Raw genomic sequence first — 72,089 nt, forward strand, 5'->3', positions numbered from 1 at the left:
CTAAAGAAAGAGGTGAAAACTACTAGGCCAGCCAAGTATGACTTAAATCAAATCCCCTATACATATGCAGTGGAGGTGATGAATAGAAGCAACATTTAGTATTCTGTGTGGAACAACTGATTGTTTCAGGACTGAGAAAGCAGTACTACAGGGCTATCTGTTGTCACCCTGTTTATTTAATTTATATGCTGAACACATTATGAGAAATTCCAGGCTGGATGAGTTACAAGCTGGAATCAAGATCAGTTCAGTTCAGTCCAGTTCAGTCACTCAGTCGTGTCCGACCCCATGGACTGCAGCCTGCCAGGCTTCCCTGTCCATCACCAGCTCCCAGGGTTAAGATAGGTAAGAGAAATATCAGCAACCTCAGATATGCAGATGAAACCACTCTAATGGCAGAAAGCAAAGAGGAACTAAAAAACCGCTTAATGAGGGTGAAGGAGGAAAGTGAAAAAGGCAATTTAAAACTAAATATTGAAAAAAACTAAGAATATGGCATCCAGTCCCATTGCTGCTGCTGCTGCTGCTAAGTTGCTTCAGTCGTGTCCGACTCTGTGCGACCCCATAGACAGTAGCCCACCAGGCTCCCCAGTCCCTGGGATTCTCCAGGCAAGAACACTGGAGTGGGGTGCCATTGCCTTCTCCAATGCATGAAAGTGAAAAGTGAAAGGGAAGTCGATCAGTCGTGTCTGACTCTTAGCGACCCCTTGGACTGTAGCCCACCAGACTTCTCCATCCATGGGATTTCCCAGGCAAGAGTACTGGAGTGGGGTGCCATTGCTTTCTCCGATCCAGTCCTGTTAGGTCATGGCAAATAGAAGGGAAAAGATGCTTTAGTATACTGTATTGGTGTTTTTCTTTACAATATTGTAAAGTAATTAACCTCCAATTAAAATAAATAAATTTATATTAAAAAAAAAAAGAAGGGAAAAGGTGAAAATGATGACAGATTTCCTCTTCTTGGGCTCTAAAATCACTGTGGATGGTAACTGAAGCCATGAGTTCAGAAGATGACTGCTTCTTGGCAGGCAAGCTGTGACAAATATAGATACTGAGTTGAAAAGCAGAGATGTCACTCTGCCAACAAAGGTCCGTATAGTCAAGGCTATGGTCTTCCCAGTGGTCATGTATGGTTGTGAGAACTGGACCATAAAGAAGACAGAGTGCCAAAGAATCAATGCCTTCGAACTGTGGTGCTGGAGAAGACTCCTGAGTCCTTTGGACAGCAAGGAGATCAAACCAGTCAATCTTAAAAGATATAACCCTGAATACTCATTGGAAGGACTGATGCTGAAGCTGAAGCTCCAGGATTTTGGTCAACTGATGCAAACAGTGGACTCATTGGATAAGTCCCTGATACTGGGAAAGATTGAGGGCAGAAGCAGAAGAGGGTGCCCGGGGATGAGATGGCTGGTTGGCATCACCAATGCTATCAATGAAATAAACTTGGGCAAACTCCAGGAAATGGTGAGGGACAGACAGGCATGGCATGCTACAGTCCATGGGGTTGTGAAGAGTCAGACATCACTGGGCGGCTCAACAACAACAGCAGCAACATACTTAGATACTGTGGTCAAGGTCCCACACTAGTTAAAAAGCAGAGTGCAATCAGACCCAGAACCCAAGATTTTAACCCTTATTATTATTATTTGGAATTGTAAACTTTCAAATCATTATTTTTAAAACTGATTATTTTGGAAATGGGTATCAGGTAAATTATGAAACACCCATATTTGAAAGAATACATACTGTAGTGGTTAAACGAAAAGGGGAAACTATGTGTATTAACATGGAAAATAATTTAAGAACATGTTGCTAAGTGAGAAAAAATGTTACAGAACACACTGATATATTTTAAAAATTCTATGTGTAGGTAAGTGCCTATGTACCACAAAAGCATGGAAAAAGTATTGAAAGGATGCATGTTTGTGAATATGGTTTTTCTTGAGTCCTGGAGTGGGATAAAAGGGAAAGGAAATCAATAAGAACTTTCCAAAAGCTGTTCTAAAAGCTTCTTAACACTTGAATCTTTACAAAAATATGTAAATTTATAATTCCATTAAAAAAAATTAAAAACCATATTGAACAGTGTGATTTCCTAGGAAATGTAAGTTTGTGTGCAGCATATATGCATAACTTTTAATATAGCTAATATGCCATTGCTCAAATAACAAATTCAAATGGATGTGTCAAAATACTCTGTGAAATAGAACCTGCTATACCAGCATTAATTTTGATAAGTATATATATATAGATAGATAGATATAGATAGATATAAATATAATGTTTATGATTATTTAGTTAAGAATTGCTTAATGGAATATTTGGGACACTTTTAGACTGATTTACAAAGTGACCATTATGTATCAGCATCCTAATGTGTTTAAGAATGCCTTATCAAAATATATTTTTAGACTGCAGATGAGTCTAGAATGGGTTCATATGTGTCACATAGAGCAAGCCTGTTCGTTTCCCCTACACACATTATAATCTATTAATTTTCCATTAAAGTAAAAGTCTCCCTGAGATTTTTTTCTTACAAGTCCACTTTCTGACCTTCAGGTCAATAAATGAGGCTCATATTTCTTTCCCTATAATTCTATCTTGCAACTGGTTTAAGGCATTTATCTTGAGATGCTATTACCAGTGAAGTTGAATTATTACTAATATATACTAAATTTAAATGAACCAGGAAATATGTTTCTCACATTTCACAATTCCTAATGTAGGTACAGTGCCTGATAGAATCCTCCAAATTACCCTCAAAGTTCAAATTGAATATGAACCACGAAATGCTTCTGTTTACATTGGAAAGCTCTATCACTGCCCTGCATTTAGCAAAGGGTTAATTTAAAGCTGAGGCCTTGATCAGTTGAGTTGCTGCTTGGGTATCCATAAATAATGCAGGTCTGAATTTATTGGGGTCAGCTTTTGTTGTCTTTCAATATGACAATGAAGACTGACTTTTTTTTTTCTCAGCTGAAACAAATGTGAGAAAGCAGAAGTATTCTGGCACTTTCTATTCTTGTTTTTCTGTTTCAACATCTTACTGAAGTAGAGTAGCATACACACACTCAGAAAAGTGTAAGTATCGTAGTATATAGCTCAATCACTTTCACAAACAAACACGCAAGTAAACAACACATAGATGAAACAGTAGAACATAACTTGAATCCCAGCTTCCAACTTGGCATTATCCATGTCCATGAAGGAATTTGAGGGAAGCTGCCACAAAATGTCTTAGTTCCTTCCATATGAAAGTGGATGCGTCTTAAGAGGAACTCTGAAAGTTGTTAAGCAAAACCTACTGCTGCTCTCTGCCAACCAGTAGTCACACATATGCTTGTGTATGCTTTTGGTATATAAAAATATGATTTTGTGCTGTAGGTAAATATGATTTTTTTCTTCTTAAACTATCACAATTTGCTTGAGTGCTTCCTACTACAGAATTAAAATAGAAAAGTTCTTGCAATGGGCTTCTGGTAAATGGCATTGCTGGGCTTTATACCACTGCACTGGAAAGACAGGCTTAGAATAGCAAGTGTGATATTATTAATAAATACATTAGCACACCTTGTAAAAATCTTCTAAAATCTAAAGCAACCATCTTTACTGCACAAACAGTTTAATGCCTCATTGACACCCATAGTGAACCAGGAATTTGAAAGAAAAAGTGGGTGCTTGATATTAACTGCATGGAGTAAAAAAAGATTCATTTTATTAATTATGTACATTCAGTATTTACAAATTTTGAAAGAATAATATGATAAAACCCATTATTTAGTTTCCAAATTTCAACCTTCTTTCACCTATGCCTTCACCTCCATCTATCCTTTCCTCATGGATTATTCAAACAAATCAAAAATACTAAATACTTGAATTAAAGAATATGCATCATGTATATATAAAATATAACTTTAAAATATAACTAAAATATTCCTTTTTATTATGCCTAAAATATGAATGAAAACAGTATCATAATATTACCAAATATTCAGAGTTCAAATATATCCATATTGTTAAATATCATAATTGTTAAAAGATTTTTAAAAATTAGAGTTCTGATAAGTTTTATATGTTGCAATTGGTTGATAATTCATGAATCTATAGATTTTTCTTCCTCTCTCTCACTCTCTTGCATGTGATACATGCACATGCTCTCTTAGTCTAGCTCTTGTTCTCACCATTTCTCAGTCTCTTACAATTTATTTATTGCTGACTAAGGTAGTTTTCCACAATATGGTTTTGGCTGTTTGCATCCCTGGGGTGTTATTTAACATGCTCCTCTCTCCCTTGTTGCTGTTAGACTTAAGAGTCTTGATGGATTCTGGAATGTGGCACTCTGTATTTTCAGCAGGAAGCACATACAGTCTTAGCTTTCTCTCCTTTTTGTGATTTTTAGCTGTTATTGGTAACCATTTCCTGCATTTTTATTTCTCCTGGATTTACAAAATCATGTTCTGATTCTATCATTTTTTATTTGCAATGCTGGGCACTTCCTTAAAGAGAAATTCTGGTATTCAATTATTTAGTTACACTTCAGTAAAATTTACATTGGAAGAGCTGGATGCACACTTGGTCCTTTCCCTTTATCAGTTTTCTAATAGTTCCTCTAGATCCTCAAATGTGGCTAATGTTGCTCAATCCCAGTTTTAACACTTGAAAATTATGTAACACTGAAAAAATCACTTTTCCTCCCTGTATATATGTGAATTTGGTAATGATTTTGAACAAGTAGATATATAAAAATAAATAGAAACCTCAGTTAAATAGAGTTGGAGGATAAATGGAAACCTCAGTTAAATAGAGTTGGAGGATCAGAGGCCAACATGAGAAAGAAAGACTTCTCTTCTTTCCTGGCAAGGACTCAGCCAATTAAAAGCTATGGAGTCTTTGTTTACTATAGCCCTTTCATTTTCTTTTTCTCCCTACAAAACTGTCCTCTTTCCCTTAATGTGCAGGAACTACTACATGTCTTGCCATGGTGGAAGATCCCAAATTACAGTTCTCTGCTGATTCTGAATAAGCCCATCTCTGCTGGAAAAATATCTGTCAGTGCAGTTTCATGTCAGCAGATGTAATGTATATAGAGTGCACAGTAGTTTTTTCTTGCATACTGTAGGATCTCAGTCCGCTATTATCATCATTACTTATTTGTTAAATCTCCCAGATCCAGTCTTCACACATCAAGAGTTCAGTTACATAGTTTAGAAGTCATGGGACCAGATGAAGGAGGAGAAAATAGAAAATACTGTTTTTTGAAATAAATAGAATTTTGCAAGTGTAGTCTTATTGAATTAATATGTACTTAACCGCCAAGTGGAAGAAAGTGTGCTGCAGTCATTTTAGGCCAATGGATGTCACTTACGGATGTCTTGTATATGAAAAGAAGAACAACTGTTAGTGACTCAGCAGTTAAACAGAAAAATTAAAGTTTATTCAGTTGTGGAAAGATAAATTTGTTGGGAGTCAAAGTATGGTGTAACTGATTTAAGAACTGATACACACACACAGAGACACACACACATTTGTATATATATTCTATTCAAACTCCAGAATTTCTGAGAAAAAAAAAAGAGTCATTTTGTTTTTGTTTTCACCTGGTACATGTTCATAGTACACTGAATTGTATTTTCACCTAGTAAATGTGTTCTAGTACACTGGATTATTTTCATCAAAAATCCATACTTCTAGCCCCATCTGCCATGTTATCTGCCATGCTTATATGCCCTTTCCTGGGTCAATGGATCTTAAAATATTAATTTTTCTATGAAGTTTTATGGGATCAGAGATGGGTGATAAGGGGTTTGAGATAGCAAAATAATAGAGCTAAATAGTATAAATTTGATGTATTTTGTTAAAACCTAGCTTTAGCCTAAAAAAAAAAAACAAAACTATTTCTTTTTCAAATGGGATTTTATATAAGCTTGCAAGAAAAGGAGAATAAGACTACTTATACAGATTGCTAACTCTGCAGGTGAGAACTCGATCAATCCAAGGTCAAGATCTCATGTTTAATATAGGCTCATTATTTTTATGTTTCATGTTCAAAGAGTACATATTTAACCCAGGTCAGCATTTACATAAATGCTTGCTCATTCACTCATAAGTGGTGAATTTTTGAATTTCTAACTCCATAACTAAAAGGAGATTTTAAAGTACTCTCATAAAACTGAATTGGTAATTTCAGCCTCAATTTAAAGCCAACATTAATGGTATTATGACCATTATTGTCCCACTGATCTATTAATTTATATTTAGGATTGCTGATTTTCTTTTTATTAACAATAAAGTTCCTTCAACTCATTGAAATAATAAGAAAGTTCATAAATCATGTAATCAACATGAGCTGATATTTGGCTCTCCAGAATATGATCACTCTTCCCATGTTTGACTTCTTGTATATCCTCTGATGTAGAGAAGGAAATGGCTTCCCACTCAAGTGTTCTTGCCTGGAGAACCCCATGGATGGAGGAGCCTGAGGGGCTGCAGCCCATGTGGGCATGAAGCACTGAACATGACTGAGCAACTAAGCACAGCAAAGAACAAATATAATGGTTTCAACCTCTCTTACATCTAGATTGACAGTGTGTGACCTTGCTGCAAGTTTGTACCATCTTGGACTTTGAAATGGGAATTGATAAGTTTAAGCCAGAGGACATGGAACATCAATTACAGCAATAGTAGCAACATTCTCCAGGTTCCAGGAACAGGAGCAACAACAGTAGAAGCAGCACATTGCATGCCCAGAGTTCAGTGTTTGGTGTCCACTGTAGCAGAGGTACAAGCTGACCTGTGTGGTGCTCATCAGCTACGAAGCAATAGAACTGGCATTTGGCCTATTGTTAGTAGTTACATAGTTTCCCCTCTTCCTGGCCATTTTTCCTGCTGGGTTCTCTAGCCTTCCTAAAATACTTTGTGAGCCACTTGTTATCCTCTTCACAAATATTCTGCTTAAATTACCCAGCTTGTTTCTGTTGCATGAAGTAAGAAACCTAAAGTGCTATGAGGTGTGGTTACTTAAGTGATCAGTTCATTTTCTAGACAGGGCTGAAATGAAAAATTCAGCTAATATTTAGGGAAAGAATTCTGTCCATATTTAGCATCCAATGGAAAGAGCAAAACTATTATTTGATACCTGAACTCTATTTGTGTGAATATATTGAAAGATCTTTTCAGTAAACTTAAATAGTATTCCAGTGAGTCAACTCTTCGCATGAGGTGGCCAAAGTATTGGAGTTTCAGCTTTGGCATCAGTCCTTCCAAAGAACATCCAGGGCTGATCACCTTTAGAATGGACTGGTTGGATCTCCTTGCAGTCCAAGGGACTCTCGAGAGTCTTCTCCAACACCACAGTTCAAAAGCATCAATTCTTCAGCTCTCAGATTTCTTCACAGTCCAACTCTCACATCCATACATGACCACTGGAAAAACCATAGCCTTGAAAAGACAGATCTTTGTTGGCAAAGTAATGTCTCTGCTTTTGAATATGCTATCTAGGTTGTTCATAACTTTCCTTCCAAGGAGTAAGCGTCTTTTAATTTCATTGCCACAATTACCATCTGCAGTGATTTTGGAGCCCCCAAAAATAAGGTCTGATACTGTTTTTACTGTTTGCCCATCTATTTCCCATGGAATGATGGGACCAGATGCCATGATCTTCGTTTTCTGAATGTTGAGCTTTAAGCCAACTTTTTCACTCTCCACTTTCACTTTCATCAAGAGGCTTTTGAGTTCCTCTTCACTTTCTGCCGTAAGGGTGGTGTCATCTGCATATCTGAGAATATTGATATTTCTCCCAGCAATCTTGATTCCAGCTTGTGTTTCTTCCAGCCCAGCGTTTCTTGTGATGTACTCTGCATAGAAGTTAAATAAGCACGGTGACAATATACAGCCTTGATGTACTCCTCTCCCTATTTGAAACCAGTCTGTTCCACGTTCAGTTTTAACTATTGCTTCCTGACTTGCATACAGATTTATCAATAGGCAGGTCAGGTAGTCTGGTATTCCCATCTCTTTCAGAGTTTTCCACAGTTTATTTTGATCCACACAGTCAAAGGCTTTGACATAGTTAATAAAGCAGAAATAGATGTATTTCTGGAACTCTTTTGCTTTTTCCATGATCCAGCGGATGTTGGCAATTTGATCTCTAGTGCCTCTGCCTTTTCTAAAACCAGCTTGAACATCTGGAAGTTCATGGTTCATGTATTGCTGAAGCCTGGCTTGGAGAATTTTGAGCATTACTTTATTAGCGTGTGAGATGAGTGCAATTGTGCGGTACTTTGAGCATTCTTTGGCATTTCATTTATTTGGGATTGGAATGAAAACTGACCTTTTCCAGTCCTGTGGCCACTGCTGACTTTTCCAAATTTGCTGGCATATTGAGTGCAGCACTTTCACAGCATCATCTTTTAGGATTTGAAATAGCTCACCTGGAATTCCATCACCTCCACTAGCTTTGTTTGTAGTGATGCTTTCTAAGACCCACTTGACTTCACATTCCAGGATGTCTGGCTCTAGGTGAGTGATCACACCTAGGAAGGATTGGGGGCAGGAGGAGAAGGGGACTACATAGGATGAGATGGCTGGATGGCATCACCGACTCGATGGACATGAGTTTGGGTGAACTACAGAAGTTGGTGATGGACAGGGAGGCATTTTGCAATCCATGGGGTTGCAATGAGTCAGACATGACTGAGTGACTGAACTGAACTGAAACAATATTCACTATCTAAATTGAAAATTGGTATATATAAAAAAAAAAAACCTACATGTAGGTGTCAGTAAAAACATTTGAGTTGCATGAGTATCAATATGATATAGAATATGACATAATCTTATCTAAGCAACTTTATTTTCTATAGGTTTCTGTCTTGTGTGTGCATACATGTGTGCTAAGTAGCTTCAGTCATGTCTGACTCTTTGCCACCCCATGGACTGTAGCCTGCCAGAATCCTCTGTTCATGGGATTTTCCAGGCAAGAATAAGGGAGTGGGTTGCCATGACTTCTTCCAGGTGATCTTCCAAACCCAGGGATCAAACCCATGTCTTTTATGTCTCCTGCATTGACAGGCAGGTTCTTTTTCACTGGCAACAACTGGGACGCCTCTTCTGTTTTGTGCTTGCATTTTAAAAATAAGCTGTCTATTTTGGATATCACTTCCCCCTCATAAGTAAGTTTTAAGGCATTCTAAGGAAGTATAAATGTCTGTGAAGAAAGTAGGTGATCCTAAGTGTCAGCAAATGCCATACATCAGAAGAAAATTTAGAAGCAGTCCAGTGTGACTACATAAGAGACATAATCCTGACTGTATTTATTCTCATCTACTGTGCATGTGAATCACTTCTCTCCATGAGACAATATATAAAATGTATAAAAGTGCTGTTGGTATTGGAAATATTCAACATGCTATTTATACATGGCATAATAACTTTGAAAAAACATGAGGAAGTTAACTTTTTCAGTTCATGGGTAATCACAACCAGCACGAGCACCATGAAGCCCTATGTTGGCACAGGAGAAAGTGTTGAATGCATTTTAAAATCTGAATAAGGCCACAACGGGGGACTAAGATGACTTAGTGAAGTAGCTGAGAAAGAGATAACTCAAGACAGATCATGGATCTTCTGATGATAATCAGCAGTCTTCTGCTATGAATTACAAAATTCTGCTGTTGCTGACTTCAAACCTCTCAGGAAACCAGACTGACACAATGCACAGAATCTTGAGACTTAATAACTGGGCCAGTTTTACTAAAACAGTGAGGGAATCTACTCATAAGCTCTTATCAACATATAAGAAATTATTATGGAGAAAGACATTCTACTTGATGCTCATTGCTGTCCTGAGGGGTGGGGTGGGGTGGGGGGAGAAAGATAACTCATGGGTACTATATACCATTTCTTTAAAAGCATCTTTACATTATGCAGACCAGTTAAATGCTGTTGAAAACAAGCTGGACCATGACATGGGCAATTCAAAAATTTCACTTTCCAAAAAGTGGTTATAAGTTTATGTAGCTGTATAGTTATCACAAGCAGTGATAGAGCAAGCTGATAATCATTTCATTTTTTTTATTCCAGCCTCTAAAATTCTGTAATTTCAAGTACCAAAAGTGAATCCAGTCACTTGGATTCTTGAACACTGTTCAGATTGTTTCAACCTCTCCTTTACCAGCTCATTCTCAAAAGGGTCCAGAAAGCATAAACTCTGCAATGAATATAAACTCACAAAGTTTAACAAGGTTATCAAACATTATACATTGTTACAATAATCAAAGCTTTCTGGATCTTTTATGATGGTTTGCTTAGTTAACTGAAACTAGATCCAACGACACATTGATGGATATACAGATGACAGAAACATCTTCATTTAAATTAAAGGGAGAGTAAAAGGGCTCAAGGTGGTTAAATAGGATTCTACTTCTTACATGCTTATGAAGAATTTATCTACAAATGGAACTGTTGTCACAGAGTACTTGCTGAACACTAGTGAAGGACCTCAGACATCAAAAAGGACAAAAAAAAAAAAAAAAGAAAAGAAAAAAAAAAAACCACTTAACCGTGTAGGATGAAAGGAAAAAAAAGAAAAACGGGAAATGGGAAGTGCACAGCACCGCTGGGAAGAAGCTGAAAGAGAGGAGAGATTCCCATACTCAGAGAACCCCCTCACAGTGGGTGACCAGCTGGGACAGAAAGGACTTTCAGGGGATTATAGAGGAGCCCAGAAACTGGTCTGCGGCAGGCATGACAGATTAGGATCTATGCACATATTTTGTTCTTCAGTCATGTGCATCCCAGCCTGAATTGCATGTCTTCAGTGCAGAGGGTAACTGAGGGTGCAAAATGGAGTTTGGAGAGTGGACAAAGGGAGGAAATAGCTGTTGGCTGTGAGGAGACAGCCTGAAGGAAGGAAAGAGGGGATATCCACAGTCAGGAAAGTTTGCAAAGAGATCTGGGGCACCATAAAACAAGGCACCATTGTTGAGTGGTGCACAAAGAGTAGGGTGCCACTGCAACCCTATTCCAACCCACCAGCCATTGTCTCCATGAGCACTGGGAAAGGCACCCTTACGAGTAACTCACCCTTCCTTCAAGCCAAGGCCTCATCTGGCTGTGGAGGCCCCAGTGAAACCACATGCTACTCTGCCAGGACCTTCTGGGGAGTCAGCCCTGGATGTCCCAGCCTGAGTCGTGTGTGAACTAAGGCTGGCAAGGCCTGGGTGCTAAAGTGGGAGCTTAAGAGAGTGGACTGGAGAAAAGGAGTGCTGTTGGTCATGTAGAGATGGCATGCAGGGGTGGGATTGAAGAGCTCTGTGACCAGGAATGCTCCTGAAGGAAGTATGTCTGACCTGCCTCCTAAATAAGACACCATCATTGAGTGGCACACAGGGAGAAAGCTGCCATCACAGACTCTCCGTACATGGCAACTCTGCCTCCACAGGCACAGAGAGCAACTCACATTAGAGCAAGTGTGCACCAGTCTCATAAACTCATGCCAGCCTCTGCAGCCCTGGGCATGAGAGGGAGATACAGTGGATCTACTGTGCTTGCCCTAGCCATGGCCACCTTCTGCTTACCCTGCTAGAGTGTGAATGCAGCCTCTCATCTGTCCCTGCATTTTGCCCCTCCCACCTAAGCAAGCAAGCATGCCCAAGGCAGTCCTATTTTTACTGTTTGTTTTGTGCTCTGTTTGGCTGCTTTTTGGTTTGTTTGTTTGTTTGGTTATTTATTTATTTGTGCTTAATTTGGTTATTTGTCTTCAGGTTTGTCTGTTCATTTTCCTTTTTTTTTTTTTTTTTTCTTTTTAAGTTTGGCATCCTATACAGGTTTCAAGATCATCCTTCCCTGAGCAGGGCGGAAACCTGAGCCCGAGGGTGGCAAGCGCAGAGTCTTGTCCCCATGGAATGTTGATCGGTGCAAACCCTCCTGGAGGGCCTTATCACAGTGCTAACGCCTGGTTTCCCACCCCAACCCTGCCTGCGAGCTCCAACAGTGGATGCCTCAGGTCACACAACCAGCAAGACAGGAACACAGAATCACCCATCAGCAGCCAGGCTTCTAGAGTTGCACTAATCTCAGACACCCCAATACAACTTCCGAAGGTGAACCTGCCAATCAGAGTGACAAAACGCAAATCTGTCCATGGTGAACAGGAAACATTCCTTCCTAGTAGGAAGCCTACATAAACCCCTGGACGAACCTTAACCATCACAGGGAAGACACCAGAAGGAAGAACTACTACCACAAATACCATGAGTTAAACAAAATGAAATGAGAGATGAATATGTTTCAGATGAAGGAGTAAGTTAAAAATTCACTAGACAAAATAAATGAAGAGGATATAAGCAATCTACCTGAAATAGAATTCACAATAATGATAGTAAAAATGACCCAAGATCTCCAAACTAGAATGGAAGCACAGATTGAGAAGAAACAAACAAAGATTAACAAGGACTGCTACTGCTGCTAAGTTGCTTCAGTCGTGTCTGACTCTATGTGACCCCATAGACGGCAGCCCACCAGGCTGTGCCATCCCTGGGATTCTCCAGGCAAGAACACTGGAGTGGGTTGCCATTTCCTTCTCCAATACATGAAAGTGAAAAGTGAAAGTGAAGTCACTCAGTCATGTCTGACCCTTAGCGACCCCATGGACTGCAGCCTACCAGGCTCCTCCATCCATGGGAATTTCCAGGCAAGAGTACTAGAGTGGGGTGCCATTGCCTTCTCCATTAACAAGGACTAAGAAGAACTAAAGAACAACAACAACAAAACTGATGAAAAATACAATAATAAATGAAAAGTATACTTGAATGAATCAATAACAGAATAACTGAGGCAGAAGAATGGATAAATGAGCTGGAATATATAAAGACGTAAATAACTGCCATGGAGAAGAATAAAGAAAAATGAATGAAAAGAAATGAAGATAGTCAGAGACTTCTGAGACAACATTAATCACACTGATGTTTGAATTAAAGTGGACCTAGAAGAAGAAGAGAAAGATAGAGGGTCCAAGAAAATATTTGAAGACAATATAGTCAGAAACTTCCCTAACATGGGGAAAAAAAAAGTCAATCAAGTCAAAAAAGTGCATAGCATCCCATAAATTCAAGGAGAAATATGCTAACATCTATATTAATCAAAATAACAAAAACTAAATACAAAGACAAAATGTTAAGAGCAGCAAGAGAAAAGCAATAAATAGCATACAAGGGAATTGTCATATTATCAGCTGATTTTTCAGCAGGAACTCTACTGGCCATAAGGGACTGGGCAGATTAAAGTGATGAAAGGGAAAAACCTACAAACAAGAATATTCAACTGAATAAGGATATCACTCATGTTCAGTGGGCAAATGAAAAGCTTTACAGACAAGCAAAAGGTAAGAGTATTCAGCACCATCAAATCAGTTTAGCCCTACCAGAGCACTGCTGAGCAGAAACCCACAAACTGCAGAACAATTATGCTAAAGAAATTCTAGCACTTTTAAGAAAGTTCTAGGACCCACAACAGATTTCCCAAACTGGGGATCTACAAAGGGACTGAGAACCCCTAGGGAATTTGAATTTAGAGGACAGTGGGATTTGATTACATAACTTCCACAGGACTGGGGAAACAGACTCCTGGAGGACAAAAACAAAACCTTGTTCACACCAGTATCCAGGAGAAAGGAGCAGTGTCCCCACAAGAAACTGAGACAGACTTACCTGTGAGTGTCCAGGAGTTTCTGGCAGAGGCGTGGGTCAACACTGGCCTTCTTCAGGGTCAGGGGAACTGAATACAACAATGAGTGCACATATCCTTTTGAAGAAGGTCACCATTACCTTCAATAACCCTACTACACTTTGGCTTGAGGCCAAACAACAGGTAGGGAATACAGCCTCAACCATCAAAAGAAAATTCCAATAAAGATTTACTGAGCATGACCCCACCCATTAGAACAAGACCCAGTTTTCCCCACAGCCAGTCTCTCCCACCAGAAAGCTTTGATAAGCTTCTTAACTTTATCCACCAGAGGGCAGCCAGAATGAAAACCACAATCACACAAATCTAACCAAACTGATGACATGGACCACATCTTTGTCTAACTCAATGAAAATATGAGCCATGCTATGTAGAGCCACCCAAGACAGATGGGTCATGGTGGAGAGTTCTGACAGAACGTGGTCCACTGGAGAAAGGAATGACAAACCACTTCAATATTCTTGCCTTGAGAATCCTATGAACATTATGAAAAGTGAAAAATATATGACACTGAAAGATGAACTCCCCAGGTTGGTAGATGCCCAATATGCTACTGGAGAAGAGTAGAGAAATAGCTCCAGAAAGAATGAAGAGATGAAGCCAAAGCAAAAACAAAACCCAGTTATGGAGGTGACTGAGTGATAGAAGTAAAGTCCAATATGGAAAGAACAACATTACATAGGAACCTGGCTTGCTGGGTCTATGAACCAAGGTAAATTGGAAGTGGTCAAACAGAATGTGGCAGAATGAACATCAACATTTTAGAAATCAGTGAACTAAAACAGATTGGAATGGGGGAATTTAACTCAGATGACCATTATATCTACTACTGTGGGCAGGAATCCCTCAGAAGAAATGGAGTAGCCCTTATATTCAACAAAAGAGTTCAGAATGCAGTATTTGGATGCAATCTCAAAAATGACAGAATGATCTCTGTTCCTTTCCAAGGCAAATTATTCAATATCACAGGAATTCAAGTCTATGCCCCAACTACTAATGCTGAAGAAGCTGAAACTGAATGGTTCTATAAAGGCCTACAAGAACATCTAGAATTAAAACCCCCCAAAAATGCCTTCATCATAGGGTACTGGAATGCAAAATAAGGAAGTCAAGAGATACCTAGAGTAACAGGTAAGTTTGGCCTTGTAGTACAAAATGAAGCAGGGCAAAGGCTAACACAGTTTTGTCAAGAGAATGAAAGCACTCTCTTCCCAAAACAAAGGAGATAGCTCTAAACATGGACATCACCAGATGGTCAGTACCAAAACCAGATTAATTATATTCTTTGAAGCTGAAGATGGAGAAGCTATATATTATCAGCAAAACAAGACCAGGAGCTGACTGTGGCTGAGATCATGAACTACTTATTGCAATATTCAGACTTAAATTGAAGAAAATAGGGAAAACCACTAGACCCTTCAGATATTACATAAATGAAATCCCTTATAATTGTACAGTGGAAGTGACAAATAGATTCAAGGGATTAGATCTGATACAGTGCCTGAAGAACTACGGATGGAGGTTGTTGACATTGTACAGGAGGTGATGGTCAAAACCATGCCCAAGGCTAAGAAATGCAAAAAAGCAAAATGGTTGTCTAAGGCTGAGACAAATAGCTGGGAAAAGATGAGAAGCTAAAGGCAAAGGAGAAAGGGAAAGATATACCCATCTACTTATTTAAATTATATGCAGAGTACATAATGAGAAATGCTAGGCTGGATGAAGCACAAGCTGGAATCAAGATTGCTGGGAGAAATACCAATAACCCCAGATATGCAGATGACACCACCCTTATGGCAGAACGTGAAGAAGAACTAAAAAATCTCTTGATGAAACTGAAAGAGGAGAGTGAAAAAGTTGGCTTAAAACTTAACATTCAGAAAACTAAGATCATGGCATCTGGTCCCACCACTTCATGGCAAATACATGGGAAACAGTGGAAACAGGGGCACACTTTTTTTTTTTTTGGTGGGGGCCCAAACTCACTGCAGATGGTGACTGCAGCCATGAAATTAAAAGAAGCTTGCTCCTTGGAAGAAAAGTTATGACCAAACTAGGCAGAATATTGAAAAGCAGAGACATTACTTTGCCAACAAAGGTCATCTAGTCAAAGCTATGTTTTTTCCAGTAGTCATGTAAGGATTGTGAAAGTTGGACTATAAAGAAAGCTGAGTGCTGAAGAACTGATGCATTTTTGTTGGAGAAGATTCTCGAGAGTCCCTTGGACAGCAAAGAGATCCAACTAGTCCATCCTAAAGGAAATCAGTCCTGAATATTCATTGGAAGGATGGATGCTGAAGCTGAAACTCCAATAATTTGGTCACCTGACGTGAAGAACTGACTCATTGGAAAAGACCCTGATGCTGGGAAAGATTTAAGGCGAGAGGAAAAGGTGATGACAGAGGACGAGATGGTTGGATGGCATCACCAATTCAATGGACCTGAGTTTTAGTAAACTCCAGGAATTGGTGATGGACAGGGAGGCCTGGCATGCTGCAATCCATGGAGTTGCAAAAAGTCAGACAAGACTGAGTGATTGAACTGAACTGACCTATCTGAATGCAGAGTTCCAAAGAGGAGCAAGGAGAGATAAGAAAGCCTTCCTAAGTGAAAAATGCAAAGAAATCGAGGAAAGCAACAGAATGGGAAAGACTAGAGTTTTCATCAAGAACATTAGAGATAGCAAGGGAATATTTCATGCAAACATGGGCACAATAAAGGAGAGAAGTGGTATGGATCTAACAGAAGCAGAAGATATGAAGAAGACGTGACAAGAATACACAGAAGAATTATACCATAATGATCTTAATGACCTATAAATACACGATGGTGTGATCACTCACCTAGAGCCAGACATCCTGGAGTGTGAAGTCAAGTGGATCTTAGATAGCATTACTATGAACAAGTTAGTGAGTTGATGGAATCCCTGTTGAGCTCTTTCAAATCCCAAAAGATCATGCTGTGAAAATGTTGCACTCAATATGCCAGCAAATTTGGAAAACTCAGCAGTGGCTACAGGACTGGAAAAGATTAGTTTTCATTCCAATCCCAAAGAAAGGAAATGCCAAAGAATGTTCAAAACACTGCACAATTGTACTCACCTCTCACACTAGCAAAGTGATGCTCAAAATTCTCCAAGCGAAGCTTCAACACAGTATGTGAGCCAAGAACTTCCAGATATTAAAGCTGGATTTAGAAAAGGCAGAGGGAACATACATCAAATTGCCAATACCCGTTGGATCATAGAAAAAGCAAAACAGTTCCAAAAAATATCTATTTCTGCCTATTGACCACTCCAAACCTTTTGAATAAGTGGATTGCAACACATTTTGAAAAATTCTTAAAAGAGATGGGAATATCAGACCACCCTACCTGACTCCTGAGAAATCCCTATGCAGGTCAAGAAGCAACAGTTAGAACCAGACATGGAATAATGGACTGCTTAAAACTTGGAAAAAGAGTACTTCAATGCTGTATATTCTCACCCTGTTTATTTAACTTATATGCAGAGTACATCATGTGAAATCCTGGGCTGCATGAAACACAAGCTGGAATCAAGATTGCCAGGAGAAATATCAATAACTTCAGATATCCAGATGACAGCACCCTTATGGCAGAAAGTGAAGAGGAATTAAGGAGTCTTTTGATGAAAGTGAAAGAGGAGAATGAAAAAGCTGGCTTTAAACTCAACATTCAGAAAACTAAGATCATGGCATCCGGTCCCATCACTTCATGGCAAATATATGGGGAAACAATGTAAACATTGACAGACGTTATTTTCTTGGGCTCCAAAATCACTACAGATGGTGACTGCAGCCATAAAATTAAAAGACACTTGCTCCTTAGAAGAAAAGCTATAATCAACTTAGACAACATAATAAAAAGAAGATACATTGTTTTGCTGACGATGGTCCATCTAGTCAAAGCTATCATTTTCCAGTAGTCATGTATGGATGTGAGATTTAGACCATAAAGAAAGCTGAGTATTAGAGAATTGATGTTTGTTTGTTTGTTTTTTACTGCGGTGTTGGAGAAGATGCTTAAGAGTCCCTCGGATTGCAAAGATATCAAACCAGTCAATCCTAAAGAAGTCAGTCCTGACTATTCATTGGAAAGCCTTATGCTGCAACTAAGCTTCAATACTTCGGCCTCATCAAAAAAGATCCTGATGCTGGGAAAGACTGAAGGCAGGAGGAGAAGCGGGGGACAGAGTATGAGATGGTTGGATGGCATCACCAACTTGATGGACATAAGATTGAGCAAGGTCTGGGTATGGGTGTTTGAGAGGGAAGCCTGGCCTGCTGCAGTACATGAGATTGCAAAAACCCAGACACGACTGAGTATCTGAAGTGAACTGAACTGAAACCAGTTTTACAATAAATGCTAAAGGATCTTCCATCAGCAGAAAACACAAGAGAAGAAAAAGTCCTACAAAAACTAACATAGAACAACAAATAAAGTGGCAATAAGAATATTGTAAACGTTTAAATTACTTTAAATGTGAATGAATTAAAAGCTCAAACCAAAAGACAAAACTGGCTGAATGAATTAAATAACAAGACCCATAAATATGTTGTCTACAAGAGGCCTACTTCAGACCTAGGTACACTAGATATGATAAGTGAGAAGATGGAAAAAGAGATTCCAGGAAAATAGAAATAAAAAGTAGGCAAGAATAGTAATATTCATCTCAGACAAAATACACTTTAAAATAAAGGTTTTTACAAGAAACAAAGAAGGACACTACATAATGCTTGAGGAATTGATCCAAGAAGAGGATATAACAATTATAAATGTTTATGCACCCAAAATTTGTTGTTGTTATTCTGTCATATAGTGATGTCCAGCTTTTTGGGACCCCATGGACTTCAGCTTTCCAGACTCCTCTGTCCTCCAGTATCTCCCAGAGTTTGCTCAAACTTGTGTCCATTGAATCATTGGTGCTCTCTAACCATCTTATCTTCTGCTATCCCCTTCTCCTTTTGCTTTCATTCTTTCCTAACACAAGGGTCTTTTCCAATGAGTCAACTATTCCCATTAGGTGGCCAAAATATTGGAGCTTCAGTTTCAGCAACATTCCTTCCAATGAATATTCAGGGTTGATATCCTTTATAATTGACTGGTTTGATCTCCCTGAAGTCCAAGGGACTCTGAAGAGTCTCCTCCAATATAAGAATTCAAAAACATCAGTTCTTGGTGCTCAGCCTCCTTTTGGTCCAACTCCCTTTTTCATATAAGACTACTGAAAAAACCATAGATTTGATTATATGTTCCTTTGTTGGCAAAGTAATGTCTCTGCTTTTTAATACACCGTGTACTTTTCTCATCATTTCCTTCTAAGGAGTAAGCATCTTTTAATTGTCTGGCTGTAGTCACCATCCACAGTGATTTTGGAGCCCAAGAAAGTAAAATCTATCACTGTTTCCACTTTCCCCCCTTCTATTTGCCATGAAGTGATGGGACAGTATGCCAAGATCTTAGTATTTTTAACGTTTAGTTTCAAGCCAGCCTTTTTGCTCCCCTCTTCCATCTTCATCAAAAGGCTCTTTAGTTCTTCACTTTTTGCCATTAGAGTAGTATCATCTGCATATCCAACACTGCTGATATTTCTTGAAGCAATTTTGATTCCAATTTGTGATTTTTGCAGCCCAGCACTCCACATGAAGTACTCTGCATATAAGTTAAATAAGCAGGGTGACAATATACAGCCTTGGCATACTGTTTTCCCAATTTTGAACCAGTCATTTGTTCCATGTAAGGTTGTAACTGTTGCTTCTTGATCCTCATAAGTTTCTCAGGAGACTGGCAAGGTGGTCTGATATTCCCATTTCTTTAAGAATTTTTCAGTTTGTTGTGATCCACACAGCCAAAGGTTTAAGCTATTCTAATGAAGCAGAAGTTGACATTTTTCTGAAATCACCTTGCTTTCTTGATGATCCACTGAATGCTGGAAATTTGACCTCTGGTTCCTCTGGCTCTTTGAAGCCCTGTTTGTACATCAGGAATTTATTGGTTTATGTATTTGTGAAACTTATCTTGAAAGATTTTGAGATTAACCTTGCTAGCAAGTGAACTGAGTCCAACTGTACAGGAGTGTGAACATAAATGGAATTGATAGAATATTACTCAGCCGTTAAAAAGAATATATCTGAATCAGTTCTAATGAGGTAGATGAAACTGGAGCCTATTATACAGAGTGAAGTAAGCCAGAAAGAAAAACACCAATACAGTATACTAATGCATATATATGGAATTTAGAAAGATGGTAACGATAACCCTGTATGTGAGACAGCAAAAGAGACACAGATGTATAGAACAGTCTTTTGGACTCCGTGGGAGAGGGTGAGGGTGGGATGGTTTGGGAGAATGGCATTGAAACATGTATATTATCATATGTGAAACGAATCACCAGTCCAGGTTTGATGCATGAAACAGGGTGCTCGGGGCCAGTGCACTGGGATGACCCAGAGGGATGGGATGGGGAGGGAGGTGGGAGGGGGATTCAGGATGGTGAACACATGTACACCCACGGCAGATTCATGTCAACGTATTGCAAAACCAATATAATATTGTAAAGTAATTAGCCTTCAATTAAAATAAATAAATTTATATTAAAAAAATAAAAAGTGCAGGTCAATATATTTCACTGAATCTCCTAATGATTTATGAAGAGGGGTTTATTTAAAATCTCACCTCTTTCTTCTATTTTTGCTTTTTAGGATTCTTACTTTTTAAATTGGGTGGTTTCCAAATAAATGACTTTATTGTGCTTTCCAACTTAAAAAAAATAAAAAATAAATAAATAAACGGAATTGCCCTCCTTTGGGATAGGAATAAAAATCTGCCTTTTTCAGTCCTGTGGCCACTGCTAAGTTTCAAAGACCTGAACACATGTTGAGTGCAGCATTTTAACAGCATCATCTTTTAGAATTTGAAATAACTCAGCTGGAATCCCATCACCTCCAATTTCTTTGTTTGTAGTAATACTATCTAAGGCCTACTTGACTCCAAACTCCAGGAAGTCTGGACCTAGGTAAGTGACAACATCATCATGATTATCTGAGTCATTAAGACCTTCCTTGTATAGTTGTTCTGTGCATTCTTACCACCTCTTCTTAATTTCTTCTGCTTCTGTTAGGTCTTTACCATTTTTTAAATTTTTTATTATGCTTATCCTCACATGAAATGTTCTCTTGATACATCCAGTTTTCTTGAAGAGATCTCTAATGTTTTCCATTCTATTGTTTTCCTCTATTTATTTGCACTGATCAATTAAGAAGTCCTTTTTATCTCTTATTGCTATTCTCTGGAACTCTGCACTTAGTTGAGTACATAGTTCCTTTTCTCCCTTGCTTCTCTTCTTTCCTCAGCTATTTGTAAAACTATGACAAAAGACACAACACTATACACTGGAGAAGAGAGCGTCTCTTCAATAAGTTGTGCTGGGAAAATCAAACAGCTACATATAAATTAATAAAATTAGAACACTCTCAACATTTTACCCAAAAATAAACACAAGATGTATTGGCAATACAATGTTGTAAAGTAATCAGCCTCTAATTAAAATAAATACATTTAAATTAAAAATAATAAACACAAGATGGATTAAATACCTAAATGTAATGTTGGATATTAAAAATTGTTAGAGGAAAACATAGGTTGCATACTCTTTGACATAAATTTCAGTAAGCTCTTTTTTGACCCACCTCCTAGAGTAACGAAAAGATAATTTTTTAAAAAAAGGAGGCCCAGGTAAACTTAAATGTTTTTCAAAAGAAAGGAAACCATAAACAAAATGAAAAGACAGCCTTCAGAATGGGAGAAAATATTTGGAAATGAAAAAACTGACAGGAGATTATTCTTCAAAACAATCAAACAGCTAATGCAGCCCAATATTAAAGAAAAAACACAATATAGGAGTTTCAAAGAGTTAGATATGACTGAGCAACTGAACAACAATAATAATAGTCACAAAATTGACAGAAGAGCTAAGTAGAAATTTCTTCAGAGAAGACATACAAAAGTATCTTAAAAGATGATCTACATCCTTAATTATTAGAGAAACACAAATTACAACAGTACAATACAACTAGTATCATCTCACAATGGTCAGAATGGCCATCATCAAAAATCATCAAACAATAGACGCTGGGGAGGATGTGGTGAAAAGAGTACATTTGTACACTGTTGGTGGAAATGTAAACTGGTATAGCCACTATAAAGAACAGTCCAGAGGTTCCTTAATAAACTAAAAATCAAGCTACCATATAGCATAGAACTCTCACTCTTAGGTATATATTCAGAGAAAACATAATTCGAAAGGACACATGCACCCCGATGTTTGTTGCAGCACTATTTGTAGTAGCTAAGACCTGGATGGAGCCTAAATGCGCAATGACAGAAGATGGATAAAGACGACATGGTATATGTATTCAGTGGAATGTAACTCAGACATAATGAGGAACATAGTGCCATTTGCAGAGTTGTCAGTGAACCTCGAGGCTGTCATAGAGTGAAGCAAGTCAGAGAAAAACAGACACTGTATAATATCACTTATACATAGAAAAATGGTAGAAATGAAGTTATATGCAAAGCAGAAATAGACTGTTACAGAGAGCATATTTATTGTTACCAAGTGAGGTAGGGAGAGTGGAGTGGGATGAATTGCGAGATTGGAGCTGAAATATATAGACTAATATATATAAAGTATACAACTAATGGTGACCTGCAGTATAGCACAAGGAACTCTGCTCAGTGCTCTGTGGTGACCTAAATGATAAAGAAACCATAAAAAGAGTAGATATATGAATGCTTATATCTGATTCACTTTGTTGTACAGCAAAAGACTAACATAATATTGTAAAGCAATTGCACTCCAATAAAAATTAATTAAAAATAGAAAAATGTGTGTTAGTCACTCAGTCTTATCTGACTCTCTGTAATCCCATGAACTTCAACCCACCAGGCTCCTCTGTTCATGGAATTCTCCAGGCAAGAATATTGGAGTAGGTGGCCATTTCCTTCTTCAGAGGATCTTCCTGACCCAGGAATCAAACCCGGGTCACCCCCATTGCAGGCAGATACTTTACTGACTGAGCCACAAGCTAAGCCCAGTTTAAGTAGTCTAGTAATATCTATGCTATGCTATGCTATGCTTAGTCATTCATTCATGTCCAACTCTGAAAACACTGAAAAAAATAAAGGGACACTCAGTCATATGTGACTCTGAAAATACTGAAAAAAATAAAGGGAGAAATCCTCAGGTTTGGGAAATATATAGGTGGAGCATGTTTTTCATGAATTGAAGAAAAGTTTTAGTCACTCTAGCCACTTCAGTGAATGCTAAGTTGCTTCAGTTGTATCCGACTGTACAACCCCGTGGACTGTAGCCTGCCAGGTTCCTCTTTCCATGGGATTTTCCAGGAAAGAATACTGAAGTGGGTTGCCATGACCTTCTCCAGGGGATCTTCCCGACTCAGGGATGGAACCCACATCTTTTAAGTCTCCTGCATTGGCAGGAGGGTTATTTACTACTAGCACCACCTTGAAAGTTCAACCAGGCTTATATAACTGGGCATAAATGCTTTCAAGGTTCAAACATATTGAAGCATATCATCAAGCATATTACCTGTAGATAGCTCCTTCTGAATCACTGTATGGATATTTGACATTTTGTGTATCAACTCAACAGTTGATGAACATTGAGATTATTTCTTGATTTTGCCTATTGTGACAGTAACATTAGGAACATTCACATATGTGTCTTTGTCTGGAAGTGTTTTCTTTTCTCCTGGGTAGATTCCCAGGAATGAAAATGCTAGCACATATGGTAATTTAACATTCTGCTTTAAAAAAGAGGTGTCAAAATGTTTTTCAAAGTCACTATTTTGTCCTTGTTCAGTTACTCAGTCGTTTCAAACTCTTTGCGACCCCATGGACTGCTGTATGCCAGGCTTCCCTGTCCTTCACCACCTCCCAGAGTTTTCTCAAGTTCATGTGCATTGAGTCCAGGGTGCAATCCAACCTTCTCATCCTCTATCATTCCCTTCTCCTCCTGGCCACAATTGTTGCCAGCATCAGGGTCTTCTCCAATGAGTCCACTCTTCTCATCAGGTGGCCAAAAGATTGGAGCTTCAGCTTAAGCATCCGTCCTTCCAAGGAGTATTCAGGGTTGATTTCCTTTAAGATTGACTGGTTTGATCTCCCTGTTGTCCAAGGTACTCTCAAGAGTCTTCTTCCCTGATACCTGTAAAAGGTGTACCTTCTTCCCACAGCCTGATCTTCAGGGCTACAAACTTTCCATTCACCTTGCTTTTCCCTTTGTATACTGTAACATAAGATCCTTCCCCTAGCTTTTACAGTTTTCTGTGTGAGTCAGATTTTCCAAATTTGGGACTTGCTGGTGAACTGGGGCAGGCTGGAATGCCCCGAACTTTAGGAGACTCTGCCAGCGGAGGAGCTCTTATTAAAGTTAATGCAAGCATTGTTCTCAGAATGCACCCTCTTTACTTGATTAGTGGGTTTCTCAAACAGGTCAAAAGTGCTTTGTGTCCTCTGAACTCTGACTTTCTTATCCTCAGGAATTGTGTCCACGGGTTTGATTACTGAGTCCATTCCAGGGCAGTTCCGTGTGGCCATCTTTGTGAAATATATCTCACTAAAGGTGGTGTCCTCTTTCTTCAAGGCAATGCAGCCGAAACTGTCCGACAAAGTTCTCAGAAACTTCTTCATCTTGCCGGTCTTCTCGTCTGGCTGTGGCTCAATGAGGTCGCACATCTGGGAGACACAGGGCTCGGGCAACTTCCCCAAACTGGTACAGAGCAGAGCGCAGACAACTGCGAGGGCTCATGGGAGGGGAAGTCGGCGCCTCCTCCATTTCCTGCGCCTTCCCCACCTCCTCCTCCTCTGGCCCGTAAGTGGGATTCTTTTCAGTAAGCAAAGAATCCCAAAGAGATGAAAAAAAGAATAATATATATATATATAGTTTTATTCTTTCCCCCTCCCCCCTTTTCTTTTTTTTTTTTGCTACATTTCCCTTAGTGTTTTCTATAGGGCACATTTGTGGTGAGAATTCTATAGTTTTAAAATAGCAAGGCATGTTGAAGTCACGAAAAAAAAAAAAAAAAAGAGTAGTTGACATTTCCCCTGAAATACTGGCGCTCTGACTGGATGCAGTTACTGATGAGATTTTGAGTTCCCCTTTTTGGTGGAAAGCGAGAATATATATTAGTTTCATGAAAGATGGTGTAATACATTAGGGTGGAGTTTTTCATTCTACTTTTGCTTTTGAAGTATACAAAGTTTTTTTCATTTTGTTTTTGCATCACTGTACTGTGAAAAGTAGTTAACAGCTGTTAAAAGCTTGTTTGACAAATAGGCACATAACAATGGATATGTATCATGTTCCCTATGACAAACATCCCCTTCCCTTTTTATAGCTGGGCAGTTCCTTCCCTGTGAGTAATAGTTGAAGGAATTAGTTGAATTCTTTACATAGTGAGTATTAATTTAAGTATGAGTTGAATTTAAGCTGAAACTGCCAGATAGTGTTCTCAGGACATGGGATAAAATATCATTTCTGCCAATCCAATTCAGCAACTTCAGACTTGGAACCTAGAGACAAGGACAAGGAACCTATTATGTCAGTGTACAGCATCAGTAACAGGGGCAAATGCTTAAGGTTAGAGGCAGCAAAGCACAGTGTCCAGTTTTTAGCATCAACAATGAAAGCACTGCACCCCAAGGTGCCTATGCTTTGTGGAAAATGCAAGAGTTTTCTGATTGAACTAGTGTTGCTGATTTTGATGCCTCTGTTCCTCCTAAATTTCTGCCTAAATTTTCCAGTTCCAATTATCTTGGCTTCCTGGAGTTTCAGCCAGTTATATACCACCTTTTTGATAAATTCATTGTTTTATGTTTAAATATGCCTCTTGTTGTTGCTGCAGCAACTAAGTTGTCTGTTGCAGCAACTAAGAACAATTACTGATTCTGGGTTCTTCAAAGTAGCCAGCAGTCTATGAAAAGACAGTGAATGTACCTTCAGTTCAGTTCAATCTCTCAGTCATATCCAACAATTTCCAACCCCATGGAGCATGGTAGGCTCCCCTGTCCATCACCAACTCCCGGAGCTTGCTCAAACTCACTTCCATCAAGTTGGTGAGGTCATTCAACCATCTCATCCTCTGTCATCCCCTTCTCCTCCTGCCTTCAATCTTTCCCAACATAATGGTCTTTTCTAATGAGTCAGTTCTTTGTATCAGGTGACTAGAGTATTGGAGCTTCAGTTTTAGCATCAGTCCTTCCAATGAATATTCAGGACTGATTTTATTTAGTATTAACTCTTTTGATCTCTTTTCAGCCCAAGGGGCTCTCAAGAGTAGTCATCTCCAACACCCAGTTAAAAAGCATTAATTTTTCAGTGCTCAGCTTTCTTTATTACCGGGGTCTAGCTCTGGTGGATTCAGGGATTTCAAAGGGGAGACGGCTTCGGCGATCAGTATACGATGAATTAAGGATATGAAGAGTGATCAAATAAGGATAGCTCAGTGAGAAAAATTCAGTGGAGAAAGAGGCTGAATAACTTGATTTACATGGAAAGTTAATAAAATTCCAAAATAAGGAATTTGCATCACCTACGTAGGCTGCAGGCGTCCTCCCATTCTCCCGAAGGACAGGAGACACTAAGGCCTCCCCGGTCAGATCTTAGAGGCCCAGGCAAAATTAGTAGGCTTGACAAGCCTCCACGTTCCAGATGGGAATTCAGCCAGAAGGTGAGAGAAAGAACGACATAGGGAGATCAAGTTTCGGTGAACAAGGCCTGCACTTTATTTTCCAAAGTAGTTTTTATACCTTAAGTTGTGCATAGAGGATAATGGAGGAAGGAGTAGAGTCATGCAAGGACAGCAGTCCTTGATCCTAATCGAAGCCAGGCTTTCAAACTTATCATATGCAAAAGTTTAGGTGATTTACATCATCTTCTGGCCAGGAAGCCTGTTAACATTTTAAGATCCTTTCTTCAGAAACCTTTTTTTTCTCTAAAGGTGATTATTCTAAAGTTAGGCACCACCCTCTGAAAGCATTAGATAAAGTTTCATTCCTATAGGGCAAAGGTGTGGTGGGCTATAACAAGAAAATAATTAACTCAAGGGTCCAAGGTTACAAACATTAAAGCTACTACTTACTTTCCTATAATCCAATTATATTAATCAATACACTGCCAGGGACACAGTACGTAAGGGATATGGAAACTTAGCAGCAAACATTGGCCCAACAAGTGAAAAACCCTTCACCAATACAATTTCTAATCAATCTTTTAACTGCTCAAAGGAATCTGTATTTAGACAGTTTAGAACATCTCATGCCTCTTACAGTTGGGAGTCTCTGAACAATCACATGTGGCCGGAAGAACCTATTCAGGCAGGCTAGAGGACTTCCAAAGGAGTTTGTAGGTTGAAACACTCTTGTCACGCCCAGGAACTTGATTAACTGGAGCTGTAAGTTAACTCTTTTTCAGAGAGAGGTGGTGGGGGACAGCCCCTCGTAAAGTCAGAGGTGTAGGTGAGAGCACAAAGCAGTAAAGTAGGCAGACTCTGGTTTTGGGGGTAGATGCTCGAGAATTTCCAGGGGGACACCTGAGGCTTGATCCTGCCTTTGCATATGCCGAGTCTCCTTCCTCATGACCTTTGCCATGGGCAGAGTTCCTCACGCTGACTCCCGGCACTTTATAGTTCAACTCTCACATCCATACATGACTACTGGAAAAACCATAGTTTTGACTAGATGGACCTTTGTCAGAAAAGTAATGTCTCTGCTTTTTAATATGCTGTCTATGTTTGTCATAGCTTTTCTTCCAAAGAGCAAGTGTCTTTTAGTTTCACGGCTGCAGGCACCATCTGCAGTGTTTCTGAAGACCGAGAAAATGAAGTTTCTCACTGTTTACATTGTTTTCCCATCTATTTTCTATGAAGTGATGTGGCTGGATGCCATAATCTCAGTTTTTTGAATGTTGAGCTTTAAGCCAGCTTTTTCACTCTCCCCTTTCACTGTCATCAAGAGGCTCTTTAGTTTTTCTTCACTTTCTGCCATAAGGGTGGTGTCATCTGCATATCTGTGGTTATTGATATTTCTCCCTCCAATCTTGATTCCAGCTTGTGCTTCATCCAGTCCAGCATTTCACATGATGTACTCTGCATATAAATTAAATAAGTAGGGTGAAAGAAAATATACAGGCTTGACCAAATATACAGACTTTCCAAATTTTGAACCAGTCCTTTATTCCATGTCTGGTTCTAACCATTGCTTCTTGTCCAGCATATAGATTTCTCATGAGGCAGGTAAGGTAGTCTAGTATCTCAATGTCTTTAACAATTTTCTACAGTTTGCTGTAATCCACACAGTCAAAGGCCTTAATGTAGTCAATGGAGAAGAAGTAGATTTTTTTTTTCCCTTGAATTCTATTGCTTTTTCTATGATCCAATGGATGTTGGCTATTTGATCTTTTGGTTCCTCTCCCTTTTTTTAATCCAACGTGAACATTGGAAGTTCTTGGTTGATGTACTGTTTAAGCCTTGCTTGGAGAATTTTGAACATTACTTTTCTAGCATGTGAAATGAGTGCAATTGTGTGATATTTAACATTCTTTGGCATTGTATTTCTTTGGGATTGAAATGAAAACTGACCCTTTCCAGTCCTGTGGCCACTGCTGAGTTTTCCAAATTTGTGGGCATATTGAGTGCAGCACTTTCACAGCATCACCTTTTAGGATTTAAAATAGTTCAATTGGAATTCTATCACCTCCACTAGCTTTGTTCATAGTGATGTTTCCTAAGGCCCACTTGACTTTGCACTCCAGGAAGTCTGGCTCTAGGTGAGTGATCACACCATCATGATTATCTGGGTCATTAAGATCTTTTTCATGTAATTTTTCTGGGTATTCTTACCACCTCATCTTAATATCTTCTGCTTCTAGTAGGCCCATTCCTTTTCTGCCCTTTATTGTGCCCATTATTGCATGAAATTCTCCCTTGTTATGTCTAATGTTCTTGATGAAAACTCTAATCTTTCCCATTCTATTGTTTTCCTCTATTTCTTTGCATTGTCTTCTTAAGACTTTATTTTCTCTCTTTGCTCTTCTTTGGAACTCTGCATTCAGACGGGTATATCTTTCATTTTCTCCTTTGCCTTTCACTTCTCTTCTATTCTGAGCTATTTGTAAAGCCTCCTTACCATGTACAATGTTATGAACCTCCATCCATAGTTCTTCAGGCACTCTGTTTATCAGATTTAATCCATTGAATCTGTTTGTCACTTCCACTGCATAATTATAAGGGATTTAATTTAGGTCATACCTGAATGGCCTAGCGGTTTCCCCTACTTTCTTCAATTTAAGTCTGAATTTTGCAATAAGGAATTTATGATCTAAACCACAGTCCATATCAGGAAACTTTTAAAATAGGAAGCTGATCTGTAATCACATTTGCTTACCTTGAAGTTAACAGTTTTACTTTGACCGAGAACCAATTACCAAGCAAACAAGTCACAGTTGCATTAGGAAAAAGAAAATAGCATTTTTAACTGATATTTTGAAGTGAATTTAAGTAAGAGACTCTTTATAGTTGAACCAACAAGAGATAATGAAGTTTTGCAGATTGGCAATAGTGAAAAGCTCCTTCAAGGTAGAGAGATAAACTATTGCCAGTCATAGGAGAACTAACAGTAGGAATCTGAAAGGAGTTATATTTACAAAAGATCAAAATTATAGCCACAACCATGCGACCAAAGCAGATAGGAAGTTGGAGATCCGTGAAGAAGTATTTTGATCTTAAAATCAGAGGCCTCCAATCAGCTGTTGTATTCTCCTATTTCTAATCACATTAACTAAATGAAAACTGGTGAGCAACATAGTATACCTTGAATGAAAATTAATTTACCTTTGAAATTAATTATGAGAATTTTGTGATATACCCTATCTCATTAAATTACAATGTTGAAAAATTTTTCCCAGGAAAATACATACTAATCAGAGAAATGTCTGTATTACCCAGGAGAAAATTAATTAAACATTTGTTTTTCTAAAGAAATTTTGAAGGATTTGGAATTAGAAAATGCAATTTTTATTTAAAATTATATGGTTTAGAAACAAACAATTGCAGAATAATAAACTTAAGGAGGATCAAAAACTTTCTCCTCAATAAGACAGAAATTACAAATAGCCATTTTAAATCTCTGGAATTATCCTAATAACATATAGAAAATTGAGAAATATTTAATGAAGAAAATCCATTAAATTATGGTAAAAATTGGGGTGGATTCTGAATTTGAAGAAGCATAACTCACTTTCAGCCCATCTGTAGCTCAGCATGTTCAGAGCCCCACTATAAGCAGAAAATAAGAGATAAAAGAGAATGGGACTTCTTCTCCTGCCAGCTTCCAATAAAAGAGTTTGGATTTTTTCTTTGGGAAGGTTAGAATCCCAGCACTTTTTGTTCCCCTCATCTTTGTTTTGGAAGAGCTCTATTCTAGACAAGAGGAACTGAGAGACCTGGGCACACATTTTCTATTCAGCTACCAACTCATAAGACAAAAGCATTATGCTAGAGCTGGGTGCACAAGCCAAGAACACTGAGTCCTGCCTACCTTTGCCCCAGCTTGCTGAATGAGCAGAGGCTTTATGCTGAGAAAGATAATTCAAGAAGACCCGAGCTACTGCCCCTGCCTAGTGCCTCCCTCACAGAGCAGGAGGTCAATTCAAGGGCGGAAAACATTGTTTCCACTTTGCAGGTTCAGAGTGTTAGTGTACAATTTAGACCCAGCAGAGATTCAAGCATTAAAAATAACTAGTTCAGCAAGGAGACTGACTATTTGGAACTAAGCATGAAGAATTTCAAATTAAAAGTCACTTCCAGAAACAATGGAGATTTTAGCAGTTTACAATTAAGAAAAGACTACTAGCTCTAGAAAAGCAGCAAGATACGCCAGCCAAAAATTTAGCAGACAAACTAGAGGAAGAGACAACTAAAAAGAGTACTTCTGGAAGTACTTAAACCCTAGACTCAAGAACTACCTGAAAAGGAGATAAAATTTAATTCTATAATTGTTTAACAATGTATGCATTGGGGCATCATTGATAATATGACAAATCAGCTAGCAATTAGAGGAGGTGAACAACAATCACAGCATCAATAAATGCAGATCAGTTAGTATTCCATGAAAGTGAAAACCAAAGGACAGCAGAGTGACTCATTTTCACTTTGGCTCAGAAGGTAAAAAGTCTGCCTACAATGCTGAGACCTGAGTTCAATCCCTGGGTTGGGAACATCCCCGGAGAAGGAAATGGCAACCCACTCCAGTATTTTTGCCTGGAAAATCCCATGGATGGAAGAGCCTGACGGGCTATAGTCCACAGGGTCACAAAGGGTCAGACATGACTGAGTGACTTCATAAGGAAGTCAATTCATCAGGAATATATGTCAATCTAAATAGATGTGCATCCAAGACCAAAGCATATATTTATATTAAAAATATTAAAATATCTGAAGGAAGAAATAGATAACAATATAATGGCAGTAGGGGATTTCAATGACCCAAATTGAAAAACGACAGAAATCAACAAGAAATCATTTGTCTTGAACCATACTTGAGACAAAATATATATAGACATGTACAGAACATTCATCCAATAGTAGGAGAATAGACATTTTCCTGAAGCTCACATGCACGTTCTCCAGAAAAGAACATAGGAGAGGTCAACAAATAAGTCTTTAAGAATATTAAAATCATACAAATTATTTTTCTAACCACAGTGGTATGGAACTAGAAATCAATAACAGAAGCAAAGCTGAATAATTCACAATTATGTGGAAATTAAAAAAAAAAAGTATTGCTGAACAATTTTGAAAAAGAAATCAGAAGAGAACCCTAGAAATATCTTGAAACAACTGACAGCGAAAACACAATATGCCAAAATCTATAAGATATGGCAAAAGCAGTTCTAAGAAGTGTACAGAAATAAAATGTCTACATTAAGAAAAAATGAAATATATCAAATATTAATACAAAATTAAATTTATACATCAATAAACTAGAAAAAAGAAGAATGAACTAAGTTCAAGTAAGCAGAAAAATAGTAATAACAAAAATCAGAAAAGAATTAAAGGAAACTCAGAATAGGAAAGCTAAAAAAAATGATTAATAAAAAGAAGAGATAGTTGTTTGAAAATATAAACAAATTTGGCAAAACTAGAACTATATTTTTGGCAGTAGACACTTCTTATATGTTTATGAAAATGAGAGATACACAAAAATCTTTTAGAATTAGGAAGTTCATCAAGATTACAAAAGTCAAGATCAATAAACAAAAATTGAATTATATTTTTACACACTAGCAATGACCATTCTGAAAATGAAGCTAATAATTTTACTCACAATAGCATAAAAAAAATATTTTGGTGAAATTTTAAATAAAAAAAGCACAAGGCTATATATGCACTGAAAGCTAAATATTTTTGAAAGAAATGAAAGAATAGCCAAATAAATGAAAAGATATCTAATGATTATTGATCAGAAGATTTAATATTATTAGATTCCCTATCAAACACTCAGCTTGCATTTTTTTTCAGGAATGGGCAAGCTGATCTTAAGTTAATATGAAAATTTGAAGGTTCTGAAATAGTCAAACAATCATGAAAAAAGAACAAATTTTGGAAGCACACTTACGGAAGTGAAGCACACACTTTTTAAACATTACTAAATTAATTAAGACTGAGTGGCACTGGTATAAAGATAAATATGTAGATAGAGGGAATAGAATTCTGAGTACAGAAGTAAACTTTACATTAATGATTAACTCATTTCAACAAGGTTCCCAGACAGTTCAATGGGGAAAAGTAGTCTTTAATAAATGAGAGCAGAACAATTGGAGGTTCACATGTAAAAGGATGAGGGTGGACCTCTATGCCACACCATACCCACAGATTAATGAAATATAAACTTCATTGTATGAGATAAAATTATACAACACTTAATAACATTGGATAAAATCTTTCTGAACTTATATTAGGCATTAATAATACTAAAAGTGCAAGTGACAGTAGAAAAAAACCCCAGAAAATCCAGCTAACACTAAAGTTAAAACATTTGTGTTACAAATAATACCATCAAGAAAGTGAAAAGACAACTCAAAAAGGGGACAAAACAGTCAACAAATATATTTTTGGTAAGAGAGTTGTATTTAGAATATACAAAGAACACTTAAAACTGAATAAAAATATAAATGATCAAATTAAAAATTGTGCAAAAGACCTTAAAAGATATTTCTCTATAGTAAGCTTACAAATTGTCAGTAAGCCCATCAATACATGCTCAACAGCGTTAGCCACAAGAGAAATTCCAACCAAAACCCCAGTGAGATACCATTTCACATCTGTTGGGATTGCTATTATCCAATAGATAATAAAAAGAATTGATGAGGATTTACACAATTGAAACTCATGAATTACTGGTAGCAATGGAAAATAGTGCAGCCACTTTGGAAAATGTGTTGCCATTTCCTCAAAATTTAAATATGAACAATGTTACTAAACGAAATCCTATTGCTAGATATATAGATACCAAAGTACCCACAGAAAATTGCACATGAGAATGATGTTTGCTCTGGATTTGTCATATATGGACTTTATTATGCTGAGGCAGATAAGTTCCTCTATGGCAACTTTCTGGAGAGTTTTTTTTTGTTTTGTTTTGTTTTAATCCTAAATGGGTTTGAATTTTTTCAAAAGCTTTTGCTGCATCTATTGAAATGACCATGTGGTTTTTATTATTCAATTTTTTGACGTGATGTTTCACACTAACTGATTTGTGGATATTGAAAAATTCTCACATCCCTGGAATAAAGCCCATTTGATCATGGTGTATGACCCTTTTAATGGGTTGTTAGATTCAGATTGCTAGCATTTTGCTGAGGATTTTGTGCCTATGTTTGTCACTGATGTTGGCCTAGAATTTTCTTTTTTGTGATTTATTGGTCTGATTTTAGAGTTGGGGTGCTGGTGGCCTCATAAAATAAGCTTGTTATTCTTCCTTCCTCTGAAATTTCCTGGAAAACTTTCAGAAGGGTAGGTATTAACTCTTCTGTAAATGTTTGACAGGATTCAACTGTGAAGACATCTGGTCCTGGATTTTTGATTATTTGAAGATTTTTTTTATCACAATTTCAATGCCAGTACTTGTGATTGGTCTGTTCATATTTTCTATTTCTTCCTTGTTGTCTTGGAAGGTTGTATCTTTTCAGAATGTGTCCGTTTCTTCAAGGTGGTCCATTTTGTTGGTGTACTGTTGCTTGTAATGGACTCTTATGATCTTTTGTATTTCTGTGTAGTCCAGTGTAACTTTTCCTTGTTCATTTCTAATTATATTGATTTGAGCCCTATCCCCTTTTTCCATGATAAGTCTGGTGAAAGATTTATCAATTTTGTTTATCTTCTCAAACAACCAGCTTTTAGTTTCATTGACCTTTGCTATTGTTTTTTTAATTTATATTTGATTTTTTCTGATTTGATCTTTATGATTTCATTCCTTCTGCTAACTTTGGGTTTTGTTAGTGCTTCTTTCTTAAGTTATTTTATGCATAAATTAGGTTGTTTATTTGAAATTTTTCTTGGTTCTTGAAGTAAGTTTGCATTGTTATAAGCTTGATGCTGTGAAAGTACTGCACTCAATATGCCAGCAAATTTGGAAAACTCAGCAGTGGCCACAGGACTGGAAAAGGTCAGTTTTCATTCCAATCCCAAAGAAAGGCATGCCAAAGAATACTCAAACTACCGCACAATTGCACTCATCTCACATGCTAGTAAAGTAATGCTCAAAATTCTCCAAGCCAGGCTTCAGCAATATGTGAACTGTGAACTTCCTGATGTTCAAGCTGGTTTTAGAAAAGGCAGAGGAACCAGAGATCAAATTGCCAACATCTGCTGGATTATGGAAAAAGCAAGAGAGTTCCAGAAAAGCATCTATTTCTGCTTGATTGACTATGCCAAAGCCTTTGACTGTGTGGATCACAGTAAACTGTGGAAAATTATGAAAGAGATGGGAATAACATACCACCTGATCTGCCTCTTGAGAAATTTGTATGCAGGTCAGGAAGCAACAGTTAGAACTGGACATGGAACAACAGACTGGTTCCAAATAGCAAAAGGAGTTCATCAAGGCTGTATACTGTCACCCTGTTTATTTAACTTATATGCAGAGTACATTATGAGAAACACTGGACTGGAAGAAACACAAGCTGGAATCAAGATTGCTGGGAGAAATATCAATAACCTCAGATATGCAGATGACACCACCCTTATGGCAGAAAGTGAAGAGGAACTAAAAAGCCTCTTAATGAAAGTGAAAGTGGAGAGTGAAAAAGTTGGCTTAAAGCTCAACATTCAGAAAACGAGGATCATGGCATTTGGTTCCATCACTTCATGGGAAATAGATAGGAAAACAGTGGAAACAGTGTCAAACTTTATTTTTCTGGGCTCCAAAATCACTACAGATGGTGACTGCAGCCATGAAATTAAAAGACACCATGAAATTAAATAACTTTCCTTGGAAGGAAAGTTATGACCAACCTAGATAGCATATTCAAAAGCAGAGACATTACTTTGCCAACAAAGGTTCGTCTAGTCAAGGCTATGGTTTTTCCTGTGGTCATATATGGATGTGAGAGTTGGACTGTGAAGAAGGCTGAGCACCGAAGAATTGATGTATTTGAACTGTGGTGTTGGAGAAGACTCTTGAGAGTCCCTTGGACTGCAAGGAGATCCAACCAGTCCATTCTGAAGGAGATCAGCCCTGGGATTTCTTTGGAAGGAATGATGCTGAAGCTGAAACTCCAGTACTTTGGCCACCTCATGCGAAGAGTTGACTCACTGGAAAAGACTCTGATGCTGGGAGGGATTGGGGGCAGGAGGAGAAGGGGATGACAGAATGAGATGGCTGGATGGCATCACTGACTCGATGGACGTGAGTCTGAGTGAACTCCAGGAGTTGGTGATGGACAAGGAGGCCTGGTCTGCTGCGATTCATGGGGTCGCAAAGAGTCGGACACGACAGAGCGAATGATCTCATCTAATCTCATCTGAAGCTTCCCTCTTAGGACTGCTTTTGCTGCATCTCATAGATTTTGGATCATCAAGTTTTTATTGTCATTTGCCTCTGGGTATGTTCTGATTTCCTTTTTTATTTCTTCAGTGATATATTGGTTATTTAATAACATACTGTTTATCGTTCATGTGTTAGGTTTTGTTCCCCTGCAATTGATTTATACTTTTATAGTATTGTGATAGAAAAAGATGCTTAATATTTCAATTTACTTAAATTTACTGAGGTTTGATTTGTAACTCAAGATGTGATCTGTCCTGGAGAATGTTCCATGTGCACTTGATAGGAACATGTATTCTGCTGTTTTAAGACTGAACACACTTCCTCTAAGTTCAGGAATAAGACAAAGATATTCAGTCTTGCCAGTTTTATTCAGCATAGTTTTGGTTTGGAAGGGAATTCAAGTTGGGGGGTGGGGAAAGAGGTAAAAGTGTCACTGTTTGCAGGTGACATAATACTGCATATAGGAAATCCTAAAGACTTTAAACAGAAAACTGCTAAAATTCATCAACAAATTTGATAAGGTGGCAAATTGCAAAAATAATACACAGAAGTCTCTTGCATTCCTATACACTAACAGAAGATCAGAAAGAAATCAAGGAAACCTTTCCATTTACCATTGCATCAAAATAAATTAAATGTTTAGCAATAAACTTACCAAAGGAGGCAAAATACCCATACTCAGAAAACTATAAGATATTGAAGAAAGAAGTAAAAATCACATAAACAAATTATGAAGAGATATACCATGTTTTAGGATTGGAAGAATCAATATTGTGAAAGTGACTATACTACCCAAAACAATCTACAGATTAAATGCACTCCTCATGAGATTATCAGTGGGACTTTGCACAGAATTATGCAAAATGTTTTACACTGTATGGAAACACAAAAGACCCAAATAATAAAAGCAATCTTAAGAAAGCAGAAGAATCAGACTCCCTGATTTCAGATTCTACTACAAAGTTACAGCAATCAAAACAGCAGGATACTGTCACACACATCAGTGGAAAATGACAGAAAGTCCAGAGATAAATCCACACACCTATGGTCCTTAATCTATGAAGGAGACTAGAATATACAATGAAGCAAGAACCATCTCTTTAAGAAGTAGTTCTAAGAAAACTTAACAGCTACATATAAAAGGATAAAATTAGAACATTTCCTAACATCATAAAAAAATGAAATAAATTAAAGACCTAAATGTAAGGCTAGATATTGTAAAACTTTTAGAGGAAAACAGGCAGAACACTCTGACAAAAATTGCAGTAAGATCAGTTTCTACTCACCTCCTACAGTAATGAAAATAAAAATAAATAAATGGGACATAATTAAACTTAAAAAAAAATTCCCACACCAAAGGAAATGATAAAGAAACTGAAAAGACAACCCTAGAATGGGAGAAAATATTTGCAAAGAAAGCAATTGAAAATAATCTTCAAAATATACAAACAGCTCACCAAACAAGCAAACCACTCAATCAAAAAATAAGCAGAAGATCTAAATAGACATTTCTCCAAATAGACATATATGTGGCTAAAAAGCACATGAATGGAGGCTCAGTGCCACTAATTATTATAAAAATGCAAATCAAAACTGAAATGCACTTATCACCTCACACAGATCAGAATGGCCACCATCAAAAAGTCTACAAACAATAAATGCTGAAAAATGTGTGGAGAACAGGGAGCCATCCTATAGTGTTGGTGGTTATGTAAAATGGCACAACTATGGAGCAGAGTTTGGAGGTTCTTTTGAAAACTAGAAATAAAGCTACCATATTTATCCAACTATCTCACTTCTGGGCATATACTCAGAAAAAAGAATCATAATTTGAAAAAATATATGCATTGCATTGTTCACTGCAGCACTATTTACACTAGCCGGAAAATGAAAGCAACTGAAACATCCATCAACAGAGGAATGGACAAAGGTGAAATGTGTGTGTGTGTGTGTGTATACACACATATACATACATACTATGGAATATTAGTCAGCCATAGCAAAGAATTGAATAATACGATTTGCAGCAACATGGAAGAACCTAGAGATTTTCATACTGAGTGAAGCAAGTCAGATAGACAAAGACAAACATATGATATAACTTATATGTGGAAACCAAAAAATGGGTACAAAGGAATTTATGAAACAGAAATAGAGTTACAGATGTAAGAAACTAACCTATGGTTACAAGAGTATAAGGGGGGTGGTGAAGGGAAAACTTGGAATATTGGTATTTACATATACATACTACTATATATAAAACAGATAACTAGTAAAAACCTAATGCATACCACAGCAAACTCTACTCAATACATGTGATGGCCTATATGGAAAAATAATCTACAAAAAGAGTGGGTATATGTATATGTGTAATTGATTCTCTTCTCTGAAGCCCTGAAACTAACAGAATATTATAAGTCAATTATACTCTGATACCATTTTAAGAACGTATATAAATGTTCATAGAAGCATTCCTGCTGCTGCTGCTGCTGCTGCTAAGTCGCTTCAGTTGTGTCCGACTCTGTGCGACCGCATAGACAGCAGCCCCCTATGGGATCCCCCGTCCCTGGGATTCTCCAGGCAAGAACACTGGAGTGGGTTGCCATTTCCTTCTCCAATACATTAAAGTGAAAAGTGAAGTCACTCAGTCTCTCAGTCGTGTCCGACTCTTAGCGACCCCATGGACTGCAGCCCACCAGGTTCCTCCATCCATGGGATTTTCCAGGCAAGAGTACTGGAGTGGGGTGCCATTGCCTTCTCTGGGAAGCATTCTTAACAGTGGCTAAACGTTGGAACCAATGCTTTAATTGATTTACAAATAAACGACATATGTACAAGGAAGTATTATTTGGCCATAAAAGAAATAAAATAGAGATATATGCCAAAGCATGGATAAACTTTGAAAACATTATACTAAGTGAAAGAAGTCAGGTACTAAAGACCACATATTATGTCATTTGCACAAAATACCCAGAGTAAGCAAAAAAAAAGAGAGGACCTGTGGTCAGTCAGTGCAGTTCATTTGGTCAAGTCATGTCTGCAACCCTGTGGACTGCAGCACCCCAGGCTTCCCTGTCCATCACCAACTCCTGGAGCTTGCTCAGACTCATGTCCATTGAGTCGGTGATGCCATCCTACTGTCTCATCCTCTGCCATTCCCTGTCTTCAATCTTTCTCAGCATCAGGGTCTTTTCCAATGAGTCAGTTCTTTTCATCAGGTGGTCAAAGTATTGGAGCTTCAGCTTCAGCATCAGTCCTTCAATGACCATTCAGGACTGATTTCTTTTAGGATTGACTGGTTGGATCTCCTGTTGTTCAAGGGACTCTCAAGAGTCTTCTCCAACACCACAGTTCAAAAGTATCAATTATTAAGCACTCAGCTTTCTTTATGGTCCAAATCTCACATCCATGCATGACTACTGGAAAACCAGAGCTTTTACTAGATGGACCTTTGTTTGCAAAGTATTGTCTCTGCTTTTTAATATGCTGTTTAGGTTTGTCATAGCTTGTCTTCCAAGGAACAAGTGTCTTTTAATTTCATGGCTGCAGTCACCATCTGCAGCAACTTTGGAGCCCAATAAAATGGATTTGGACAAGAAATGGGGAGTGAATGATAATTGCTATCATATTTCTTTTTAATGCTTACAAAAATATTCTAAAACTGACTAGGGTGTTGGATGCTCAACTCTGTGAACACACTGAAAACTACTGAATTGTGTACTTGAAGTGATCTAATTTTATGTCATATAAATTATATCCCAATAAAGTTGTTCTTTAAAAATGGCATTGGTTTAGCAATCTCTAACAATTTATTCTCATTTCCCAATAAAATACCCATGAAAACAGATAAAAATATGAAAACAAGACCAACCAGTTTTTTAAAGTTGAGGAGAAATTTCTAATAATTAAAATTTGAGAAGTATTACATTAAAAAATGTACACACTTGCTCAGCCAAGTGAAAAATAACAAAAGTGGCTCACCACTACCTAACCTTCCATAAATAGGTAGACATACCCTCATCTTTTTGCAATTTCTTGAACAACAGGTTGAAAAGTAATTTCATGTCAACATTGACATTAAACAATTGTTCTGCCTCCATAGACACTGGTTTCCTAAACTTTTTAAGTCATTCATCAATATTTTTTTCCTTTTTATTTTCATCAATAGACACAGGTACTGAGAAACCAAGCCTGAATGGATTTAGAGAGGAAATTGTGGGTGGAGAGTAATGTCCTTGGAACTCTAGAAATCATTTTGAAGAGTGTAAGTTTGGAGTATTGTCATTTCTCATGAGTTGCATCTATTTAGGGCAAAGGAAGGTCAGAAAATGAGATTAGAAGAATGTACACTCTCAGATATGTACAAAATTTGGCTAGATATGGAAATTGGACCAGGAGTTTTGCAAATGAAACTGCCATTCTGCTGTGAATATGAAAAAATAACTTGGATGGCTTCCATGTTGCCAGAGAGTGGCGTCAAAGGATATACTTTAGTCAAATGGACAAATTCAGCTTCTTATTAACAATGAAAACTAGGGTCATCTCAGTTCTGATGGTTAAAATTTACTCTTTGGGGAAATTAAAAAATATATACAAATGAACAATTGACTGTCTCAGAGATCATCTGTTTCTTTTAAAACCATTTAAAGAAAATAATAACCAGTTGCTAACAAGAAACAGAAGAATATAAGTTTAAACTTTGCAGTGGTTTATCTCTTCCAATTCTCCTCTTTTTAATTAACATTCAGCAGTTCAGACCACATTAGTTAATATGAAGGGCAATAATAGCATATATTTTAAATTTTTGTTTTTATTCATCTTTGATTGGAAAAATCAATGCACCTATGAATTACTGTAAGAGAAAGTATTTTTTAATATTTTGTGATTCAAGTATCCACTGACAGAAAATTAACTAGATTACAATTAGTAATGTCAAATATACAAGAAATACTTAATATCAAATAAGAAAGACTAAGTCTAAGAAAAAAGATGGTGTGAGTCCCAGTATAGTATTTTGTCTACATTTTCTCTCATTTAATTTAAGATTGGGTAAGATTGGCACTTGGCCCATAGTAGTGTTCAATATATATGTTGAATATTGAAAACATCCAAAATGTATTTGAGGATATAGTTTATTTAAGAATTATTTGGTAAATCTCTTTAAGTGAAAGTAAGCTGTAACTCTCTAATTTTTTTCCCCTTATAAACCAACAATATCACTTGAGTTTTCTTGCAACGTGGGCTAAAACAAAGCCCAAGTGGCTAAAACTTATGGAACGTTTCTAATATTCTGGGCAGTGCTCTAAACAGTTTTTAAGTATTAGCTCAGTTAATTGTCACAACATTACTATGAGGTAAGTGCTATTATTATTACTCTAATTTTAGGGATAAAAAAAAGAAAAAAGCAGAGCATGGAGAGGCACAACTTTTTGCATTTAAACCCAGGTCACCTGAAATGAAGCGTCCATGCAATAAAGTACCATGTTTTACTGTTTTCCTCTGTTGTAGCCTTACCTGTCTACCAACCTAACATGCAAAGTGATGGCATTAGTGCTTTGAGGTGCTGATAGGCAGCAGGAGAGATTGAAATTCAAAAAGTATCCTCTTTTCAACAGTTTACCTGACACACCAAAAACAAACTGTGAAAGGATATGCCTTTCAGCCAGTTCTTTTTGACTTTTCCTAATTGCAGGAAGAAAAAGCAATATTGCTTGTTTTCTTTTTTTTCCTTTTCTACCAGTTGAAAAAATGGGAGAATCCTTATCTCATATGTCATTTTGGTTTTTTTTTTTTTTTTTTTGGGAAAGAAGTTAACACTTTTATTAAACATTTTCAAAGTCCCTGTAGATTATTTTATTTTATTTTTTTTTCTCTAATTTTATTTTATTTTTAAACTTTACATAATTGTATTAGTTTTGCCAAATATCAAAATGAATGGCATTTTTATATCATTTTTCTAATTACTCCAAAGTTAAGAGAACATAAAAATATAGGAATCATTTGTCAGGTAATTATAGCAATGTAACTTTTCCTTTATTTTTATTCTTTTCTTTAGTTTTCTTCAAAATCTAATTTTTATGATACTGACCTTCTCAACTCTCTGTCCTTCTCCAAAATGAAGCAGTTTAAGGTGTCATTTTTATAAATATTTTAAAGATTTTCAGCACAATATTTTGAATTATATTTTTAAAAATCTGAGACTCATACAAAAAATTGTTAGAGGTCACATTTGCAGCTTATACATGGGAGAAATGCATAAACATATTTAGTGAGTGAATTCACTCAGTCGTGTCCAACTCTCTGTGACCCCATGGACTGTAGCCTACCACACTCCTCTATCCATGGGATTTTCCAGGCAAGGGTACTGGAGTGGGTTGCCATTTCCTTCTCCTTCTCCAGAGGATCTTCCCAACCCAGGGATCGAACCTGTGTCTCCCACATTGTAGGCAGACGCTTTTACCATCTGAGCCACCAGGGAAGCCATATTTAGTACATATTACATAGTAATATACATAGAACATATTTAGTACACAAGTTTAATTATGTGAAAGTTGCTCAATCGTGTCCAACTCTTTGCAACACTATGGACTATACAGTCCGTGGAATTCTCCAGTATTCCAGTATTCTTGGGCATCCCTTGTGGTTCAGCTGGTCAAGAAGTTGCTTGCAATGAGGGAGACCTGGGTGCAATCCCTGGGTTGGCAAGATCCCCTAGAGAAGGAGGGAAAAGCTATACATTTCAGTATCCTGGCCTGGAGATGGAGAATTCCATCGACTTTTTAGTCCATGGGGTCACAAAGAGTTGGACATGACTGAACGACTTTCACTTCACTTTAATTTGTGAATAATTCTGACTCACTATTTTGTGTGCCTGGAAGAAGCAATGCTGAAGTTCCAATACAAATAAGAAAACTTAAAAATGGGTTGAATATGTTTAAGATATCAGGTTTATTTCATATAACATATATTTTGATAACGTATAGCTAGAATATGTGATAAAGAATTTTGTAGTTTGAATTTAAGTTGAATCCTAATTTACCTTGTTTTCTTAGCAGGACATGAAGATAAGCATTATTCCAAGAAATGGCAAAAGTATGAGAAATTTTAAAATTCACTATATTTTTTCCTAGTATGCAACTCATTAACCAAATATTCTGGTAGCCTCCATCAGACTGATACATAAGAATCACAGATTTTAGTTACATTTAGGGAAACCCATATCAAATGGCTTCCCTGGTGGCTTGGATGGCAAAGAATATGCCTGCACTACAGACCTGGGTTCAATCTTCAGGTCAAGAAGATCCCCTGGAGAGGAAATGGCAACCCACTCCAGGATTCTTGCCTAAAGAATCCCAAGGACAGAGGAGTCTGGTGGACTAATGTCCATGATTTTGTAAAAAGTCAAACAAGATTGAATGAATAACACTTTCACTTCACTTTCATATCAAATGGGATTTCCAAACTTAGAACAGAGAATCAACCTTAAAGTTCTATAAACCTTCTCACCTCAAAGCCTTGCAAGGAATTATTTCTCTCTAGTGTTGAAGAGTTCATCTTTTAAGCATACTTGATGCTACATAGATAATTGGAGTGTTCTAAAAGCTGTTGATAAAGACACAGCGAATCCCATAGCTCCCTAGGATCCTTCTGCCTTTCCAAGGGCTCTTTTTCCCCCATGATTTATGAGAACAACATCCCTTATAAAAGCAGAAGTCTTGGCTTATATATTCTGGAAGGCAATGTCATTTCAAGTTTCAGTGATATTGACTGTAAATTTTATAGAAGCAACTGAAATTATTCCTAAAATATTTGATTATATGCTATATATAGGGGCTTCCCTGATGGCTCAGTGGGAAAGAAGCCTCCTGCAATGCAGGAGACTCAGGTTTGATCCCTGAGTTGGGAAGATCCCCTGGAGGAGGGCATGGCAATCCACTCTGGTTATTCTTGTCTGGAGAATCCCATGGGCAGAGAAGCCTGGCAAGCACAGTACATAGGGACACAAAGAGTTGAATACCACTGAAGTGACTGACCATGCATTCTGATGTGTATGCTGCATATAGTTATAGGTACTTATTTGCCACTGGCCAGAAAACAGTAAATAGAATCTAATAGAGAAGCATGTTCAAAATTTTCAATATCATATATGAAGTGATGAAGTTTTATATAAGTAAAGCAAAGGATAATTTCCATTCAGTTCAGTTCAGTTGTTCAGTCATCTGACTCTTTGCCACCCCATGGACTGCAGCATGCCAGGCTTATCTGTCCATCACCAATTCCCAGGGTTTGCTCAAAGTCATGTCCATTGAGTCTGTGATGCCATCCAAACATCTCATCCTCTCTCATCCCCTTCTCCCACCTTCAATCTTTCCAAGCAGCAGGCTCTTTTCCAATGAGTTAGTTCTTCTCATCAGGTGGCCAAAGTATTGGAGTTTCAGCTTCAGCATCAGTCCTTCCAATGAATATTCATGACTGATTTCCTTTAGGATTGACTGGTTTGATCTCCGTACAGTCCAAGGGAGTCAGAAGAGTCTTCTCTAACAGCACAGTTGAAAAGCATCAATTCCTTGGTGCTCAGCTTTCTTTGTAGTCCAACTCTTACATCCATACGTGACTTCTAGAAAAACCATAGCTTTGACTAGATGGACTTTTGTTGGCAAAGTAGTGTCTCGGCTTTTTAATATGGTGTCTAGGTTGGTCATAGCTTTTCTTCCAAGGAGCAAGTGTCTTTGAATTTCATGGCTGCAGTCACCATCTTCAGTGATTTTTAGAGCCCCCTCAAAATAAAGTCTCTCACTGTTTCCATTGCTTCTCCATCTATTTTCCATGAAGTGATGGGACCAGATGCCATGATCTTAATTTTCTGAATGCTGAATTTTAAGGCAACTTTTTCACTCTCTTCTTTCACTTTCATCAAGAGACTCTTTAGTTCTTCCTTGCTTTCTGATAAAAGGGTGTTGTATCTGCATATCTGAGGTTATTTATACTTCTCCTGGAAATCTTGATTCCAGCTTGTGCTACATCCAGCCCAGTGTTTTGCATGATGTGTTATGCATATAAGTTAAATAATCAGGATAACAATATACAACCTTGATGTACTCCTTCCCCAATTTGGAACCAGTCTGTTGCTCCATGTCTGGTTCTAACTGTTGCTTCTTCACCTGCATACAGATTTCTTAGGAGGCAGGTAAGGTGGTATGGAATTCCCATGTCTTGAAGAATTTCCCCACAGTTTGTTGTGATACACACAGTCAAAGGCTTTGGCATAGTCAATAAAGCAGAAGTAGATATTTTTCTGGAACTCTCATTTTTTCTATGATTCAACGGATGTTGGCAATTTGATCTCTGGTTCCTCTGCCTCTTCTAAATCCACCTTGACCATCTGAGAGTTCTTATTTTATGTACTGTTGACACATAGCTTGGAAAACTTTGAACATTACTTTGCCAGTGTGTGAGATGAGTACAAATGTCCAGTAGTTTGAAGATTATTTTGCATTGCCTTTCTTTGGGATTGGAATGAAAACTGACCTTTTTCCAGTCCTGTCTCCACTGATGAGTTTTCTAAATTTGCTGGCATATTGAGTGTAGTACTTTAGCAGTATCATCTCTTAGGATTTGAAATAGCTCAACCTGAATTCCATTACCTTCACTAGCTTTGTTCATAGTGATGCTTCCTAAGGCCCACTTGACTTCACACTCCAGGATATATGGCTCTAGGTGAGTGATTATCTGGGTCATGACAATCTTTTGTGTATATTTCTTCTATGTATTCCTGCCACCTTTTCTTAATATCTTCTGCTTCTGTTAGATCCATACCATTTCTGTCCTTTATTAGTAATAAAGTATATTAGGATAGCCTATCCCTTCTCCAGCAGATCTTCCCAACCCAGGAATCGAACCGGTGTCTCCTGCATTGTAAGCAGATTCTTTACTAACTGAGCTATCAGAGAAGCCCAATGATTTTCATTATTTAGAAGCAAAAAGTCAGAATTTTTTTTTTTAAGTCAAGATGATATTTATTAGCTATGCTACTTAGCACTTCTGGTTCTTAACACCTTTATTTGTTAAGTTGGAAAAATAATGCTTATCTTATGGGCTACGTGAGAACAGGAAAACATATCAGTACATCTATCAAATAGTAGATAATAAAGATAATTTCTAATATTTTTATGTCATTTGGTTATTATACCTACTGCTCTATTTTTCAAATGTAATATTTAAGTATAATATATATAATTTTCACAAACTAGTAAACACATTACCCAGTGCCCAGGATAAGAAACATAACAGTGCTGTCATCCTGGAAAGTTCCCCCACCCATGTCCTAATCATAAATTACATCCTCCACAAGGATGCTCCCATCATGATTTCTAATATATTGATTAATTTTGCCTGTTTTTGAACTTGATAACTACTTCCTAGATCCTCAAATCTGTCAGCATTCTACATGACCAATAGGACTTTGCAGATATGATTTAATAATTTAAGATGGAGTAAATTCTCCAAGCCAGGTTTCAGCAATACATGAACCGTGAACTTGCTGATGTTCAAGCTGGTTTTAGAAAAGTCAGAGGAGCCAGAGATCAAATTGCCAACATCCGCTGGATCATGGAAAAAGGAAGAGAGTTCCAGAAAAACATCTATTTCTTCTTGATTGACTATGCCAAAGCCTTTGACTGTGTGGATCACAGTAAACTGTGGAAAATTATGAAAAAGAAGGGAATGCCAGACCACCTGACCTGCCTCTTGAGAAATCTGTATGCAGGTCAGGAAGCAACAGGTAGAACTGGACATGGAACACAGACTGGTTCCAAATAGGAAAAGGAGTACCTCAAGGCTATATATTGTCACCCTGTTTATTTAACTTATATGCAGAGTACATCGTGAGAAATGCTGGACTGGAAGAAACACAAGCTGGAATCAAGATTGCCGGGAGAAATATCAATAACCTCAGATATGCAAATGACACCACCTTTATGGCAGAAAGTGAAGAGGAACAAAATAGCCTCTTGATGAAAGTGAAAGAGGAGAGTGAAAAAGTTGGCTTTGAAGCTCAACATTCAGAAAACGAAGATCATGGCATCCAGTCCCATCATTTCATGGGAAATAGATGGGGAAACAGTGGAAACAGTGTCAGACTTTATTTTTGGGGGCTCCAAAATCACTGCAGATAGTGACTGCAGCCATGAGATTAAAAGATGCTTACTCCTTGGAAGGAAAGTTATGACCAACCTAGATAGCATATTCAAAAGCAGAGACATTACTTTGCCAACAAAGGTCCATCTAGTCAAGGCTATGGTTTTTCCAGTGGCATGTATGGATGTGAGAGTTGGACTGTGAAGAAGTCTAAGCACCAAAGCATTGATGCTTTTGAACTGTGGTGTTGGAGAAGATTCTTGAGAGTCCCTTGGACTGCAAGGAGGTCCAGCCAGTCCATTCTGAAGGAGATCAGTCCTGGGATTTCTTTGGGAGGAATGATGCTAAAGCTGAAACTCCAGTATTTTGGCCACCTCATGCGAAGAGTTGACTCATTGGAAAAGACTCTGATGCTGGGAGGGATTGGGGGCAGGAGGAGAAGGGGACGACAGAGGATGAGATGGCTGGATGGCATCACTGACTCGATGGATGTGAGTCTGGGTGAACTCCGGGAGTTCGTGATGGACAGAGAGGCCTGGCGTGCTGCGATTCATGAGGTCCCAAAGTGTCGGACACGACTGAGCGACTGAACTGAACTGAAGTGACCTAGGTTATTTAGATAGGCCCAGTTGATCACATAAATCTTTAAAAGCAAAGAAACTTTCCTCACTACTGTGAAGGAGAAAGAGTGAAAAAGAGGGAGAAAATCAGACACATGGAGAAAAGAAATCACAAATAGAGACAGAAATACTGGCGGAGAGAGCAGAGAGATGACAGAAAGACAAATAGAGAGACTCAGTGGGGGAAGTAAGGTGAGGAACATCCCTGGCATTAATAATTCAGGTCTTGGCCATGACTTGAGGAATGCAGGGCACTTTTAGAAGCTGGGAATGGCTTCAAAAGGGAGTCTCACCTGGAGTGTGCAGAAAGGAACGTAACTGCTTTAGTTTAGCCTAGTGAGAGCTGATAAGGTTTTGATTTAAAGAACTGTAAGATAACAAATTTATGCTGTTTTAAGCCACAAAAATTTTGATAATTTGTTACAGCATAAATATGAAACAATACACTTATATTCCTATGGCTGGAATTGCTGAGTTATAGAGTCAGCTTATGCTTGAGTTGATTGGAAATTATCGAAGAACTTCCAAGGCGGTTTTACCAGTCTATCCTTCTACTAAGAGTATGTGAGAATTTTAGTTCCTACACATTTGGAACTTTCTTTTGTCATTTCCATTCTTCTAGTAAAATTGTATGTACTGTGATTCTATTCTGCATTTCTCAAATAATAAATGAAGTCAAACACTTTTCATGTTTATGGGGCAAGTGGACTGCTTATCTTGTGATGTGACTGGCAAGTCTCTTACCTATTTTTCAATGCATTTGTTTACCTAATCCAAAAAGTTTTTTTTTTTTTTTAATATATTCTTGACATGAATCATCTCTCAGACATAGTATCACCAATATTGTCACATCTTCTTGTAGTCTGTCCATTTTTCTTCTGCTATCTTACCGGTTGGTGAAGACAAAACAAAAATTAATACACTCAGCCTCTTTCTGTATTATTTAAGGAAGCTTTTGCTATCCCAAGATCATTAAAATTTTCTCCTATGATTTTTTTCTCAATCCTTTATTTTTTGCCTTTTATATTTAATGCAATCTGTCCTTGAGACAAAAGCTTTAAATCTGTTACAAATGACAAAGTGAGGTATGGAGATTTAAACATTAAATAGAAAATTAAAGAAGAGGTTAAACTGTGGTCTTCTGCTGTGCTTATCTACAAACACTGCTTTGTCTACTGACCTTGTAAAGTCTTCCCTGATAACTTCAAAGTTGAATGGGTCTTTCCCTTTCTCAGCCACAACATTTCTCAATTCCACTCATGAGGTGTACTTTTAACAATTGTAGACATTATATGCATTTGCATGTGTTGCCTTCCCGCCTGGATTGTTAGACTCTGTGATCAATGGCTGCTTCATCATACATCTCTATGGGATTTTCAGAATTAGCCCAACTTAAAACTGTTTGTATTTATTACATGATTGCTAAAAGAAAGGGAAATAACCATTAATTTCTCTGCTTTACACATATAGTTCACATGGCAACAAGACTTGCTATATGACTCAAAAAAATCATGAAAAACATTACAAATAACAATCTTTTGGCATAAAAAAAGATCTGAGAAAACAAAAATCTTTCTTTTTCATGGAAAGACATTTTATTTCTAAAATTTATTTATTTATTTTTGGCTGTGCTGGATCTTCATTGCTGCCTGTGAGCTTTCTCTAGTTGCAGTGAGCAAGAGCTATTCTCTAATGTGAAGATTTCTCATTTGATGGCTTCTCTTGTTGTGGAACATGGGCTCTAGGGCACATGTATTTCAACAGCTGGGCTCCACAGTTGTAGCTTGAGGGCTCTAGAGCACAGGCTCAGCAGTTGTGGTACACAAGCTTTGTTGTCCTGCCGCATGTGGAATCTTCCCAGACCAGGGATCGAACCCTTGTCCCTTGTGTTGACAGGCAGATTAATAACCAATGGACCTCAAGGGAAGTCTGGAAAGGCATTTTATTTTAAATATAGCTGTCTGTACATGTCAATCCCCAAACCCCAATTTAGCCTTCCCCTCAACTCTTCCCCTTTGGTAACCATAAGTTTGTTCTCTAAAGATACTGATCATAACAGATCATTCACTTTAGAGATGTGATGAGAGACAAGCAAGGAATAAGAATCCCAATGGCCAATAGAACTATTATATAATTGACTTCTTTAAGCTCTAAGCCCATCAGACCAAATCAAAGTAGTGCATATATTCAGCCTCCTCTATGTCTCATGTACTTAAAATTTTCAAGACAATATATATCTCAGAGAATCACTTGGGGCCCATATTTTGTCACACATGACAAGGAAATATATCAATCATGTGGATATTAGCTACATAAATGACAAAACAATACTTTATTAGTACTGCTTCTGCTGCTGCTGCGTCGCTTCAGTCGTGTCTGACTCTGTGTGACCCCATAAATGGCAGCCCACCAGGCTCCCCCTTCCCTGGGATTCTCCAGGCAAGAACATTAGAGTGAGTTGTCATTTCCTTCTCCAATGCATGAAAGTGAGAAGTGAAACTGAAGTCGCTCAGTCGTGTCTGACTCTTAGCGACCCCATGGACTGAAGCCCACCAGGCTCCTCTGTCCATGCGATTTTCCAGGCAAGAATGCTGGAGTGGGGTGCTATTGCCTTCTCCGTTATTAGCACTAATTTGTGACTATTCAGTACCTCATCAGTAACACATAATTGCATTCCAGTTAGTGGTGGCTAAGAAAGCAGGCTCTCTAACCTAAAGTAACCAAAATTTATAATTCACTTCTTATATAAACAAAGTTTTTTTTCTTTTTTTTTCCCCTCCACCTTTTGACCTTGTACCTTAAAATACTCTTACTTTTAGACAATTTTCAAGAATATCTGTGTTTTTGGAGTTTTGCATAGGAAGTTATGGACAATTAAAAAGATCCATTTCCATTCTCTAAGAGTAAAATGCTATCTCATGTCCTTCTTTAGTTATGTCAGGAGCATTTTTTTTAGCACTTAGAAAAAGTTGTGCTGTTAAGATAAAGTGTGATTTTAACACATTTGAATAAATTAGAAGAACATATGTATTTTCGGAGAAATTGATAGAAGTGTTTGAAACACAAAGAGCTACACAATTTTTTTTTAAATGGATGTTAGAAGATTTCGTTACAAGGCAAGATCAAGTTTGATTTTTACCTAATGAACCTGAACTTTCTGCCAGTATGAGTCACTTCAGCAGCACACCTGAATTCACAGAGTACGACCACATCAGTTTCTGATAGATTAGTAGGCAATGAGAGTACTCAGCCTTGATTAAGCTGGGAGATTGCAAATTCCTGATCTTGATATCAAACTCTGTTTCTTATAGGAAAATCATTCTACTCTATAAAAGGATGAGATAGTATTTTAATTAAGTGCTCAAAACAGCTAATTTATAGCTAAAGCTTAATATATACCATGAAGATTTCTATTTTATATATTTACTTTCAAAAATATCTCCAAAGCAATGTTTTTCAAAGTGGTTTGCTTAGTTTTGAGAAGTGGTTTTCATATCTTAAAAAAGTAAAAACACAACAAGATTCATTTTATCTTAAAGGTATGATAAATCTTTAGGTATTTACCCTAGTCTGGACAACAATTTTGATTTTTCACTGTAATTTTTTGTTGAGATTTTTTTCAGCTGTCACAACCATATAAGACTGATAATTCTTTGTAACTAAGTCCTGCTGCTGCTCCTGCTGCTAAGTTGCTTCAGTCGTGTCCGACTCTGTGCGACACCATAGATGGCAGCCCACAAGGCTCCTCCATCCCTGGGATCCTCCAGACAAGAACATTGGAGTGGGTTGCCATTTCCTTCTTCAATGCAGGAAAGTGAAAAGTGAAAGTGAAGTCACTCAGTTGTGTCCGACTCTTAGCGACCCCATGGACCACAGCCCACCAGGCTCCCCTGTCCATGGGATTGTCCAGGCAAGAGTACTGGAGTGGGTTGCCATTGCCTTCTCCAGTAACTAAGTCCAATACACTTTAATTTCTCCAGCCCTTGAGAACAAAGGGTTACTCTCTAGTGAAGAAGAAGGCAAATGGGAAACACTGGAAGAACTTGCTATTAGTGAGTGATTATTATTGCTATTAGTGATTATTATTATATTTTAATTTCAAGCATGAGCTCAAAAAGGAGTCATTGTGACTGGCTTATGATTACTTTCTGTAAAAGTCTGCATCTTACTCATTTTTATCTCCACAAAACTCAACACAGCATCTACCATCTGAGTAGGAACTAAAAAAAAAAAAAAAAAAAAAAATGCTTCTAAGATATTTTTGCATTGTGAATGCCTAGAAGTTTAAGTGCTGCTTATCTAAGACCTACTTTATTCTATTTTCATTATATTTGAAATTTGTAATTGTGGAAAGAAAAGGGTACCCATGGATATTACAGTACCTACAGCCCAGTAGGGCTATGGTGCTTACACCACCTACCCCACTCTTGGATATGTACAGCCACTCAGGCATATGCATCCTATGAATAGCCCACTGATGTCAGTTATACCCAGGCTCAGAGGAATGCAGCCTGGCAGACCACATATGCAACTTCCTATGGGGAGCCTCCCAATGGATATTCTACTTGAACTGCACCCTCCACAAGGGTATTGTCAGCCTGTCCAGTATATGGTACTGCTGCTTATGATACAATCACTGTTACAGATATTACCAACCAGGCCTCTTATGCAGCTTATTCTGCATATGACACCTAGCTTGCTCAGCTATGGACAGCAGAGTAGCTACTATGGTCAACGAAGCAACTATGAGCATCAGCCACCCACTAGTTACCCTTCATCCCCCAATGGATCCTATAGCCAGGTTCCAAGGCAATATAGGCAACACAGTGGCAGCTATGGGCTACACAATTCATTCCACACAACCACCCCAAGAGCACCCCACTCTCGTTTACAAGCAGGAGTCTGGAGGATGTTCCTGCCCAGAAGAGAACTGGAGAATGAGTGACCTGGTTTACCTGGGCAGAGGAAAAGGGAGATTTGATTGTGGAAGTATGAGCAGAGGTGGGCAGGGAGGAAGATGAGGTAGAATGGTTGCTAGAGAGTGAGGTGGCTTCAATAAGCTTGGTGGACACATGGATGAAGGACAAGATCTTGATTTAGGCCCACTGTAGGTCCAGATGAAGACTCTGGTGACAGTTCAGTTTATGTTTAAGGACAGATTAAATGCCAGTGTGACATTAGATGATCTGGCAGACTTCTTTAAGCAGTGCAGAACTGTTAAAATTAAGGACTGGACAACCCATGATTCATGTCTACTTGGACAAACCAACAGGAAAACCCAAAGATTATGATGCTACAGTGTCTTATAAAGATCTGCCAAAATTGCTGTAGAGTGGTTTGATGGGGAAATTTTTAAGAGATTCTCTTGCAAAAAGGAAGCTTCCAATGAACAACATGTGGGAAGGAATGACACATTGTGAAGACAGATGGATGCCACTACCTCCTGAGGAGGTCCAGGGGCCTTGGAGGTCCTGAAGAACCCATGGATCACATGGAAGGTTGTGGAGTAGACAAAGAACCTTCTCACACAAGGCCCTGGGGTTTCCAAGGGAACCCATTTTGAGGAGGATACTGGAAGTGCCCTGATTCAGGGTGTGGAAGACAGAACTTCATCCAGAGTGCAACCAGTCTAAGGCCCCAAAACCCAAACACTTCCACCCGACATCTTTCCAACTCCTAGGTAGTGAATGTAGCAGGGGTGGCTCTGGTGGTAGGTGGGAAAGAAAAGGTAACATCATGGACCCTGGTGGTTCCAGTTCAGTTCAGTTCAGTCACTCAGTTGTGTCCGACTCTTTGCGACCCATGGACTACAGCATGCCAGGCCACCCTGTCTATCGCCAACTCCAGGAATTTACTCCAACTTATGTCCATTGAGTCAGTGATGCCATCCAACCATCCCATCCTCTGTCGTCCTGTTCTCCTCCTGCCTTCAAAATTTCCCAGCATCAAAGTCTTTTCAAATGAATCAGTTCTTCACATCAGTTGGCCAAAGTATTAGAGTTTCAGCTTCAGCATCAGTTCTTCCAGTGAACAATCAGGACTGATTTCCTCTAGGATGGACAGGGTGGATCTTCTTGCAGCCCAAGGGACTCTCAAAAGTCTTCTACAACACCACAGTTCAAAAGCATCAACTCTTCAGCACTCAGCTTTCTTTATAGTCCAACTCTCGCATCCATACATGACCAGTGGGAAAACCATGGCTTTGACTAAATGGGCTTTTGATGGCAAAGTAATGTCTCTGCTTTTTAATATGATGTCTAGGTTCATCATAAATTTTCTTCCAAGGAGCAAGCGTCTTTTAATTTCATGGGTGAAGTCACCATCTGCAGTGATTTTGGAGCCCAGAAAAATAAAGTCAGCCATTGTTTCCACTGTTTCCCCATCTATTTGCCATGAAGTGATGGGACCAGATGTCATGATCTTAGTTTTCTGAATGTTGAGCTTTAAACCAACTTTTTCACTCCCCTCTTTCACTTTTATCAAGAGGCTCTTTAGTTTTTCACTTTCTGATATAAGGGCGGTGTCATCTGCATATCTGAGGTTATTGATATTTCTCCCAGCAATCTTGATTCCAGCTTGTGCTTCATCCAGCCCAGCATTTCTCATGATGTGCCTTGCATATAAGTTAAATAAGCAGGGTGACAATATACAGCCTTGACATACTCCTTTCCAAATTCAGAACCAATCTGTTGTTCCATGTCTAGTTCTAACTGTTGCTTCCTGACCTGCATACAGATTTCTCAGGAGGCAATAAGGTGGTCTGTTATTCACATCTCTTGAAGAATATTCCCACAGTTTGTTGTGATCCACACAGTCAAAGACTTTGATGTAGTCAATAAAAGAGAAGTAGATGTCTTTCTGGAGAAGGCAATGGCACCCCACTCCAGTACTCTTGCCTGGAAAATCCCATGGATGGAGAAGCCTGGTAGGCTGCAGTCCATGGGGTCGCGAAGAGTCAGACACGACTGAATGACTTCAATTTCACTCTTCACTTTCATACATTGGAGAAGGAAATGGCAACCCTCTCCAGTATTCTTGCCTGGAGAATCCTAGGGATGGGGGAGCCAGGGAGCTGCCATCTATGGGGTTGCACAGAGTCGGACATGACTGAAGCGACTTAACAGCAACAGCAACAGATGTCTTTCTGGAATTCTCTTTCTTTGTTGATTATCAAACGGATGTTGGCTATTTGATCTTTGGTTCCTCTGCCTTTTCTAAAACCAGCTTGAACATCTGGAAGTTCATGGTTCACATTTTGTTGAAGCCTGGCTTGGAGAATTTTGAGCATTACTTTACTAGCATGTGAGATGAGTACAATTGTGAGGTAGTTTGAGCATTCTTTAGCATTGCCTTTCTTTGGGATTATAATGAAAACTGACCTTTTCCAGTCCTATGGCCACTGCTGAGTTTTCCAAATTTGCTGGCATATTGAGTACAGCACTTTCACAACATCATCTTTTAGGATTTGAAATAGCTCAGCTGGAATTCTATCACCTTCACTATCTTTATTGGCAGTGATGCATCTTCAGGCCCACCAACTTGAATTCACATTCCAGGATGTTTAGCTCTAGTTGAGTGATCACACCATTGTCATTATCTGGGTTTTGAAGATCTTTTTTGTATAGTTCTGTGTATTCTTGTCACCTCTTCTTAATATCTTCTGCTTCTATTAGGTCCATACCATTTCTGTCCTTTGTTGAACCCATCTTTGCATGAAATTTTCCCTTGATTTCTCTAGTTTTCTTGAAGAGATCTCTAGACATTCCCATTCTATTGTTTTCCTCTATTTCTTTGCATTGGTCACAAAGGAAGGCTTTCCTATCTCTCTTTGCTATTCTTTGGAATTCTGCATTCAAATGGGTATATCTTTCCTTTTCTCCTTTGCCTTTTGCTTCTCTTCTTTCCTCAGCTATTTGTAAGGCTTTCTCAGACAACCGTTTTGCCTTTTGGCATTTATTTTCCTTGGGGGTGGTCTTGATCCCTGCCTTCTGTACAATGTCACAAACCTCTGTCCATAGTTCTTCAGGCTCTCTATCAGATCTAATCCCTTGAATCTATTTGGGACTTCCACTGTATAATCATAAGGGATTTGATTTAGGTCATAACTGAATGGTCTAGTGGTTTTCCCTACTTTCTTCAATTTAAGTCTGAAGTTTGAAATAAGGAGTTTATGATCTAAGCCACAGTCAGCTCCCAGTCTTTTTCTTGCTGACTGTGTAGCATTTCTTCATCTCTGGCTGCAAGGAATATAATCAATCTGATTTCAGTGTTGACCATCTGGTGATGTCCATATGTAGAGTCTTCTCTTGTGTTGTTGGAAGATGGTGTTTGCTGTAACCAGTGTATTCTCTTGGCACAACTCTATTAGCCTTTGCCCTGCTTCATTCTGTACTCCAAGGCCAAGTTTATCTGTTACTCTAGATATTTCTTGACTTCCTACTTTTTCATTCCAGTCCCCTATAATGCAAAGGACATCTTTTTGGGGGTGTTAATTATAGAAGGTCTTGTGGGTCTTCATAGAATGATTCAACTTCAACTTCTTCAGCATTACTAGTCAGGGCATAGACTTAGATTACTGTGATATTGAATGGTTTGTTTTGTAAATGAACAGAGATGATTCTGTCATTTTTGAGATTGCATCAAAGTACTATATTTCAGACTTTTTTGTTGACTATGATAACTACTCCATTTCTTCTAAGGTATTCTTGTCTGCAGTAGTAGATATAATGGTCATCTGAGTTAAATTCAACCATTCCAGTCCATTTCAGTTCGCTGATTCCTAAGATGTCAATGTGCACTCTTGCTATCCCTGTTTGACCACTTCCAATTTACCTTGATTCAAGGTTCCTATGCCATATTGCTCTTTACAGCATCGGACTTTACTTCCATCACCAGTCACATCCACAACTGGGTGTTATTTTTGCTTTGGCTCCGTCTTTTCACTCTTTCTGGAGTTATTTCTCCACTGATCTCCAGTAGCATATTGGGCACCCACCGCCCTGGGGAGTTCATCTTTCAGTGTCCTATCTTTTTGCCTTTTCGTGTTGTCCATAGGGTTCTCACTAAAATGGGTTTGCCATATTTTTCTCCAGTGGATCGCGTTTTGTCAGAACTTTCCACCATGACCCCTCTGTCTTGGGTGGCCCTACAAGGCATGGCTCATAGTTTCTTTGAGTTAGACAAGGCTGTGGGTCTGTGTCATCAGATTGGTTAGTTTCCTGTGAATGTGGTTTTCAGTCTGTCTGCTCTCTGATGGAGAAGGATAAGAGGCTTATGGAAGTTTCCTGATGGGAGAGACTGACCTACGAGGAAATGGGGTCTTGCTCTGAATGGGTGGGGCCATGTTCAGTAAATCTTTAATCCAATTTTCTGTTGAAAAGTATGGCTGTGTTCCCGACCTTTTATTTACCTGGGGTGGAACTATGGTGGAGGTAATGAAGATAATGGTGACCTCCTTCAAAAGGACCCATGTAGGCACTGCTGCACTCAGTGCCCCCAGCCCTGCAGCAGGCCACCGCCAACCCACCGCTCCACCGGAGACTCCTGGACACTTATGGGCAAGTCTGGATCAGTTTCTTGTGTGGTCACTGCTCCTTTCTCCTGGGTCCTGGTGCACACAAGGTTCTGTTGTTGTTGGCAAAGAATTTGTTTCCCAGTCCTGTGTAAGTTTTGGCATCTCTATGGTGGTTCCAGTGGAATGTTAAGAGGTTGCTGTTGGGACATTAAACATGGTGGCTTTAGTGGAAGAAAATAAGGTGATCTTGGGTGACCCCTAGGAACTTAGATGCAATAGAGGAGTGGTAGAAGAGGCAGGTGTGGAGGACCTGGAAAAATGGCTAAAGGTGAGCACCACAGGAATGCAGACACCAGTCCCACTGGACACAGAGACCCTGCAGAACTGCACTGACTACCAGATTTATTTTTTAAACCAGAAAATGTTTTGAATTACAATTCCATATTTATATTATTAGTCACAACATCATGATTATTCCTTGTCTGTTGTTGTTCAGTCACCAAATCATGTTTGACTTTTTGAAACCCCATGAACTGCAGAATACCAGGCTTCCCTGTTCTTCACTGTCTCTGGAATTAGATCAAATTCATGTCCATTGAGCTGGTGAGGCTATCCAACCATCTCATCATTTGCCTCCCTCTTCTCCTTTTACCTTCAATCTTTCCCAGCATCAGGGTCTTTTCTAATGAGTCAGTTCTTCGCATCACATGGCCAAAGTATTGGAGTTTCTGTTTCAGCATCATCTTTCCAATGAATATTCAGGGTTGATTTCCTTTCTGATTGACTGTCTTTGATCTCCTTGCTATCCAAGGGACTCTCAACAGTCTTCTCTAGCACCACAACTCAAAAGCATCAGTTTTTCAGTGCTCAGCCTTCTTTATCATCCAACACTCACGGCCATACACAACTATTGGAAAAATCATAGCTTTGACTATACAGACCTTTGTTGGCAAAGTTATGTCTTTGATTTTTAATATACTGTCTAAATTTCCTTTTATGGAATTTGCCATCGTAGTGATTTTGGTGCCCCCCCAAAAAATAAAATATGTCACTGCTTCCACATTTTCCCCTTTTATTTGCCATGAAGTGAAGGGACCAGATGACATGTTCATAGTCTTTTGGAAGCTGAGTTTTAAGTTAGGTTTTTACTCTCTGCCTTTACTCTAATCAAGAAGTTTCTTATTTCCTCTTCACTTTCTACAATTAGAGTAGTCCTCTGCATATCTGAGGTTGTTGTTATTTCTTTAAGCAATCTTGATTCCAGCTTGTGATTCACCCAGCCTGGCACTCCACAAGATGCATTCTGCATAGAAGCTAAATAATCAAAGTGATCATATGCAGCCTTGCTGTACTCCTTTCCCAATTTTGAACCAGTCAGTTGTTCCATGCCTCTTTCTAACTGTTGCTTCTTGACCTGCATAGAGATTTCTCAGGAGACAGATAAGGTAATGTGGTATTCCCATCTCTTTAAGAATTTTCCAAAGTTTATTGTGATCCACACAGTCAAAGGGTTTAGCATTGTCAATGAAGCAGAAGTAGATGTTTTTTTTCTGGAATTCCGTTGTTTTCTCTGTGATCCATCGAATGTTAACAATTTGATTTCTGGTTCCTCTTCCTTTTCTAAATCCATTTTGTACACCTGAAAGTTCTCAGTTCACATACTATTGAAACATAGCTTGAAGGATTTGGGGCATAAACTTACTAGTATGAGAAATGAGTCCTTGTCTGTACTTTAGTATTTTTCTCCATTTGTGAAGAAACATTAAATAAGTTAAGTAGTAGTGTATGTTTGTTTGTTTTTTTCCTTCTTCTTCTTTTAAAGATGATTGTTTATGTGAAATTAAACAATGGAAACCCCTTGTGAGCATGCTCATTATCACTGTGGAGAAACAAGAGTGCTTCTAATTGTAAAAATGTTCATACTTGTGATTTGTTAAAAATAAAATTTCAAAGTTTTATAAACAAGCAAAACAAAACAAAACAAATAAATGTGTAGCTGTGCTCAATCATGGGTTCACAAGAGGCTTGGGGCTCAACCCCAAAGACTCTGATTGAGTCTTGGGTAAAGCCTGGGGAGATTTTAATGTTCACTAGGCTTGAAAACCATTACTGTCCAAGTGCAATGGTTCTCAGATTGTCAAGTACATAGAAGTCATCTATGTACTGCAAAATATTTGCTGCAAAATAAAATTCTCCTTGAAAAGCAAATTTGAGTTTAGGCAGTCTAAAAGTGAGACTAACACTTTTTTTAATATAAAGGCTCAAATAGTGATGTTGCTGAGGGTAGCTATTCATTCTGGTTTGTTTAGCATGTTGTTGCTGTTGTTTATTGGTTAAGTCATTTCCAGCTCTTTTACAGCCCCATGGACTATTGCCCACCAGGCTCTTCTGCCTATGGGAATTCCCCAGCAAGAATACTGGAGTGAGAAGTCATTTCCTTCTCCAGGGGATATTCCTGACCCAAGAATCAAATTTGTGTCCTATATTGACAGGTGGATTATTTACCACTAAAAGCCCCCTTGTCTAGTGTATAGGGGTTTAACTATCAAACTAAGACTATTCTGGTAAATTGGTATAGTTGATATGCTTAGTTATAGGTCCATGAACCACACTGTATATCATAAGACCCCAAGTCAGAGGTTTTCAAACTGTGGTGTGCTTCAGAATCACCTTAAAGACTTAGATGATACCTACACCCAAAACTTTTCCTTCTCTAGGTCTGGGGAGTTGTTCTGAGACTTTACATTTAGTAAAAGTACCTAGATGATGCCAATATTGCTAGTATAAGGACCACATGAAATAGTCATAATTTCTGTTTGCTGCAAATTAAAATTGCCTACAGAGTTTGTAAACTACTGATGCCTGGACCTTGTCCACACAGATTGTTTTGTGGACCCAAAAACTCATTGTATATGATTTGTGATTTTAAAATTCATTCCAAGTAATTTCCATGTTCAATCCAGACTGAGATTTATGGTGAATACATACATTACAATTATTCACAGTTCAAATAAAAATTTATTTTTGTTTATTTAACATTTATGTTTATTTATGTCACTCTCTGTTCTATGAATGCAATATCATGCACGACTGAACAAAGATGAAATTCTGGATACATATCAAGTTATTTCTTTTCCTGGATATTCTTATTTACTAAATTTAAAAAACAATGTGAATAAGATTCATAACATTCCCTCTTTGGAGTAGGTTGTATCTCTGTCATACTTTTAGTCACAAATCTTTGAAGACAAGTAGGACAAGAACTGCCCTCCTGGAACAAAGCCCATCTTACCTCTTTGGCTTACTTTCCCCTGCTTCTCCTCTTTTCTTCTGAAACTTTTCCTTCTTTTAACAGATGGTTTCTCTCTGCTTTTCTCTCTCTCTCCCTCTCTCCTTTCTCTCTCCTTTAAACTGGCTTTGTCACAATTACTACCACCACCATGTATGCATGTGTGCTAAGTTGCTTCAGCTATATCAGTCTCTTTGCAAACCTATGAACTATAGCCTGTCAGGCTCCTCTGTCCATGGGATTCTCCAGGAAAGAATACTGGAGTGGGTTGTTATGCCCTCTGCATAAAAACAAACAATTTCTAAAATCCATTTCCCTGATGTGGTTTCCTGTTCCCTAGGAGAAACTCTACTTACATCTTTTAACTGTTTCTTGTGATATTTACTGTTATACTTCTCAGAAATAACTCATACTGCTATCTGAGAATAAACACAATACATCGAATTTTTATGTGGATGATAAGAATTTAACTTTTTATATACTGCTACTCACAAATAAATTATTACTTTCCCTACTATCCTTTCAATATATTTATGTTATTCTTTTAGGATTAAACCAATATTCAATATATGTTATTATGAGCATAATTTATTCACAGTTGAATCACAACTCATATACAATTATTTTTTCCTTTCTGTAAAATTTTTGTTTTCCCTGGTGTTCATAATTGCCTTTTTGTTTGTTTGTGTGCTTATTTTTCTACATATACATAACTATTTCATCTCCAAATACTTGTACACAAATATATTTGTATGAAAGTTAAAAAAAAAAAAAAGTGAAAATATTAGTTACTCAGTTGTGTTCAACTCTTTGCCACCCCATGGTTTGTAGCCCACCAGGCTTCACTGTCCATGGAATTCTCCAGGCAAGAATATTGGAGTGGGGAGCCATTCTCTTATCCAGGGGATCTTCCTGACCCAAGGATCGAACCTGGGTCTCCCACATTGCAGGCATATTCTTTACTATCTGAGTAGCTATTTTAGAATTTTCTCTTTTCTTGTTTTGTTAATTTACTGTTCATGAGTTGCTTATTTTAAGGATCACTTGTCCTTTGTTCCAGTCTCAACTGGAGTCCTGTCAACCTGTAGCCATTGTTTGGTTGAAGCATATACTTGAGTAGTTTTCTGAGATAATGTGTGAAAGGTAAATTTTATTTTGGATGATGCTGTGTGAAATGCTGATGTATGGCAAAGGCCATAACAATGTTGTAAAGCAATTATTGTTCAATTAAAATAAATAAATAAAATTTTAAAAATTAGGCTTATTTATTTATAAGGAATATGATTCTAGGTTGATTCTAAATGTTTCTTTGTAGGAGTTGTTTCTTATCACGATGAGTTTTTGATGAATTAGTGGGGAAGCCGGCGATCCCCCTAACTCCTCTGCCATCTTCCTGTCAGTCTCTGACTATGCTTTTCTCTAAAAATTTTATAGTTTTTGGTCTTAAAGTTAGGTCTTTAATCCATTTTGAGTTTATCTTTGTGTATAGTTTTAGGTAGTGTTCTAATTTCATTCTTTTACATGCAGCTGTCCAGTTTTTCCAGTAACACTTATTGAAAAGACTCTTTTTTCCCTATTATGTATTCTTGGCTACTTTGTCAAAAATAAGGTATCCATAGGTGTGTGGGCTTATCTCTAGGCTTTCTATCTTGTTCCATTGGTTCATATTTCTGTTTTAGTGCCTGTACCATGCAGTCTTGATGACTATAGCTTTATAGTGTAGTCTAAAATCAGGAAGGTTGATTCCTCCAGCTCCATGCTTCTTTCTCAAGTTTGTTTTAGATATTCAGGGTCTTTTCTGTTTCCAGAAATTTTTTTTTTCTTTTTCGTAAATCACACGGTTTATTCCCTTTACATATTTCCACCTTTGTATTAGCCTTCTGTGGTGCTGTGGAGTTTTCCTCTTTGTGTTTCTTGTCAAAAAAATATATTTTTTTCTATTTCCAGTTTTTTAAGGAATCTCCACACTGTTCTCCATAGTGGCTGTACTAGTTTGCATTCCCACCAACAGTGTAAGAGGGTTCCCTTTTCTCCACACCCTCTCCAGCATTTATTATTTGTAGACTTTTGGATCGCAGCCATTCTGACTGGTGTGAAATGGTACCTCATAGTGGTTTTGATTTGCATTTCTCTGATAATGAGTGATGTTGAGCATCTTTTCATGTGTTTGTTAGCCATCTGTATGTCTTTTTTGGAGAAATGTCTATTTAGTTCTTTGGCCCATTTTTTGATTGGGTCATTTATTTTTCTGGAGTTGAGCTGTAGGAATTGCTTGTATATTTTTGAGATTAGTTGTTTGTCTGTTGCTTCATTTGCTGACACGTGTACCCCAATGTTCATCGCAGCACTGTTTATAATAGCCAGGACATGGAAGCAACCTAGATGTCCATCAGCAGATGAATGGATAAGAAAGCTGTGGTACATATACACAATGGAGTATTACTTAGCCATTAAAAAGAATACATTTGAATCAGTTCTAATGAGGTGGATGAAACTGGAGCCTATTATACAGAGTGAAGTAAGCCAGAAGGAAAAACATAAATACGGTATACTAACGCATATATATGGAATTTAGAAAGATGGTAACAATAACCCAGTGTACGAGACAGCAAAAGAGACACTGATGTATAGAACAGTCTTATGGACTCTGTGGGAGAGGGAGAGGGTGGGAAGATTTGGGAGAATGGCAATGAAACATGTAAAATATCATGTAGGAAACGAGTTGCCAGTCCAGGTTCGAGGCATGATGCTGGATGCTTGGGGCTGGTGCACTGGGACGGCCCAGAGGGTTGGTATGGGGAGGGAGGAGGGAGGAGGGTTCGGGATGGGGAACACATGTATACCTGTGGCAGATTCATTTTGATATTTGGCAAAACTAATACAATTATGTAAAATTTAAAAATAAAATAAAATTAGAAAAAAAATAAAAAATAAAAAAAAATAAAAAAGGAAAAACAAAGAAAAAATATATATATTTTTTTAAAAGATTTTTTTCCCTCTTTTTCACCTTCCCCCCCCCCCCGAGGAGGTTTTTTATTTTGTTTTTAATATATTCAACTGTTTTACCTATAGTTCTTTACCATCTGTAGCTATTCCTGAATATATATAATTTTTTTCCACATGCATATATTTTTCTTTGTTTTTCTATTTTATCTTTTCTTTCTTTTTTAGTCCCCCATTCCACCCCCTCCTTTTATCTTTTCCCTCCTTTCTCTTCTTTTATTCTCTCTTTTTTCCTTCTCCATTTTATCCTCCACTCATATTTTCTCACTGAGTAAGTCAAATTTTTGAGCTCTCTTTGCTATATTCCACAGTTGGCCCTCTGCTAATGCTCAGATTTCCAGATTGAACATTATCTAATTCTTCTTTTCATTGGTTGATATCACTCTGGTTTTTCTTGCTCACTAAGTCAATCTCCTGTACTCATATTTAGAACACTTTGGTTATAACTGCATGTGTGGAAGTGTGCATATATGTTCCATTATTTCCATAATTACCTTGGAATTGATCTCCTCCCCCTAGAACACAGGCACAAGTCACCCCTAATAAGAAATTAGCACAAACCACCCAACCAACATTTCCCTCCAAAGGCAAAAACCAAAGGGAAGAAATAATACAATGCTAAAGCCTGAGAAAAGGAGACCTCAAGTGTCTCCTTGAGAGCAGCAAGTGAAAAAAAAAAAAAAAAAGGAGCAAGTGGAAAAAAAAATATGAAGAGACAGAGAAATACAACACAAATGAAAGAGCAAGGTAGACACTCACAAGACTAAGTAAAGAAAGAGGAAATAAGCAATCTCCCTGAAAGAGAATTCAGAATAATGATAGTAAAGTTGCTCTAAAGATTGAAAATAGAATGGAGAAAAGGCAATAATTATTTAATACAATCATCAAGGACATAGAAGAAATAAAGAATAAGCAAAAAGAGATGAATAACACAATTACTGAAATTAAAAACACTCTAGAAGGAACCAATAGCAGAATAACTGAGGTAGAGGACCAGACAAGTGAGCTGGAGTAGAAAATGGTGGCAGTAACTGCTGAAGAGCAGAATAAAGTAAAAGGAATGAAAAGAATTGAGGATAACCTTGGAGACATTTGGGACAATAGTAAGCACAACAAAGTTTGAGTTATAGGGGTCCCAGAGGAAGAAGAAAAAAACAAAGACACTGAGAAAATTTTTGAAGTAATTATAGTTGAAAACTTCCCCAACATGTGAAAGGAAATAGTCAATCAAGTCCAAGAAGCACATGACAACTCAAAACCTATGGGATTCAGCAAAAACAGTTCTAAGAGGGAAGTTTATAGTGATACAATCATACCTCAAGAAACAAGAAAAGCATTGAATAAACAGCTTAACTCTACATCTAAATCAGCTGGAAAAAGAAGGAAAAAGAACCCCAAAGTCAGCAAAAGGAAAGACATCATAAAATTCAAAGCAGAAACAAGTGAAAAATAAATGAAGAAAATAATAGAAAAGATTAATAAAACTAAAGGCTTGTTCTTTGAGAATATAAACAAAATTGACAAACCACTAGCCAGACTCTTCAAGAAAAAAGAGAGAAAAATCAAATCACAAAATTAAAATTAAAAAAAAATTACAACAAATAACATAAAAATACAAGGTATCATAAAAGAATATTATCAGCAACTATATGCTAATAAAATGGACAACCTAGAGGAAATGGACAGATTCTTAGAAAAGGTCAACCTCCAAAGACTGAACCCAGAAGAAATAGAAAACCTGAACAACCCAATTGCAAACACTGAAATTTAAACAGTTATCAAAAATCTTCCAAAAAACAAAAGCCCACGGCCAGATGGCTTCACAGGAGAATTCTATCAAACATTTAGAGATGAGCCAATGCTTATATTTCTGAAACTCTTCCAAAAAAACTGCAGAAAAAGGAACACATCCAAATTCATTCTATGAAACGACCATCACTCTGATACCAAAACAAGGCAAAGACAACACGAAAAAAGAAAATTACAGGCCAATATCTGATGAATATAGATTCAAAAATCCTCAACAAAATTCTAGCAAACAGAATTCAACAGGATCTTAAAAAAAGGTCATAAGCCATGATCAAGTCGGGTTTATTCCAGGGATGCAAGGATTCTTCGATATACACAAATTAATCAACATGATAAACCATATTAACAAATAGAAAGATAAAAACCATATGATCATAAAAACCATATGATCATTTAAATAGATGTGAAAATGACTTTGACAAAATTCAGCATCCATTTATGATATAAAACACTTCAAAAAATGGACATAGAAGAAAACCACTTCAGCATGCTGCTACTGCTGCTAAGTCACTTCAGTCATGTCCAACTCTGTGTGACCCTATAGATGGCAGCCCACCAGGCTCCCCCGTCCCTGAGGTTCTCCAGGCAAGAACACTGGAATGGCTTGCCATTTCCTTCTCCAATGCATGAAAGTGAAAAGTGAAAAGTGAAAGTGAAGTCCCTTAGTTGTGTCCGACTCTTCTAGACCCCATGGACTGCAGCCTACCAGGCTCTTCCACCCATGGGATTTTCCAGGCAAGAGTACAGGAGTGGCATGCCATTGCCTTCTCCGCACCTGAGCATAGTAAAGGCCATATATGAAAATCCTACAGCAAACATTATTCTCAATGGTGAAAGACTAAAAGCATTACCTCTAAAATCAGAAACAAGAGAAGGGTGCCCACTTTCACCGCTATTATCCAGCATATTTTTGGAAGTCCTAGCTGCAGCAGTTAGAGAAGAAGAAGAAATTAAAGGAATCCAGATTGGAAAAGAAGTAAAACTCTCACTGTTTGCAGATGATATGATACTAGGCATAGAAAACCCAAAAGAAATCATCAGAAAATTGCTAGATTTGATCAGTGCATTCAGCAAAGTCACAGGATACAAGGACAATACACAGAAATCACTTGCAGTCCTATATATTAGCAATAAAACATCAGAAGAAGAAATTAAATAATTAATCCCATTCACCATTGCAACAAAAATAATAAAATATTTAGGAATAAATGTACCTAAGGAGACAAAATAATTGCATAGAGAAAACTATAATAAATTGATGAAAGAAATCAAAGATGACATAAACAGATGGAAAGATATTCTTTGTTCCTGGATAGGAAGAATCAATATTGTGAAAATGAGGATACTACCAAATGCAATGTATACAATTCCTATCAAATTACCAATGGCATTTTTCTCAGAACTAGGGCAAAAACATTCACAATTCATATGGAAACACAAAAAACCCTGAATAGCTAAAGCAGTCTTGAGAACAAAGAATGGAGCTGGAGGAATCAATCTTCCTTACTTCAGACTATACTACAAAGCTACATCATCAGGAGAGTTTGGTACTGCCACAAACAAAAACAGAAATACAAAGCAATGTAACAAGATAGAGAACATACAGATAAACCTACACACCTATGGGTAACTTATTTTTGACAAAGGGGGAAAGAATATACAATGGGGCAAAGATAGCCTCTTCAATAAGTGGTGCTGGGAAAACTGAACAGCTATGTGCCAAAGAATGAAATCAGAACACTTCCTAATGCCATACACAATGATAAACTCAAAATGGAAATAACCACCTAAGTTGAAGAGAGAGTCCCAAACTGGATAAACCCAAGGAGAGGAGAAAGACGCCAAGATATATTAATCAAATTGAAAAAATTAAGTGCAAAGAGAAATATAAGAGCAGCAAGGGAAAAGCAACAAATAATGTACATGGGTATCTCCATAAGGATGACAGCTGATCTTTCAATAGAAACTCTTCAGGCCAGAAGGGAATTTCAGGGTATATAAAGTGATGAAAGAGAAAAACCTACAACCAAGATTACTTACCCAACAAGGATCTCATTCACATTTGAAGAAGAAATCAAAAGCTTTACAGACCAGCAAAAGCTGAGATAATTCAGCACCACCAAATCAGCTATCCAACAAATGCTAAAGGATGCTCTTTAGACAGGAAACACAGTAAAGGTTTATAAAAATGAACCTCAAATCATTAAGTAAATGGTAACAGGATCATACTCATCAATAGTTACCTTAAACATAAATGGTTTAAATACTCCAACCAAAAGACAAAGAGTGACTATGTGGATCCAGACGAAAAACCCCTAGATATGCTGTCTACTAGAGACCTACCTCAAACCTAGAGATACATACAGATTGAAAGTGAGAAACTGGAAAAATATATTTCATGCAAACAGAGACCAAAAGAAAATGGGAGTAGCAATACTCATATGAGATAAAATTAACTTTAAATTTGACAGTAGCACAGTAGTAGTGGTTGACTTTAATAATCAGCTCACACTAATGGATAAATCAACAAAACAGAAAATTAACAAGGAAGCACAAGCATTAAATGATATATGGGCCAGTTAGACCTAATTGATATCTACAGGGAATTTCACCCCAAAACAATGGATTTCATCTTTTTCTGAAGTGCATACGGAGCATACTCCAGGATAGACCATATTCTGGTCCACAAATCTAGCCTTGGTAAATTAAAAAAAAAAAAAAAAGTTGAAGTCATTTCAAGAATCTTTTCTGATCACAATGTGGTAAGATTAGATATCCACTACAGGAGAAAAAAGCTATATAAAACACAAACATATGGAGGTTAAACAACACTCTTTTGAATAGCCAATAGATCACTGAAGAAATTAAAAAGGAAATAAAAATATGCATGGAAACAAATGATAATGAAAACACGATAAACCAAAACCCAGCAGAGTCAGTAAAAGTAGTGTTAAGAAGGAAGTCCATAGCAATACAAGCCCACCTCAAGAAACAAGAGAAACATCAAATAAACAACCTAAATATACACCTAAAGCTAATGGAAAAAGAACAAAAACACCCAAAGTTAGTAGAAAGAAAAAAAAAATCATAAAAATCAGATCAGAAACAAGTGAGAAAGGAATGATGGAGACCATAGCAAAGATCAACAAAACTAAAAGCTTGTTCTTTAAGAAGATAAACAAAATAAACAAACTATTAGCCAGACTCCTCAATAAAAATAGAGAGAAAACTCAAATCAATAAAATTAGAAATAAAAATGGAGAAATCATAACAGACAACACAGAAATACAAAAGATCATAAGAGACTACTTTGAAGAACTATATGTCAATAAAATGGACAACTTGGAAGAAATGGACACATTCTTAGAAAAGTATAACCTTTCAAAACTGAATCAGAAAGAAATATAAATTCTGAACAGTCCAATTCCAAGCATAGAGACTGAAACTGCAATAAAAAATTTTCCAACAAACAAAAGCCCAAGACCAGATTCCTTCAGAGGTGAATTCAACCAAAAGCTTAAGAAAATAGCTAACACCTATTTTACTCAAACTCCTTCAGAAAAATTCCAGAGGAAGAAAAACTCCCAAACTCATTCTGCAAGGCCACTGTCACCGTGATACCAAAACCGGACAAATATGCCATAAAAAAAAGAAAACTGCAGGTCAATATCACTGATGAACACGGAAGCAAACATCCTTAACAAAATTCTAGCATATAATAACATATCAAAAAGATCATACATCATGACCAAGTGGGCTTTATCCCAGAGATGCAAAAATCCTTCAATATTTGCAAATCAATCAATGTGATACACCATATTAACAAACTGAAATATAAAAGCCATATGATTACCTCAATAGAAGCAGAGAAAGCTTTTGACAAAATTCAATACCCATTTATGATAAAAACTCCCAAGAAAGCAGGCTTAGAAGGAACATATCTTTACATAATAAAATCCATATGTGAAAAAACCTGCAGCAAACCTTATCCTCAATGGAGAACAATTGAAAGCATTTCCTCTAAAATCAGGCACAAGAAAAGGGTGCCCACTCACCAATACTGTTCAACGTAGCTTTGGAGTTGCTAACCACAGCAATCCAAGAGGAGAAATAAAAATGGATACAGATTGGAAAAGAAGTAAAACTCTCACTGCTTGCAGATTACATAATCCTCTACATAGAAAGCCCTAAAGATGTCACCAGAAAATTACTAGAATTAATCATTAAACATAGTAAAGTTGCAGGATATTAAATTAATACACAGAAATCCCTTGAATTCCTATACACCAGCAATGAAAAACAGAAAAAGAAAGAAACAATCCCATTCACCATTGCAACATAAAGAATTAAATACTTCAGAATAATTTTTCTTAAAGAAACAAAAGACCTGCATATAGAAAACTATAAAACACTGATGAAAGAAATCAAAGATGACACAAATAGATGGAGAAACATACCATGTTCATGGACTGAAAGAATCAGTAGAGTGAAAATGAGTGTACTAGCTAAGCAATCTATAGATTCAACACACTCCCTATCAAACTACCAATGGTATTTTTTTTAAAGAATTAGAGCAAATAATTTCACAATTTGTGTGGAAACACATATAACCTCAAATAAACAAAGAATATTGAGAATATTCTTATTGAGAAATAAGAATGGAACTGGAGGAATCAACCTTCCTGACTTCCGATTATACTACAAAGCTACTTTCACCAAGACAGTATGGTATCGGCACAGAGACAGAAATATAGATCAATAGAAAAAAAGATAGAAAGCCCAGAGATAAACCCAATGGACACCTTATCCTTGACAAAAGAGGCAAAAATATACAATGGAGGAAAAACAGCTTCTTCAACAAGTAGTGCTGGTAAATCTGGTCAACCATGTGTATAAGAATGAAACTAGGACACTTTGAAACACTATACACAAAACCATACACAAAAATAAACACAAAATGGATAAAAGATCTAAATGTAATGCCAGAAACTTTAAAACTCTTAGAGGAAAGCATAGGCAGAACACTCTCTGATATAAATCACAGCAAGATCCTCTATGACCCACTTCCTAAAGTAATGGAAATAAAAACAAAAATAAACAAATGAGGCCTAATTAAATTTAAAAGCTTTTGCACAATGAAGGAAACTATAAGAAGGTGAAAAGACAGCATTCAGAATGGGAGAAAATAACAACCCAATGAAACAACTGTCAAAGAATTAATTTCTAATATATACAAGCAGCTCATGCAGCTTACCAGAAAAACGAACAAGCCAATCAAAAAGTCAGCAAAAGAACTAAACAGACATTTCTCCAAAGAAGACAGTCAGATGGCTAATAAACACATGAAAAGATGGACATCACTCATTATTAAAGTAATGCAAATCAAGACCACAATGAGGTATCATCTTATACTGGTCAGAATGGCTGCTATCAAAAAGTCTGCTGCTGCTGCTGCTGCTAAACCACTTCAGTCATGTCCGACTCTGTGCGACACCATAAACGGCAGCCCACTGGGCTCCCCCGTTCCTGGGATTCTCCAGGCAAGAACACTGGAGTGGGTTGCCATTTTCTTCTCCAATGCATAAAAGTGAAAAGTGAAAGTGAAGTCGTTCAGTTGTGTCTGACTCTTAGCGACCCCATGGACTACAGCCCACCAGGCTCCTCCATCCATGGGATTCTCCAGGCAAGAGTACTGGAGTGGGGTGCCATCGCCTTCTCTGATCAAAAAGTCTACAAACAATAAATTCTGGAGAGGTGTGGAGAAAAGGAAACTGTCTGACACTCTTGGTGGGAATGCAAAATGGTGCATCTACTATGTAGAACAGTGTGGAGAATACTTAAAACATGAAATAATTTAAAAAATAAAATATACAAATATGGAAGTACTTCCCAAATTTTATAGATTCAATACATTATCTTTCAAAATATCAGTTGATGTTTTTACAGATATTGACAAGGTGACAAGCGCAAAGACAAGATGATCTTAAATTTTATATACACATCCACTGGATTCAAAAACAATTATGATCCTGGGGGGAAAAAAAAGGCTAGAAGACTCACAATGTGTGATTTCAAAACTTAGAAGTTATGATAATAAATATCATAAGTACAGACATACAGATAGGAATATAATTAAGAATTCAGAAATAAATTTCATATTTGTGGTCAACTGACTTTTGACAAAGACTCTGTGACAAGTCAATGGAGAAAAAATAGTCTTTAAATAAGTAGAGGTGGGGAAACTGGATATCCATATGCAAGCACTGAAGTTGAACCATTTAATGACATCATACACAAAAATTGACTAAAAATGGATCATAGACCTAAATATAGGAGTTGAAATTTCAAAATTCTAGAAGAAAACAGGTGTAAGTCTTACAAATTTGAATTAGATAATAGCATCTTAGATAAGACATCAAAAGTACAAGGAACAAGAGAAAAATTAGATACTTCAGACTTTATGAAAATTTAAAACTTTTTGAATAAAATAATACTTTGTAAAGTGAAAAGACAACCCACATAATTGGAGAAAACATTTGCGTATTCTATTTCTGTTAAGCTTTCTGAATATTTGAAGAATTATTACAACTCAACAATAATAAGGCAAACAATAAATTAGCAAAATATTTGAATAGACAATTCTACAAAAAAGATATGCAAGTGGCTAGTAACCACGTGAAAATATACATGCTCAACATGATCAATACTTATAGAAATGCAAGTCAAAACCACAGAGAACGTGCCTTGCCCATGAGTAGTTGTTTGACAGGCTGGGGCACTGGATCAATTGTCAGCCCAGGAAGATATCAGCAGTGACTACCTTTCT

General features: G+C 37.6%; 1 pseudogene; it reads left to right on the plus strand.

The window, feature by feature from the left end:
- Window positions 1-10,598: 10,598 nt before the first annotated feature.
- On the plus strand, window positions 10,599-53,123 carry LOC113905076 (annotated as a pseudogene).
- The last annotated feature ends 18,966 nt before the right edge of the window (window positions 53,124-72,089 follow it).

This window comes from Bos indicus x Bos taurus, chromosome 15 (genome assembly GCF_003369695.1).
Source record: "Bos indicus x Bos taurus breed Angus x Brahman F1 hybrid chromosome 15, Bos_hybrid_MaternalHap_v2.0, whole genome shotgun sequence".
NCBI lineage: Eukaryota > Metazoa > Chordata > Mammalia > Artiodactyla > Bovidae > Bos > Bos indicus x Bos taurus.